Source organism: Vulpes vulpes, chromosome 16 (genome assembly GCF_048418805.1).
Source record: "Vulpes vulpes isolate BD-2025 chromosome 16, VulVul3, whole genome shotgun sequence".
NCBI lineage: Eukaryota > Metazoa > Chordata > Mammalia > Carnivora > Canidae > Vulpes > Vulpes vulpes.
In genome coordinates, this window is record NC_132795.1 from 53,040,253 (window position 1) to 53,097,166 (window position 56,914).

Consider the following 56,914-nt stretch of genomic DNA (forward strand, 5'->3'; position numbering starts at 1 on the left):
CCAGACGAGGTCCCTGGGGAGAGGCAGTGGCCTGGCCAGGGGATGGGGTGAGAAGTGTCAGATTTTGGACCTACTTTCAAGATGGTTCTGATAGGATTTGCTGTTGCAGGGGGTGTGGGGAAAATGTGTGGTGGGCAGAAAGGAGTCAAGGTTTGGGACCCAAGGGACAGGAAATGGAGCTGTCCCTGAGATGGGGAAGATGCAGGAGAGCGTGGTGAGAGGTCAGGCTGCCGGCTGGAGCCACGGAAGGGAGCATAGTTAGATACGTGCCTTCAGGCCACATCTGGGCGTCATTGGCAGACAGAGGTGTCCAAAGCTGCGGGTCCGGATGACAGCACTAAGGTAAAGAGTGGGGGAAGGAGCAGAAGACCAAGAGGTGCACACAGCCCATGGAAACTTCCAGAGGCTGGGGAGAGAAAGGGGTTGGTGTAGGAGGATGGGGGTGACCAAGGAGGAGAAGAAGTGGTCAGGTGTGTCTAGTAAGCCAAAAGAAGAAGGTGTTGCGGAGAACAGGGAGGGGGCAGCAGTGACAGGTACTGCTGGGGGGACCAGTGAGCGGAGGACCTAGTAACCTGGGCAAAGCTGGGAGCCAGACATGACAGATTCAGTGGGCTGGGACGGGGTGTGGGTTTAGGGACCAAGGATGAGAGAAGCCAGGAGGGACTACCCTTGGAGGACTTTTGCTATAAAGGCAGGGACAAAGGTGAGGCAGTAGGGAGGGGGAGCAAGTTACAGGATCTGAGTGGGGTTTTGGTTTTCTTGGTTTTAAGAGAGAAGTACCAGCGTGTGGGTTGATGAGGTTGTGCACTCAGGGCAGAGGACAGGGCTACTGGGTCAGCGTGGGCTTGAAGGTGGCAGCCTGTGGACCAGGGGTGGCGGTGTTGGGGTGGTGGGGGGAGGCCACGCAGAAGGGCCAGGTGGGGGGGGCTGTAGCTGGGTGGTGGGAGCCCATGGGAACTAACTCTCTTCTGATGCCTTCATTCAAAGGCACCTACTAGGTGCCAGAGGGTTCCAGGGCCGGGATGGAGAGCTTCTCTGTTCTCAAGGCGGCCTGGGCGGGGGTGCAAGCCGAGGGGGAGGATGAGCCCGGAGGAGCCAGGACAAGGCGGCAGGCGGCCAGGGCACTGGGAGGAGAGCGTGCAGGGCCAGGACCCGCAGCAGCAGGGACCCTGGGAAGTCGTGAAGGTTCAAGAAAATAAGTGAAATTCGGTAAATTTCACGAGACAGGCAGGCCGAGCATTTATTTATTTTTATTTTATTTATTCACTCATGATAGACCTAGAGAGAGAGGCAGAGGGAGAAGCAGGCTCCTTGCAGGGCGCCCGACGCGGACTCGATCCGGGGACCCCAGAGGCAGGCGCTAAACCACTGAGCCGCCCAGGGATCCCCCCAGGCCGAGCATTTAGCACCAGTCACAGCCGCGGCGGAGTGGGGAGCGCTTTCTGATGAATTCACTCTAGGCGGCGACCTTAGGCAGGGGCGGGGTCGAGACCCACGCTGCCCCTTCTCCCTTGCATGACCTTCCAGCGACTTTAACCATCCGAGCCTCAGTTTTCTCATCTGTAAGATGGGGAAATGGGCCGATCAGCTCCCACCGGCGGCGACGCGGGGCCCGGGGAGCGCTCCGCACCTGCGGGCCGCGGTCCAGCCCCGGCGGGGGCGCAGCGGGGACGCGCGGGCCGGGGCGCGGGGACCCGGGGGCGGCGGGCGGGGCGGCGCTGACCACGCCCGGGCCGGAGGGGCGGTGCTGCCGCCGCCGGACTCGGGGCACTGCCTCCCGCCGCCGCCGCCCGCCGGCCCCGGACCAGCTCGCCCGCCGCCGCGGAGCCGGAGGTACCGGGGAGCGCGCGCAGGGCGAGGCGGGCGGGGGCTCGGGGCGCCGCGGGGGCGCGGGGGCGCGGGGGCGCGCGGACCACCTGTTCCGGAGGGACCTCCGCGTGCGCACCGGCTGCTCCCCGGCCAGCTGCGCCCCGAAGTTGAGCGCGGCGGCGGCGGGACCGGGAGCCCCAGCCCGGCCTGGCCCGGGCCCCCGCCGGCGGAGGGGGCCGGGGGGGGGGCGGGAGGGCGGGAGGCGCGGGGCCGAGACACCCGCGCGGCGACCTGGGGCGCGGAGTCTCTCGAGAGGCCTCCCCGCCCCGCTGTGCTCGCCGCGGGCCGGAGGGGGTGCGGCTGGGAGGCGCGGGGAGCGGCCCGCGGAGGGGGCCTGCGGGGCGGGAGGCGGCGGCCGGGGCCGGGGCGGGGGCGGGGGCGATGCCCAGGCCGGGCCGGGCCCTGCAGGTGGAGGCAAGGGCCTGGGTCCGAGCGCCCCTTCTCAGCGGTCCCCAGCCGCCGACGGCCCGGCCCCCCGCGCCCCGCTCCCTCCCTGTCCTCCAGCCCGGACCCTGAGCGGGAGCTGGATGTGCCGGGAGAGGCTGCGGCCCGAGGTGGGCTCCGAGTCCACTGCCCTTCACTGCGGGGGGAGGGGCTTGCCTCGGTTTCCCCATCTGACGCCGTGGGATAGAAGTTCCCGTCTCCTGGGCAGGTCAGCTGAGCCTTTGGCTCTGGGAGGGGTAAGAGCCGTCTGCCTGCATCCCCCCTCCCCCAGGAGGACACCGGCTCTGTCTCCCCAGATGCTGAGTGATGGCCTGCTCCTCGCAGGCCCCTTGGGGGTCAAGCAGAAGCAGGGCGCGGGTTGGCCAGACTACTCGGTCCATACCTAGGTGTGCGCGAGTTCCCGCACAGAGGTCCCCCGGGGGACTCCCCCAGACTGGCCTGAATACAAAAGGAAAGAAAATGGGAGGCAAGATGGAATCCCCTGCTCATCCTCCTCCCAAACTTGCTCCTAGAGCCTTGGGCGCGTGTCCCTGCTTGTCTGCTAGGACAGCTCAATAGTAGAGGACAAACTGCAAAATAGAAATTCTTAAAAATGTGTCCTTTCCTTATACCGATGGAAGCTTAGGTGAAAGGTCCGACGTGGGACCAGGCTGTGTAAGAGGAGGTGGCTGCCAGGGACATTCGCGACAGGACTGGAAGGAGGGGCAGATGAGAAAGGGAAGCTTGAAATGTGGAAACAGCTCTTTTGTCCCCCCTCCTCCCTCCCCACCAGCTGCTGCCCCTCCTAGTTCTCCCTGCGGGCAGGTGGGGTGTAGGGCCCGCCAGCAACCTCTTCACCCAAACTCAGCACCCGCTGTGCTCTCTGGAATGCACTTCCTCCCCTACCGGTACCTCCTAGGTGAGCTCACGACTCCTGCTAAATGCCCTGTATTTTCATTGTTCCACTTCTCTCCGGATTGGAAACTTCTGGAGGAAAGGCACCTTACCTGAAACCCAGTGCCGAGCCCAGCACGTGGTCGATGCTCCCTAATGTTGCTGGAATTATTTAACTGTAGGAAGTGGGGGGCATGGGGGGATGACTCCGTATTTGCATCCACTTGGAAAATCCTATTGTTAAAATCCGCCATGTTTGCCAGATTTTTCTAAAAACACTTTAACACATTTGAATGTGTCCTGTCTATGTATGTTTTTCAAATTCCTCGCCTCTCTCACGCGTTTTCTATATTTCTCAATGTGTACGTGTGTTACATCGTGTTAGTTAATGGACACATTTGAAATTTAGGCTCTTTGGGATAAGGTTATGTTGAACTTTTGCACATATACATTGTGTACGTTGCTGGATTTTCCCTGGAAAGAGTGTCACCTGGTAGTCACTGCCCGTGACCCTCTGGAAGGGCTGTCCCTAGAGCCAGCTGGCTCTCCAGAGGGCCTGTACCATTCATATTTTGACACTGTGAGTGTGCATTTCTTGTTATTTCCTAGAAATGTAATTACTGAGTCAGAGTGTGAGCATCTAGGATGTTTGTGTGGTGTGCCCCCCCCCCATTTTATTGAGCTGTTATTGAGCGCAGCATTGCGTGTGTCAATTAAAGGTATACGGTGTGATTTGATATATAAGCATCTCGCAAAAGACCACAACCTGTGTGTTTCTGATTCATTTGTCTGAGCTCATCAGCAAGGTATTTGTCCCCTGTCTGGTCTCTTGGTGGCAAAGACCTCCCCTCCCCCGGATTATCATGTGGGCTTTATTTTTGCTGCTGCTGGCGTGTGTTTTTGAGGAGCACATTTTTAATTTTTATTTTACTTTAGCTATGTGCCGGTGCTTTTAGATAAAGGAGACTCAGCTGCATTTATGAGCCGACGGGAAGGAGCCAGAAGACAGAGTGGCTGAGTCCCAGAGGAGAGGCGGGTCCCTAGAGTGAGGTCCCAGGGGACACAGGAGGTGGGGGGGTCCAGCTCTGGCGAGGGAACTTCTGTTCTGAGCTGGTGAGGACAGGAGGCAGAAGGGAAGGGCAGGGCCAACACATTATGAAACTGGCTTTGAACTCCATGTAGAGGGAGGTGGAAAAGCTCAATGGAGAGAGAAGGGTCGGTCCTGAGGCCACTGGCTCCCAGTGCTGTTTGCTGGCCTCATCCCCTGGAGTCCTCCCTGCTTCCCTGGGAGGTAGCAGGTGTTGTCATCCCCCAGTGACAGGCTCCCAAGGGAGGGAAAGTGCCTTGTCCGGGTTCAGTCAGCTGGTGAGTGGCAGGGATGTGCTCAGAGTAGGCTCTCCTGGCATTAAGTGCCTGCCCTCGAGAACCGCCCTCCTCTTGGTGCCTCCACCCCTAGTAGATGTCAGGAAGCTGCACCCTTGAGTCTCTGAGTGAGCGTCCCTTCCTCCTGTCTGTCTCTGTCTGTTTTCCCTCTGGACAGACCCCAGTGGATCCAGGAGCTTCCAGTGGAAGCTGCATTGGCCACGGAACTAGAAGAGCCCCCTTCCCTTCTGGTTGGTGCCTGCACACTCTGCCCGGGGCACACACCCTGGCCCAGTGGGGACACTGCCCATTCTGGAAGTCACCCCTGTGCAAAGTCTGATTTGGCAAACGGGGAACTAGGTGAACAGGTACATGAGACTGAAGCAGGGGGAGTGGTCTTCACATTCCCTCAACAGACTTGATTTGAAAGAGCGGAATCCCTGGTCTCAGATGTAGACACAGAGTCCAGAAAGATCCCTGTCCCCCAAACTCTATGATCTTCATTTGCACCTACCCACTGAGTCTCAGAGGCAACCTCCTGAGTTGGGGGGGGGGGGGCTTCCATGGATTGAGCCCTTACTAGGTGCCAGACACTTCGTTATTTAACCCCCTTGCCAGCCTGTGCTGTTCTTCCCATTTCACAGACGAGGACACTGAGGCTCGTAGTTAAGCGCCTTTTCTTTACGGCGGTGAATTTGAGCCTCCAGCGCCAGAGCAATCCCTGGTGAACTTGGCTGTTTGGCTGGGCCACAGGCAGACTCCTTCCACCTGGCAAGGAGCCTTTGAATCCCAGCTGTGCCTTGGTTCCCTCCACTCTTACGCTGTAGTTGATAACTAGAGCACCTGCCTTGCAGAGCTCTGCGGGGATTAACTGAGTTACTCCAGGAAAACCACTTTGACCACTGGCTCTGCACAGTAAGCCATCAAGGAAATGTGTACTATTGTTATTACGAACCATGTAGCTCCACGCCTGACGGGAGCCTTCCATAAATTAGTAGAGGCTATGGGAAGGTGGGCGAGCCCTAGCACTGGGAAGAATGTGGACTTTTAATTTTTTTTAAGATTATTAATTTATTCATTAGAGAGAAAGCACGAGAGAGCATGCACATGAGTGGGGGAGGAGCAGAGGGAGGGAGAGCAAGATGCAGGCTCCCCACTGAGCAGGGAACCCAATAGGGGGGCTGGATCCCAGGACCCTGAGATCATGACCTGAGCCACCCAAGGTGCCCCGAGAACATGGGCTTTTAAAAACCTTTTTGAAAGGGATCCCTGGGTGGCGCAGCGGTTTGGCGCCTGCCTTTGGCCCAGGGCGCGATCCTGGAGACCCGGGATCGAATCCCACATCGGGCTCCCGGTGCATGGAGCCTGCTTCTCCCTCTGCCTGTGTCTCTGCCTCTCTCTCTCTCTCTGTGTGTGTGTGTGACTATCATAAAAAAAAAAAAAACAAAAACAAAAAAACCCTTTCTGAAAAAGAAAAAACAAATAAATAAATAAATAAAAACCTTTCTGGAGACAAGTTAGTGATCAGTATCTACGACTTTAAATTACGTTTCCTTTGACCCAAGAGGCTCATTTCTAGGAACCAGTCCTACAGAAGTAATTAAGGATGTGCTCAGAGACGCGAGTGCTAAGCTATTCACCATGGTGTTGTCTATAAAAGCAGAAAGATGGAAACCGCATTTCTAGCAGGTAGGACAGGAACTAGGCAACGTGAAGGAAGGACCTGCCATGTGACATACACATGCAGAGAGGATGGAAACTTAGGGTATCGAGCCCTATTTATGGACGCGGTGTGAGGGCATGCTATAGCCTGCGAGCAGCTTTACTTCAGTACAGCTTACACCGTGTCGGTGTAAGCTTTACTTCGGTACAGTTACACGCATACAGTTGGGTGAATTGTAGTTAACATGCACGGTTGTGCAACTATCTCATTTTAAAATATAGGGCCCAGCATGTTTCTTTTCTTTTCTTTGTTTTTTGTTTTTTAGATTTTATTTATTAATGAGAGACACACAGAGAGAGGCAGAGACATAGACAGAGGGAGGAGCAGGCTCCATGCAGGGAGCCTGATGCGGGACTCGATCCCAGGACCCTGGGATCACGCCCTGGGCCGAAGGCAGGCGCTCAACCCCTGAGCCCCCCAGGCGTCCCTCCAGCATATTTCTAAGTGAAAAATAAAACAAGGTGCAGAACAGTACATGTAATAAGATCTCCTTCTGTGTGCACGTGGCTCTGTGTAAATACTGCTTGTGTCGGCGACAGCCCCGTGGGACAGGTCCTCTGCCACCTGGACACATCAGGAAGGGACCAAGCAAAATACACTAGAATGCTGACGTGGGCACCATGTCACATGCTTTTGCCTTGGGTCTTTGGTGACTCCACTTCGTCTTCTGAGAGAAGAAGGCAGGTGTCACTGCAGGGTGGCAACTGGACACACACACACAACCCCTCTGTTGTGGGAATACAGAGATGACATGCACAGGTGTGAAGACATAGCTATAATCACCTGTCACCCGCGCAGCCAGCAGTGACATTTTGGCGGACTCGTAGCAAATGGCAGCTCTTCTTACCTATTGTGGTTAGGAGGCTGCCGGGCGGGGGTGGGGGGAGGAGGGTCAGCTTGGGAAGTGGGAAGCACCTACCCTGGAAACTTGGAATGCCCAGAGCCTGGTGGGTTTGAGCCATGGAGTTGGTTTTCTTTCTTCATTTCTTTCTTTCTTTTTTTCGTTTATTTATTCATGAAAGACAGAGAGAGAGGCAGAGGCACAGGTAGAGGGAGAAGCAGGCTCCCTGCGGGGAGCCTGATGTGGGACTCGATCCCAGGACCCCGGGATCACACCCTGAGCCGAAGGCAGATGCTCAACCACTGAGCCCCCCAGGTGCCCAGAGTTGGTTTTCCTTTCAAGTTCTGACCGTCATCGTCAGGGACATCTGGAGTGTCCGGATGGTTTTGCTTGACGCCTCATTTGTCACACATGTATGGTGCTGTCCCTAAGTTACTGTCATTTACAGCCTCAGGATCGTGGGCAGCATGTGGCTCAGTGTCCACTCTTTGCTCCCAGGATCCTCCACGACCAAATTCAGCCTGTCCATTCCCAGCAGGACCCACGTTGGGCCCTGAGGGTCTGCCCATAGTCAAGGCTGTGAACGAGGCCCAGGGTTTGGGGTGAGTGCTGCTCACGTCCCCACTCATTTAGAAGGTAGCCACGAGTGCTAGCATGTGCAGTGTGGGGGGGGGGGGGGGGCGGGGCAGCCCCCAGCCTACCGTGGGAGCTGAGCTGAAATCCAGGCAGCTTCCTGGAGGTGGCCTGCTGTGCTCACCTAGGTCAGGAGAGGCTCAAGGAGGAAGGACTGTGTGGGGACTCGGAGCAGACATATCTGGGTGCTGGTCCTGCCTCCCATACATACTAGCCCTGCGGGAGTGGAAGGTCACCTTTCTTCCCTGTACCTTCATTTTCTCACCTGCAAAATGGGGCCACAGGGGTAGCTGTGAAGATGTGATAAAGAGTGAACAATGCTTGGCAGGATGCCTGATGTGTGGTACATTCTTGGCAAAGGGCAGCTCTTCCCACATATTATGGTTAAGAGGTTGCTGGGCAGGGGAGGGCAGAGGGATGTTTTAGGGAAAGGAAAGAACATATTGCAGAAATCTGGAATTCCCAGAGCCCGGTGGCTTGAGTAATGTGGCCAAGGACAGCTTGGCTGGTCTGGAAGCTGTGGGCCTGGAGAGACGCAGGGGCTGCAGGGGCTGAGGCCTAGGAGGCGCAGAGCGTGGAGACCCGCTTGGGGCCGAGGCAGGAAGCTGGGAAGAGGCTGGGGCGGTGGGTCCCGAGGCAGAGGACACAGAGTCCCGAGCTGGGCTGTGGTCGTGGGGCTGATGTGGGAAGGAGAGATGTGTCAGAAAGAGATTCCAAGAAGGACTCTCCCCTGTTCCCCAGCCCTGCACCCCCCTCTCCTCTGGACCTTCCTGGGAGCCTCGTAACTGCTTTTTTGCTACCACACATCCCCCATGGTTTGGTCTCAGAAAGCAGCCAGATCCCAGGGCATCTGGGCGGCTCAGCGGTGGAGTGTCTGCCTTCGGCTCAGGGCTTGATCTCAGGGTCCTGGGATCGAGTCCCACATCGGGCTCCCTGCAGGGAGGGAGCCTGCTTCTCCCTCTGCCTGGTTCTCTGCCTCTCTCTCTGTGTCTCTCATGAACGAATGAAATCTTTGAAACCAAACCCCAAAAAAGGCAACCAGATCCTAAAGATTTCTTTAAGACATCAAGCACACTGTAGCCCTTTCCTCCTCAAAAGCTCCCAAAGGCAGCCCTCCCAATCAGAGAGACAAGTCCTTCCAGGCCCCCAAGGCCCCTATGACTGGGTCTCCTCATTATCTCTCTGACTTCCTCTCCTTTTACCTTTTTCCTCCCATTTGACTTAATCGGCTAGGCCATCAACACCTCAGGCACATGCACCCCAGGACCTTTGCCCTCACGGATTTCCTTCCCTGGACACACTTCCCCAGATAGCCCTAAGCCTGGTCCCCTCACTTCCTTCAGCTCTTGGCACAAATGTCAGCTTTCCAGAGAGGCCATCCCTTACCCGTCTGTGTGAAATAGCTCCCCCCACTCCCCCACCCCTGTCCTCCCAGCCCAGATTCCCTGCTGCATTTTTCAACATAGCACATGTTCTCCACCTGATGTATTTCTTTGCTTGTTAACTTTCTCCCACTGGCATTTCAGCTCTGTGAAGCCAAAAAACTATCTGGTTTGTTCACTGCTTATCTGTATTTCCAGACCTTGGGGTGGGGCGCGGCCCATTATAGGTGTCTGAGCATTTGTCGAATGAAGAATCAGGGTAGGACTGTGTGAGGCCAAGGGCTTGATGGGTTTCTTTCGAAGAAGGCTTCTGTATCAGGTTGAGCAGAAACTCTCTTATCTGGGAACTGTCATCCTTCTGGCCTTCTTATCTGCCTTTGCTCTTGGCCTGGCACCAGGGGGCAAGTGGCCCTGAAATACCCCGTCTCGAGAGGTCAGTGAGGGCCACCTCTGATTGAACCAATAGAACTGGTGCCAGAGAAACCAGATTTGGAAGGTCTTTCTAGAAGGGTCCTGAGAGATTGCTTTTCCAAGGTCTTTATTTTACAGACGAAGAAATTGAGGCTCAGAACTGACGAGAGAGGTCATACTCCAGGGTCACAGAGCGAGAGTATAGGGGATAGGAACCAGGTCCCTTGCTCAGGCAGTCCAAGTTAGCAAAGACCCTTAATAAGAATACCCAGTTAAAAAAAAAAAAATACCCTGTGTATGGGGCTCCTGGTGGCTCAGGGTGTGATCCCGGGGTCCTGAGATCGAGTCCGTCATCAGCCTCCCTGCAGAGAGCCTACTTCTCCCTCTGCCTGTGTCTCTGCCTCTCTCATGAATAAATAAAATCCTTAAAAAAAAAAAATTACCCAGTATGGTCAGTGCTGTGTGTGCATATTGTACGGGGCAGGTTGGCTCCCTCTTTGGCTGCTGATTGTTTTTAATTTTCAATACAGTAAAAAGAAAAAAAAAGGAAACAATGAAGCAACAGGGCAACTTTCTTCCAAATAGAGTGAACTCAGGACTCTTAATTCAGGCTGGAAGTTATAAATGCCTTTTCCAAGGGCACTTCATTTGCCAGGCGTGATTTTATCTGATGAAGAGTTTGCCCTGCTATTCGTGCCTCTGTGATCCCTGGGCCTAGCAAATGCCCCACACGGAAAGCTCGTCCATCCCCAGCCACCCGGCTCTGCAGAGGTCCTGGTGAGTGTCTGTAAGCACGTGCCAAGACAGCAAATGTAGAGGAGCCCACATTCATGGTCGCTTATGCTGACTGACCATGAGCATGAAGCGTAAAGCTCGGGGGAGATGACTTCACTCTGCTCCTGAGAGGCCAACCCCAGGCAGCCTGATTGTCATTCCAGCCTCCAGCACAGAGCTAGGGTGACCCTGGCAGGGAGGGATGACCTCAGGGAAAGAGGAGAGGTCTGCGACTTGGGGGCAGATACACCCGGGTGTAGATCCTGTCTCCCACTCTTACTAGCCTTGCACCTTTGGGAAGGTCACCTTTCTGTCCTCTCTTGGGACGTAAAGACTCAAGTATTTTATTTTATTTTTTTTTAAGATTTTATTTATTTATTCATGAGAGACACACAGAGAGAGGCAGAGACACAGGTAGAGGAAGAAGCGGGCTCCATGCAGGGAGCCCAATGCGGGACTGGATCCCAGGACCCCAGGATCGTGAACTGAGTCAAAGGCAGACGCTCAACCGCTGAGCCCCCCATACTCGGGTATTTTAATATGAAAAGTCAAAGGTATGTGACCTCATTTTGTACCCTCCGATGGTGATGCAGGACACATCAATAACACTTTCTAGCAGCTGTGATCTGCGTCCACACATGGTTTACAGTTTGCAATGGCATTCACTTGGCTTAGTCACCACATCTGATCCTGGCTTTGTGGGCAGTTTAGGGATCATTTACTCATTTCATTCAGAACATATATATTGGGCCCCTGGTATGTGCTGGGGCCTGGGCTGGCCTGTGAGGGACGCAAGTAAAAAAGTAAAAAGCAGCCTTGAGTCCTGCCCTCTGGGAGCCCATGTTGTTTACATGGGATCAGGGCCTTTGTGGATTTAATCAGTCCCTTCAAAAAAGACCTTGGATTGTTCTCAGTTGTTTGCAATTGGAAACAAACCTGTGACCTGTACAAATGGCACTTATCTGCAGATAAATTCCCAGAGCGGCATTACATGGTGAACGGGTAAGCGTTTGTGTAATTTTGATAGATGTTGTTCCCCTGGCCGCCGCCCCTGGAGCGGTACCCTTTGGCATGCCTACCAGCCGCGTGCGAGTGCTCGTTTCTTCACAGCCTTGCCAGAAGCATGTGTTGTCGAAGTTCTGGGTTTTTGCCAATCTGACAGGTGAGAGATGCTATCAGAGTGTTTTGATTTGCATTTCTCTCACAAAAAGATGCTCACTCTTGCCTACATATTAAGGGTCCTGTTTTGCATGCGTACTTCTGGGTTTTTGCCAATCTGACAGGTGAGGGATGCTATCAGAGTGTTTTGATTTGCATTTCTCTCACAAAAAGATCCTCACTCTTGCCTACATATTAAGGGTCCTGTTTTGCATGCGTACAACTGGCTTCGGCCCCCTTTCTTTTGTGCTGTTTGTTGTTTTCTCCTTGATTTCTGAGAAGAGGTTCGGAAAATTGGACCTTTGGGGTCTGAGGGGCACAAACCTTATCCCAAGTTGTCACTTCTTTTTTGACTTTCCTGATGGTATTTTTGAGGGAGGACCTGGAGCAGCTGACTTTTTCAAGGAATCAAGTTTATTCATCTTTTCTTTTTATGGCTTCTGGATAGATTTTGTTCGTAATTAAGAGAACTTTCCCAACTCTGAGGTTACAAAGGAATTTGCCCATGTTTTGTTCTAAATGTTTATGGGATTTATTATTTTACATTTGGAGTTTATCCTGGGGCATGTTCTGAGATGTGAACCCAGCTTCTACCCCAGTTGTCCAGCACCTTAGAGGACCCATTGTACTTTACTCACTGGAGATGCCGCCTTTATTGGATATGCAAACACTTTATGATGCTGCCATAGCTTTTGTTTCATTGTCCCATTTGTTCAGATGCTAAGGCTGGATTGTTTTTGTTTTCTGGTTTCTGTGTTTTTTAAAGGCTGCATTGTTTTCATTATTGAAACTTCATATTATGTTTTAACATCTAAAGAACATCCAGTCGAGGGCACTTGGGTGGCTCAGTGGTTGAGCATCTGCCTTTGGCTCAGGTTCTGATCCTGGGGTCCTGGGATTGAGCACCCCTGCATCGGGCTCCCCACAGGGAGCCTGCTTCTCCCTCTCCTGTGTCTCTGCCTCTCTCTGTGTGTCTCTCATGAATAAATAAATAAAATCTTAAAAAAAAAAAAAACCTTCAGTCCTTCCTCATTTTTCTCCTCCTTGTCAGAGTTTTCCTATAGGTCTTTGCTTGTTTATATTGGCATATGAACTTCAGAATCAATTTGTCAAATCCCAGAATCACATATGTATTTTTGCTTTTGTTTCCTTTGCTTGAGGAGATGTATCTAGAAGTATGTTTCTACAGCTGAGGCCAAAGAACTTACTGCCTGTACTCTCTTTGAAGAGTTTTATGGCTTCATGTTTCACAACTAGGTCTTTTAATCCATCCTAAGTTTATGTTTGTGTGTGATGTAAGAAAGTGGTCTGGTTTCATTCTTTTGCAGGTAGCTGTCCACTTTTCCCAGCACCATTTACTGAAGAGACCATCTTTTTTCCCATTGCATTATTTGCCTCCTTTGTCAAAGATTAATTGACCTTATAAGCATAGGTTTATTTCTGGACTCTCTGTTTTGTTCCACTGATTTATGTATCTGCTTTTGTGCCAGTTCCATACTGTTTTGACCACTACAGCTTTGTAGTATTTCTTGAAATCTGGTATTGTGATACCACCAGCTTTGTTCTTCTTTCTCAAGATTGCTTTGGCTCTTCAGGGTCTTTTCTGGTTCCTTACAAATTTTAGTGGTATTTGCTCTAGCTCTGTGAAAAATGAGATTGGTGTTTTGCTAAGGATTGCATTAAGTCTGTAAATTGCTTTGGGTAGCATGGACATTTTAACAATATTGGTTCTTCCAGTCCATGAGCATGGAATGCTTTTCCATTTGTTTGTGTCATCTTTAATTTTTTTTATCAATATTTCATAGTTTTCAGAATACCAGTCTTTCACCTCTGTTGGTTAATTTTACTCCTACGTATTTATTTCTTTTGGTACAATTGTAAATGGGATTGTTTTCTTAATTTCTCTTTCTGCTGCTTCATTATTAGTGTTCAGAAATGCCATAGATTTCTGTATATTAATTTCTTTATATCCTGTGACTTTACTGAATTCATTTATGGTTTTTTGGTGGAATCTTTAGGGTTTTCTATATTTAGTATCATGTCATCTACAAATACAGTTTTGCTTCTTCCTTACCAATTTGGTTGCCTTTTAAGTCTTTTTCTTGTCTGATTGCTGTGGCTAGGACTTCTAGTACTATGTTGAATGAAAGTGGTGAGAGAGGACATCTTGTTCCTGATCCTAGAAGACAAGCTGTCAGTTCTTCCCCATTGAGTATGATGTCAGTTGTGCATTTTTCATAATGGACTTTATTATGTTGAGGTATGTTTCCTCTAAACCTACTTTGTTGGGAGTTTTTGTCATGAATGGATGTTGTAGGGGTAGGTACCTGAGTGGCTCAGTGGCTGAGTGTCTGCCTCGGCTCATCCCGCGGTGCCGGGATGGAGTCCCACATCCAGCTCCCTGCATGGACCCTGCTTCTCCCTCTGCATCTGTCTCTGCCTCTCTCTCTCTCTGTGTCTCTCATGAATAAATAAATAATTTTTTTAAAAAAATGAATGGATGTTGTACTTTGTCAAATGCCTTTTCAGCATCTATTGAGATGATCATATGATTTTTATCATTTCTCTGGTTAATATGATTTTTTTTTTATTAAAAGATTTTATTTATTCATCATAGACATAGAGAGAGAGAGAGAGGCAGAGACACAGGCAGAGGGAGAAGCAGGCTCCATGCCGGGAGCCCGATGTGGAACTCGATCCCAGCGCTCCAGGATCAGGCCCTGGACCAGAGGCAGGCGCTAAACCGCTGAGCCACCCTGGGATCCCAATATGATGTATTGTATTGATTGATTTGTGAATATTGAAACACCTTTGCATCCTGGGAATAAATCCCACTTGATTATGCTAAATTATCCCCACCCCCCACAATGAGTTTTTAAAATATATTGTTGGATTTGTTTTGCTAATATTTTAACTGGGAATTATTGCATCTATATTCGTCAGAAATATTGGCCTGTAGTTCTCTTTTTTTTGTGTGGTGTCTTTAGCTGGTTTTGATATCAGGGTATCAAATTCAGTCTATGGCCTCATAGACTGAATTTGGACGCTTTCCTTCTTCTATTTCTTGGAATAGTTTAAGAATTGGTATTAACCCTTCTTCTTTAAATATTTGGTAGAATTTGCCTATGGAGCTATCCCATCCTGGACTTGTTTTTTTGGAGGTGGAAGGCGGTGGTTGATAACTGATTCAATCTCATTACTGGTAATCAGTCTTTTCAAATTTTCTATTTCTTCCTAATTCAGTATTGGAAGGTTTTATGTTGCTAGGAATTTGTCCATTTCTTCTAGGTTGTCCAGTTTGTTGGCATGTAATTTTCCATAGTATTCTCACATAATCCTTTGTATTTCCAGGGCGTTGATCATTATATCTCCTCCTTCATTTCTAATTTTTTTTTTTTGAGTCCTCTCTCTTTTTTTTTTAATGAATCTAGCTAAAGGTTTTTCAATTTTGCTTTCAATCTTTATGAATGCTTCATCAAGTCTTGAAAAGAAAGTCTAGAGATAGGATAGAGTTTGATATTGAACCTTATTCATTATTCTGAGTTCTTATTTATATTTGATCTACTTACTTCTTGGCCTAGAGAAGGGAATTAAAATCTCTTACTAGTGCATTTCAGTCTATTTTATCCTAGTATTCTGTAATTTCTAATTCCTGAAAATTGCTGCAGTGTTATTTGGTGCATTGTGAATTATACCCTTTAGCATTATAAATGGCCCTTCTTTGGCTCGTTTAGTGATGGTTGGCTTGAATTCTCAGTCTACTATTAAGATTATGGCCCTAGCTTTGTTTTTGTTTGTATTTGTCTTTATACCTTTGTTCTTTCATTTACTTTTAGCCATTCTAAATCACCTTGATGTATATCTCTATCTCTCAAATACAAGATAGAGTTGAGTTTTGCTTGGGATCTAAATAAAAAATCTTTTCCTTTGTAAAGATAAGTGAGTGAAGCCTATTTATATACATTGATATCACAGATGTCTTTGGTTTTTGTCATAGTGTGCGTATGTACGTATATACGTCTTTGCACATGTGGAAAGGCTGTATTCTTTGTTCTTCCACTGTGTTTGAAGAAGACAAAAGAAAGCCCCTAGGATATCTTGGGAAAGTTGTATTTTTGTTCTAGTGGCTACATTTATATCTACACCTTTATATAATACTCTTCGTTTATTCTTTCTTTAGATAATATTGTTTCTCTTCCATGAACAATAAACTTAACTTGTTTCCTCTTTTTTGTTTGGCTTTTTCTTGGAGGTGCCCCATTTCAGCTGATACTGTACTGAGTGATTAGGCCTATCTTCTTTCTTTTTTTTTTTTTTTTTCCTATCTTCTTTCCATTCTAATGCTTCCAGCAGCTCTTGGTCAGGTGGTACTTATGACAGTTGTCACTAACTAGTTAGGCAATGACATGAAAACCTACAGAAGAGGTATCAGCAGCTTGGGAGAAAATTCTGGAGACCACAGTGAAGCACTTTTAAGAAATGCTGCATGGTGCACACATGATGGTATAGGAGGTGTTACTGTGTGGGTAAACACAGGCATCAGTTTCACCAACTTGAAGGCATTCAGGAGAATACAGTTTTATCTGTATTGAGGTTTTGGGAGCACCTTCCTCAAGTTATTTCACTTACTTTCCCTCTTATGTGTGTACAGGCATGAGAGGTGATTTTATTTATTTTATTTTTTATTTCCGTTCTATTTTTAAAGTAATCTCTACCCCCAACATGGGGCCCAAACTCACAACCTCGAGATTGAAAGTCACATGCTCTTCCAACTTAGCCAGCCAGGTATCCCTTGGATAGGTGATTTTAAAATCTGACTAAACCAATTTTTTAAGATAAAAATTACTCATGATAAGAAAGCCAAGTGACACTGTTTAATTGGCAGCATTTTGTGTTTTTAGTGGGCATAAAAGGACGCATCTTATTAGATCCAATAAAACAGGCAGTGTTATCCTTCTTACTGCCGCCTTTGTATTTGAAATATGCTTTTAAATTTTGATTTTTTTTTTTTTTTTTTTTTTTTTTTTTTAGCTCTTACCACCTGCAGTTAAAGATGAGGTAAGCACGGAGCTCATTCCACTGTCGATCTCCTTTCCCCCTTGCCTACCAAGCTTGGAGTAGTTGTATTATCCCTGTGTTGTCAGGCTAGATAACATTTTCATTCCATCTCTCATCTTTATTCCTACCCTCTCGTGGGGGGAGAGAGGGTTCTGCAGTTAACCCTCTTCCGTCCTCTTATTGCAGTTCTTTCAAGCACCACTTGGTTAGCTGAAGTCTATTCCTTGGCTTTCCTCCGAGGAGCAATCTTGCCTAAGTCCTTATACTTCAAAACTATTGGCCTGTCATCTTTAGATTTTAAGAACAGCATGGCTCTTTATTAATCTTTGGGTTAGAATTTCTTCCCCTGATTGTCCTTTAGGTGTTCCACTATATTCTGTCTTTAAATGCTGCTGTTGCAGGGACAGAGCAGGGGACGCCTGGGTAGCTCAGTCGGTGAAGCGTGTGCATTGGGCTCAGGTCATGATCCTGAGGTCCTGGGATGGAGCCCCTGCATCGGGCTCCCTGCTTAGTGGGGAGTCTGCTTCTCCCTCTTGCTCTCCCTCTGTGCTCTCCCCTAATCTCTCTTTCTCTCAAATAAATAAATAAATCTTTTAAAAAAATAAATACATAAATGCTGCTGCAGAGAAATCTGATGCCAGCCTGATTCTCTGTCCTTTGTAGATGGCTTGATCTTTGTGTGTTGCTACCCCAAGATGTATCTTTGTACCTTTAAAGTCCAGTGATTTTACTGTTATATGTTTTGGGATTTACCATTCTGGGTCACTGTTTGCTGGTCTATGGTGTGCCGCTTCCAATTCATGAAATCAGGTCTTCAGGAAGGTTTTCCTGAATTACAATTGCAAGTATTTATTCTATTCATTCAGTTTCTTCTGGAGGAGCCTGGTTGTACATGTGTTGGATCTCCTCTTGTTTCTTCAGTTCTTTGATCACTTTATTTCTGTACAGATTTTGTTGACGTTTTCTCATTTTAATGTTCGTATCTCTTACTGTACTTTGTCTGAAGTCTGTTCTCCTGTGTTTCTTGCCATTTGGACTTCTTTCTGAAATATCCTTGTCATTTCCTCCTAATTCTTCCCTGAAGTCTGTCAGTTCTCACATTGCCGATTGCCCTCATGTCTTGCTGTCACTTTGACCATTTCTCCTCTAGCTCTTGGATTTCTGTTTTTGCTCTGCCTTCATAGCCAGAATTAACTTTTTAAAGTTGTCTTTTTTTTTAATTCATGCTGTAATTTTGTATTAGAATTTTTATTTGTTTTGTGGGAATATTTTTATAGTAAATATCCTTTATACATAAGAGAACATTAGTATTCCTTTCCCTTTTCATTCTTGGAGCATCTCTGTATGGACACTGTGTTTATTCCTTTAACCATTTTCTTTTTAAATATCCAAATTGGTTGAATTTTCCTGGATCAGCATTTAATAGCAGGTTTTGGTGGAAATTGGGAGAGAAGCCAGGCTAGTTCTCTAAGTTTCTGTTTCTATGGAAATGGACTATTCCTTTAAAATGTGATGCTTCTCGGGGCGCCTGGATGGCACAGTTGGTTATGTGTCTGACTCTTGCTTTCCGCTCAAGTCATAATCTCTGGGTCCTGAGATCGAGCCCTGTGTTGGGCTCTGCACTTAGCCTGGAGTCCGCTTGAAGGGGTACCTGCCTCCAACCTTGAACTCTCCTGGTTCATTCAAGCTACAGCTTTGCTCTTCTGACTTACTTATCTTCCTTTTAGAAGTGGTGATTTCTGCAATCTTCCACTTCTGGGCCCTCTGCACCCCGTTGGAATTTATGGGTTTTTCATGCCCCTAGTTTCCCTAACGCTATAGCTCATGGTCTATTTTCTCTTTTCCCTATTGCTCTGTATGACATCAACAGAAAAGGAAAGATTCAGAACCAAGAATCTGCCCTATTCTTATTGGAAAAAGAGATCTTGGGCAGCCCTGGTGGCACAGCGGTTTAGCGCTGCCTGCAGCCCAGGGTGTGATCCTGGAGACCCTGGATCGAGTCCCACGTCAGGCTCTCTGTATGATGCCTGCTTCTCCCTCTGCCTCCCTGTGTCTCTGCCTCTCTCTTTCTCTCTCTCCCTGAATAAATAAATAAAATCTTTAAAAAAAAAAAAAAAGAGATCTCTACCTCCCTCATTTCGTTGGTAATGTCTCCCAAAGAGCAAGCCACTGCCTACTTGGTTTCTGGCTTTAGAACATCTTCTAGGCTTTGAAGGAGAAACATTTTATAACCTCTGCTCTGAAAACAGCCATTTTTATAAGGATCACCTTCTAAAACTATAACTCCTAATTCTTGAGTATAAAGATATATTTATGCCCTGAAAGATGAGAGGAGGGTGCAGGGACAGGACAGCGGGCCCTTCAAGCAGAGTATTCAAGCTCTAGGTGTTGATTCTTTCTACCCAGGAGGGTCTGAGTTCCTTGTCCTGTCCTATCTCCAGAAGCATCCCTGCTTTCAATTTGGTAGACTCTTCCCTCATCTCTCCCCACCCTGCCCCCATGTGAGTGTGTGTGTGTGTGTGTGTGTGTGTGTGTGTGTGTTGGTTGACATGACTAAGAAGTCCAAGATGTACCAGCTTCAGACATAGCAGAATCCAGATGTAAAGATGATGTCATCACACATCCCTCCCTCTCCATCTCTTGGCTCTGCTTGCCTCTGGGCCAGCTTCATTTTCAGGCAGGCTCTCCCTTCCTAGCTCCTGGCTCAATCTTAGATGACTCCATTGGAAAACACATGATTCTGCTTGGCCTGGATTGGGTTATGTGCCCTCCCTGAGCTACTCATTGTGGCCAGGAGAATGTGACACAGTCATTAGGCAGAACCGAATGGTGTGCCCACCCCAAGATCTAGAGAGTGGGGTCTGTGGGGGCAGAGGTGGTTCCCCATAGGAAATCAGGGTACCATTAACAGAAGAAAGGGAAATAAGTGCCAGGCAGGCAAAACCAGCAGACAGCTACCCCATCTCCACTGGGAATCCCCACTGCAAGTGACATCTAACCCTTTTCTCTTGCCATATAGAGAGGCCCACCTAGGCACATTCTCCATGGAGCGGCCGTTTCAGTGATGTCACAGGCAGTGTGTGATCTGAGGGTGGCTCTGAGACTCCAGGACAAAGGGACATGGAAAGGGGGTGTTTTGGGATAAATAGTGACCTCAGAGAAGATATGTCATGTCCTACCCCCTGCAGCATGAGAATGTGATCTCTTTTAGAAAAAGAGTCTTTGCAGGTGTTACTAAGTTAAGGATCTTGAGATGAGGAAATGATCCTGGATTAGCCAGGTGGGCTATTGTCTGATGACAAGTGTCCTTACAAGAGACAGAGGAGAAGAACACACATAGGAGGAGGCCATGTGAAGACAGAGGCAGAGACTGGAGGAAGCGGCCACAAGCCCAGGAATGCCTGGAGCCACCAGAAATGGGAAGGAGCAAGGAACGATTCTCCCCTAGAGCTCAAGTCAGGGAGTACAGTCCTGCTGACACCTTGATTTTATTTATTTATTTATTTATTTTTTTTGTGGACACCTTGATTTTAGACTTCTACTCCAGAGCTATGAGAAAATAGATACCTGTTTGAAGCTTCAAAGTTGTGATCCTTGGGTCTTTGATATGAGACTTCTGCTGGGCTGTCCGCCTCTTGAAGCATCTCAAGGAAGACCTGGGAGTGGGGCACCCCTTGCAGAGGGGCATGAAGGGCTCCCTGAGGGTGACAGGTCTACCCTCCACTGCTGTGTGACCCTGACCAAATCCCTTTCCCTCTCTGGGCCTGTGTGTCCCCCTTGGGATATCACAATCTCCAAGGGTCCAGCCCTGGGACTCTAGGTACCAGTCAGCACCCACCCTGGCAGCAAGTGGTTGAGTGTAGACTGTGTCTGACAATCACTGTGACTCAGCTCTGTTTGGGTCATGGTCAACCAGCACTGGGGTTGAGCTGGGCTGGACAGGGGAGCCAAGAGAAGGTCAGAGGTGGAGTGCCCCTACTGTGGGCCACGAAGGAGCCATTTCTAGGCATTTGGACCTAGATGCCCATGCTCCCGACACAGAAAGCTGGTGCCCAGGGCCAAGCCAGCAGCAAGTGGTCAGGCCCTTGGCCCTTTGACCCACCAGCTCTGCGCTTCTCACCTTCACTTCCCGCCTGAGATGGATCACGCAGCAGAGGGTGCTCCTGATGATGGGGGGCCACAGAAGAGCTCAGAGCAGGGAAGTGACCACAGCTAACAAGCTAACTGGAAATATCTCCGTGAGGCAGGGCTTGAAGTGGTAGGCAGGGAGGCAGGAGGAGGAGGCGGCAATGTTCCAGGCTCTGTTGACAAGGGCCAGGACTCAGGCTGTAGCTGCAAGGCCCATCCCGGGGGGCCAGGAGCATACTTTGGACCTGAGGTCACACGGATGTTGGACTGTGGCCAGCTTGGCGCCATGCACAGTTTCTATTCCTGGGTCCTGGGCTTCGGTACCAAATACGGCACTGCTTGGGCCTGGCACTCTCCACCAGGGCAGATGCGGGATGAGTGGCACGTCCTGCCTCCCCAGCAGACCCAGACCCCACCCCACCCCACGGGAGAGCCAGATCACCCCCACACTTCAGGGCCCATGAGCGGCCAGCCCCTCGTTCTAACCAGCTCTCTGTCCACTCTTCAGCGTGGTTCACATTGGGTTAAAAATACTCAGGACCAAAATAGCCTCTCCTTGCAGGGGAAAACCAGGGCAGGGCAACACAAGGCTCTTGATGTCTGTTGGCTCTGCTACCCATGACCCACCGGGGGGATACCAGGCAGCTCACCTGACTTCCGACCCTGCTTCCTCACCTCCCTGCTCATGGCTCCTTTGGTCACTCACTGATTTGCCAACTCATTGACTCACTCATTAATTTGCTCATTCATTAGTTCACTCACTGATCATTCATCGATTCGCCCAATTGTTGGTTTGCTCCTTTGTTGACTCACTTGCTCCTTCACCTACCCACCCACATGCTGAGCTGCTCACTCACTCCATATTTACTGACTACATAGCAAGCGCCATCTATTCTAGATGCTGAGCAAAATGCAAAAAATACCTGTCCTCGGGGGTGGGGGGAGCGGTGATGTTCCAAATAAATAACCCACACAAATGAGTACAAGATGTCCAGGGTGCTAGATTAAGTACCAGGGTCAGAAAACCCCATAGGAGGCAATGAAGTTGGAACTCTAGGGACTAGGGAGGCCCCACAGGAAGATGGTTTTTTGAGTGAGGATGAGAGGGAGGTGAGGGAAGGAGCCAGGTGAACAGCTGTGGGAAGAGCGTTCCAAGCAGAGGGAACAGCACATGCAGAGGCCCTGAGATGGCAATGGGGGTGGGTGGGTTGGTGGGGGGTTGAGAGAGAAAGAACAGGCCAGGTGTGGCTGGGGTGTAGTAGATGAGGGGAGAAGTGGGGTGTGATGCCATGGGTGGGGGGACATGCAGGACCTGGTGGGCCTGGGCTTCCCACATCACCAAGGGGCTGCACAGACGAATGACATGGCCTGGCTTGTGTCTTGAACTGTCCCTCTGGCCACTGGGGGACTGAGTCAGTGAGTGAGGCGACCAGTGACAGGGCCGGTCAGTCTGTGTGCGCCTCCTATGTGCCAGGCACGGAGTTGGGGGCTCTGACGGGGCGGGGGGAGGTACGCAGGACCCCGTGGTGCTTACAGAGGCCCCTCTGGCTCGGGCCTTTCCGTCAGCGTCACCTCTCCAGGAAGCCCCTTCCCCTGGCTCTGCCAGATGCTTCACTCCATTGCAGCTGTCACTAGTGTTGCTCCTGTTTCCAGATGGCCTCCCCATGCCCGGAGAGCTCCTCCAGGCCGGAGCTGCACCTAGCTCTTCCTCTCTCTCTAGCACATTCCCTGCGTGCCCCAGAGGGCCGACGAGTCGATGAGCAAATGACCCCATGTGGCTGGGGATGTGGCCTCCGTGAGCCCGCCGCCCGCCCCACTCTGTGTCTCGCCGTCTTTTGCAGATGGATCTGCGGGCGTGGAGAGTTTGTGGAAGGGCCGTGTTCCTGTTGGCAGAGAAGGTTGGCTGCTGAGCCAGGGCGTGTCTCCCGGAGGGCGCCAGGCCGCCTGGATCCCCATCTCGTCGCCATGGGCCGCCCAGGCTGGTCAGTCACCAGCCCGTGACGTCATCGTGGTCCCCAGCCCCCCAGCAGGAGGGCAGGCCAGTTGCTCAAGTCCCAGCCTCCTGGCACCGCTCTCAGGCTGTGAGATCCGTCTGTCCTGGGGAGGGATTGACTCCGGCTCCCATTAGACCCTGGGCTGTGCCCAGTCCCTCCACCCCTCTGGGCCCACATGTCCTGGCCTCTAAGGTGGAAATGATACAACCACCCCTGGGTACGGAGAGCCAGAGGAAGTGTTCATGGGGCCCCAATAATTTATTTTTTTTTTTTTAAGATTTATTTATTTATTTAGTCATGAGAGACACACACACACACACAGAGAGGCAGAGACACAGGCAGAGGGAGAACTAGGCTCCATGCAGGGAGCCCGATGTGGGACTCGATCCCGGGACTCCAGGATCAGGCCCTGGGCCAAGGCAGGCGCTAAACCGCTGAGCCACCCAGGAATCCCTGGCCCCAAGAATTTAGAAGGCACTGAATAAACGCTGGCCAGGATTCTGTGAAGAGTGAGAACGGTCCAGGGGAACATGCACCAAGTCTCCAAAGCTCCGGGCACGTTCCCACATCCCCTGCACTACTTCTCTCCCAGGCAGGATGGTGCAGGGTTGAGACAGTAGACTCTGGAGCCCGGTGGCCTGGCTTCAAGCCCCTGCCCTGCCACTTGCCCGCCACCGGACTGTGTATGAGTTACCAGACTTCTCGGTGCCTTGTGGTCATCCCCTGTAAGATGGGGGCAGTGATTGCCACTGTAAGGGTGGCTGTAAGGGTCAACAAGCTAAATGTGCGTGTAACATCCCGAGCAGGTCACTTGGCACATGTGTGGTGATGGTCAGCCCGTTACGGGGTTCTAGTGTTCCTCCTTGCAGGCGGGAAGTCTGAGCAGAGTGAATCACCCCAGGACCTAGCTGGTTCAGGCAGCTTTGAGGTCCCGCGCCTTGCACGTGCTCCCATAGCCCTACCCTCGGGGACAGGACCCAAGCCTGTTTTGTTTCCCCAGCCACCTGCAGGGCCTCCAGGATGTTCCTGGCTGCCTGCCAGGTGGACATCACCAGGAGAGGGTGAGGGTCGAAGGGCAATAGTCCGAGGTGAGATTACAGGCTGCAGCACCATCTTCCTGGCCCTGTCCCCCCAGACCTGTATCTGTGAGAAGCATGGCCCAGGGCAGGGGCTGGGGAGGCCAGGTGCCCAGGAGACCCCACTGCGTCTGAGACAGAGGCTTTAGGACCCAGCATGCGTCCCCGTGTGCCTGTAGCCCACCCGTTGTGCAAGCTTGCATGCCAGCCCTTAGCACGCTAGTGTCCAGGCCTGCCCAAGCTCCAGGCTTTTCTGCTGAAAGTCCCCAAGGCTACTTGGCAGTGTGCCCTCTTGGCCTGGTTTGTGGGACTGAATGGGGCCGAGGGGTACATGTGCGAGGCCTCGAATCAGGGGCTGCCAGCAGCCCAAGGGGGCCAGGCCTCTCCAGACAAGGACCCGGCCTGGGTCCATGATGGCCATGTCGTAGGTAGCACTGGCTCAGGTCTCGGGAAGCTCACAGGTGTGTCACAGAGTGAAAGGGACTCTGCCCAGACCTCAGCCCATGGCCTGCCGCTCCCGTCTTACAGGTGAGGAAGGCGATGGGACTCAGAGCCAGCAGGCCCGTGGGCTGTGGAAGCCAGCTTCGGCTGCGGCTGGTGTTGGTGGGGAGCGCTCTTGGGGCTCGGGATGCCGGCAGTCTGCCCGCATGTCATGCTCGTCTCTTACAGACCAGCCGGTTCCTGCTGCAGGCTCCTGGTGTCATCTGGGGAGAACATGTCCAGGCCCCCCGAGTGCCTGCTGCGGCTGCTCCGGGGCGCCCCAAGACAGCGGGTCTGCACCCTGTTTATCATCAGCTTCAAGTTCACGTTTTTCGTCTCCATCATGATCTACTGGCACATTGTGGGAGAGCCGGGGGGCCAAAGAGAATTCCCGAACTTGCCTGCCGACGTCCCCTGCCCCCGACTGGTGCCCCCCACGCAGCTCTCCAGCGCCCTGCCTCCGGGCAACATCTTCTTCCTGGAGACGTCAGACCGGACCAACCCCAACTTCCTATTCATGTGCTCGGTGGAGTCGGCCGCCAGGGCCCACCCCGAGTCCCGGGTAGTGGTCCTGATGAAGGGGCTGCCCGGTGGGAATGCGTCGCTGCCCCGGCACCTGGGCCTGTCGCTCCTGGGCTGCTTCCCCAACGTGCACATGCTCCCGCTGGACCTGGAGGAGCTGTTCCGGGACACGCCCCTGGCGGCCTGGTACGCGGCCCGGCAGCGCCGGTGGGAGCCCTACCTGCTGCCCGTGCTCTCCGACGCCTGCAGGATCGCGCTCATGTGGAAGTTCGGCGGCATCTACCTGGACACGGACTTCATCGTCCTCAAGAACCTGCACAACCTCACCAACACGCTGGGCGCCCAGTCCCGCTACGTCCTCAACGGTGCCTTCCTGGCCTTCGAGCGCCACCACGAGTTCATGGCTCTGTGCATGCGTGACTTCGTGGCCCACTACAACGGCTGGATCTGGGGCCACCAGGGCCCGCAGCTGCTCACACGGGTCTTCAAGAAGTGGTGCTCCATCCGCAGCCTGGACGAGAGCCACGCCTGCCGCGGCGTCACCACCCTGCCCTGCGAGGCCTTCTATCCCATCCCCTGGCAGGACTGGAGGAAGTACTTCCAGGACATCAGCCCCGAGGAGCTGCACCGGCTGCTCAATGCCACCTACGCCGTCCACGTGTGGAACAAGAAGAGCCAGGGCACGCGCCTGGAGGCCACGTCCCGGGCGCTGCTGGCGCAGCTCCATGCCCGCTACTGCCCCACAACACATGAGGCAATGAAGATGTACTTGTGAGGGGACTACCCCAACCCACCCCGGGCGTCCTGTCCCGACAATGGAGGAGGGTTCCCGAGGGGGAGGCCTCAGTCGCTGCAGCCTGGGATGTAGGGCAGGCTCCGGGAAGGGTGGGCAGCCATTGGTCAAAGAGGTGCATTCGTTTGGGGGGACATGCTGCAGGCCCCTGGATCTGCTCCTTTCCAGGTGAGGCTGGTGAGATACCTCCAGGCCAGCGTGCTTTCTCAGGGTGCAGGCAACAGCTGGTGGGAGAAGGGCCCCAGCCAGAATCAGCTGCATGAGCCGAGTGAGCATCTGGGTCTTCTGGACAGCACAGCAGAGCCGGGAGCATCGAAGCCTCTTCCATGGCATTGCCGGGCAGCCAGGCTGGTGGGGGCTGAGGTGCCCACAAAGAAAGCATGGATGGAAAAGCCCAAGGAAAGGGTATAGGAAGGAGAGGAGGGTGCCTGACGAGAGGGAGGAGGCAGCCTGGGAGAGCAGGGGTGCAAATCCAGCCTCTGGAGCCCAGGTCGGGGAGGGGTGCTTTGCTCTTTTCTGTGTTTGGTTTCTTTTTCACAGGTGCCGAGGCCAGCAGAGCTGGCCTGGGAAGCCCAGCGGGGAAAGCCTGGCTGCTCACCCCATCCTTCTTGCCAGAGATGTTGCAAGGGTGGCGTGCTAGCTGGCCACTCCAGGGCATGGGGGTGTGGAGTTCTTTTGGCTCAGGAAAAGCATTTTAAGAAAACCACCCCCCACCCTGCCCATGATAAACATAGGATAATAAGTGTAATAAAAGTGATTCCCTGACACTGAGTGCTTGGTGGTTGATAAAACAAATCCACTCCCACAGCCCACATTAGCCCCGTTCTGCAGATGGGGAGGCAGCTGGGGCTGGAAGTAGTGGTGACAAGCTTGAGGTCCCTCAGCCCTGCCCAGAAAGCAGAGTCCAGGGAGCTGCGGGGTGGGCGTGGGGTCGGGGTGCTGAACGAGACACCCCAAGAGCCTATTACCAGAGTAGAGGCATGCTGCCACCAGGCCTAGACGGGGAGGTGTGAGGGCCTGTGGGTCCCTCCTGCCTCACCTTGGGAGCCTGGCCAGGATCCTGGGAGAGACCAGAGGTGCCCTGCTGGCAGCCCCAGGGCTGGGCCAGAGGTAAATGCTCTCTGCCAGGTGAGCCCCAGCTGGGGAAGCCCCCCTCTGAGAGTTGGGCATCCTGGCCCCAGGCTGGAGAAACACTCCCCTGTGGGACCAGTGGTGCTGCCAGGAACTCTGGGCTTGGCAGGTTGCTCTTCAGCAGCCAAGAGGGAGGTGTTTAGAGCCTTCTGGATTCTACCGGCAGACCATCTTGGGCAACCTAGTAGGAAGTGAGCTCCCTGGCTCTAGGGGTATTCAAGAACAGGTGATATTTTGATGACAACAGTGGATTATAGGTCAGTTATTTCTCTAACCACAACATCATTTACCTATCTTTAACATTTTTTTTAGAATGAGCAGGTTTTACCTTAATATAAATAATCTATATAACTGTACTTAAGTAAGACAGATGCCCTCTTGGGCTCGAGTATTGTGTAATCAGTCACTTGGCTGTCCTGTGTGAGTCCCTACGAGGTACCAGCGTGCAGAGACAGAGCAGACAGTGTCACTCGCTCACCCCCAGCGCCCTACGGTTCCCTGTTGCCTGCCCAACAAAGCCTAACTCAGGCTGCATGGCCCTGCCTCCCTCTCCAGCCTTGCACATTCCCCTCCACTCACACTAAACTGCATATTCACTTTTTCTTTCTTTTTTTTTCTCCCCCAGAGAGAGCAAATGCATGTGAGCCAAGGAGACAGGCAGGGGGAGGGAGAGGGAGAGAGTCTTAAGCAGGCTCCACGCCCAATGCACAGCTGGATGCGGGGCTTGACCTCATGACCCTGAGTTCATGATCTGAACTGAAATCAAGCCTGGATGCTTAACCAACTGAGCCACCCAGGCGCCCCTAAACTGCATCTTCTTGACTCCCCTCCCTCCCTGAATGCCACATGTTGATACTCTGTGCCTAGGCTCTGCCCGCAGTGCCCTTCCCAACTATCTTCACCAACACACTCCTCCTGTTCCTTCCCACAAGGCTGATGTCTCCTCCAGGAAGCCTTCTCTGGCTGCCTTTCCTCCAGCCGCACAGCTCCCAAGCATCCCCTTCACTGTTGGGGTCTTGGCCTTTTCCCCCAAAGATCTTGAAGGGCAGAGCCATGTCAAAGCTGTCTCAGGGCTATTCCTGGGTTTGGTCTGAAGCCTGCAGCGGGAGCCATCCATGTAACTTTGTTGGGGCCTCAAGGAGCCCCCAGCAGTCCATGCACAGCTGAGGGACCAGCTCTGGATCCCCTGTCCCCAGGGAGCATCAGCAAGATCACTGGGCCCTTGACCACCCTTGACACCTTTTAACCCAGGGAGCCGGGCCAGGCCGAAGTGGCTGAAGCCAGTTCTGTGGGAGTACAGCTTGGCCAAAGATTACAGACCTTCTCAGAGGACCCCATTCTGGAAATGGGGCCCAGGAGGGAGGCTTGGCCCCACCCAGACTCTCGTCACATCATGGCAGGCAGGGCCAGGAATGGGAGGACTCTCAGATGTTCCTGGCATCATTTCTCTGAGGACGTGGGCAGAGGGGGCACAGAGGTGATTTTTCCTCTCCCACGTTCCACAAAGGAACTTCCATCCATCAACAGGACGGTTGGGGGACTGTACCTCACTGAGCCGCCCCACGCCCAACCTCTTAATGCAGCAGATAGAAACCAGTCAGGATCCAGCTGGCCAGAAATAACAGCAGCGTCCTGGGGAAAAGAGGCCGAGGGGATGGGTGTGGGCAGAGGCAGAGGGAAGGGAGAAAGGCTGATTCATCTCCCGGCCGCGAGGCCACGAAGTACCACCCTCACCACCCAGCCCCGCAGACCCCAGCCTCTGCCCACCCTGCTGGTGTGTTCTTGGCCCTCTTATGAGCTGGGAGGAATATCCTAAAGCCCAGGGCAGAGCAGGGGAGCGCGAGGATGCCCCTTCCCTGCCTCCTGGCTCCTGTGCCCTGGCCAGGGCTATGCCTTGTTGCTGCCTCTTTTGCAGAAATGGATGGTGCCAACCTCCTAGCATGGTTGTGGCGATTGAATGGGCCAGTAGGGCACCTGGCACGGAGTACACTCTATATAACACACCCTGAATGCTATGTGGGGAAACTGAGGCTTAGCCAGTAGGCCGCAGTACTGAGATTTGAACCAAGCCCTGGGTGGTCCTGAGGCCTGAGCTCCAGGCAGGAAGGAGGCGGGTTCCTGGAGCTGGAGAGGGCTCTTCCTTTTTCCTAAGAGGGCTTTTTCCAACCTCTCTGTGCAACATCCACAGACCAGAGCACCCGCCCCCCTGACACACACTCTCTCTCTCTCTCTCTCTCTCTCTCTCTCTCTGCCTCTACCGATTCCCAGGAGACCCTGTGCTTCGTGCTGCTCTATCCCAAGCTCGCAGTTGCCTGATGCTCTGGCAGCCTCGGGCTGCCCCCCTTCCTAGCAAGAGCCAGAACATTTGCTGGGCAACTGAGTTCTCTAGTTCTCGGAAAAGAGAAAGGAGGGGCGGGCTCCCATGGAAGCCTGCCCTGGGGACAGTAATCAGATCCTAGGAACCCTGCGGTTTGTTTCTGGCGGGTGTGTTTGCAGATGTTTTTGTCTGGGAGTTGGGGAAGAAGATGAGGACCCTGTCCCTTCACTGGGGGTCAGCAAAGGGCCCAGCAGGGCTGGAGGCAGGTGGGTTGTCAATAATTGAAAGAACCTTCCCAGCTGACCAAGCACAGGCACTAGTTCGTGGGGAATAATTCCCCCTGCCTCTGTATCTGTATTCAGCTTCTTGTTTAAATATTAAATTGGAATGTCCTCCATCTGAGTGCCTAGCAGAGACCAAGGATGAGTAAGAAGTGTGTTCCTGGAAGTCTGGCTTCATGGTTCACTTGTTCCTGAATCTCTGCTGGTCCTAACCTGGGCCAGCCCAGTGCAAGGCATGCTGGGATGTCTGCCCGTGAGGTCCGGCCTTGAGATGGGACACAGCTTTCGGGGACCTGACAACCTGCTGTGCACTCAGGGGTGATCCGGGCTATGGGGGAGGGAGCACCCGCTTTCTTGGGCAAGGGGCCACAGCAGGATGGAGCCAAGGTGGTGGGTGAGACTGAGCTGTGGGGGGAGGCCCCCGAACAGGAAGACCGTGATCCACCACCGACGCAGATCAGAACCCAGCCCCAAACCCCACCTAGTTCCAAGGAGAAAAGCAAGGTCAGAGAGGAGGAGGCCCCTGGCTTTTAGAAACAACGCAGGGTGGTTGAAACCATGAGGGCATTTATCATCCCACATGATGTATTGGTCAAAGTACACAGGAAGCTGCTCTAATGAAAAGACTCCAAAATAGAGTTGGGTGAAGAAGGCAAAAGATTGTTCCTGTCTTTCATCACAGCCCCCGGGTGAGCACTCCGAGGCCCATGGGGCAGTTGTGCCATCCCCAAGATGGGGCATCTCTGAAAGGCTCCAGCTACTGGCATTTTCTGGCTACTGGGAAAGGGAGGCAGTTCCCAGGGCAACCCTCTTTAATCCAGAAGTCACTCCTCTTCACGTCCCATTGGCCTGGACTCAATCACTCAGCCATGCCCAGCTGCCCTGGGTGGTCTGAAGCTCTAGAAACAAACAGCCCACTCAAACTCAGCATGTCCCATTCCCAAACAGATGGCAGGAAAAATGGACACAAGAGGACAGTTAGCAGCGTCTGTCTCACATAACCAGGAGTCTGGTAGATAGGGTGCCTCTAGGGTTGCTTCATTCAGGAACTCATCAACGTCTTCGAGGATCTTGTGAGTTGACTTTTGGTCTCAGGCCTGTCCCCTCATGGCTTCAAGATCGCTGCCACTGCTCCAAGCATCATACCCTCATGCACTAATGTGAAAAGGCAGAAAAGAGAATGTTCCTCCCTTGTGTGTCTGGAAACTTTCTCAGAAGCGCCCTTCTCCAGCTGACTTCCCCTAACTCTCATTGGTCAGACAAGCAGCGGATGCCCATTCCTACCCCAATGACCAGTGAAGGGAGTAGAATGACCAGGACTGGCTTAGCCCAATTGAGATTTACCCCCAGGGCCTTGAAAGGGCACCCCACTTCCTTTCCAGCACAAGAGCCCCTGGGGGCTGAGCAAAATTGGGGTTCCCTTTGCAAAAAGAGAAGGGTAGGTATGGGTGTGGGTAAGGAGCCTCCATGGGATCTGGCACTTTCTGCCCACCTGCTCTGCCCCAGACCCAGTAGTAGATGCTTTCGTGCACATAATTTCACTCACCTCACCCCTGTGAGGAGGACATTGAGACTCAGAGTTCAGGGCACTTGCCTAAGGCCACACAGTCAATACGAGGCAGAGCTATTCCAGCAACCGCGAGAGGATGAGCAGACAAGATGCTCAGATGAGACGTGAATGTGTCCGACTCTAGAGCCAGGCCCTTCCCACCACAGGACATCCCAGCAGAAGTCTGGTGTCAGGGCCTTCTCCGTTCTAGGACCGGCAAAATGAGATCTTAGGAAATATTTGGTGGCCTGTAAATTGTGGAGTATTTTTGCAGAAACATGGGTTTTATTCTGCATTGTAACTGAATGCACATTTTACAGTACCCTAGGGCTCTTCACAAAATCTTTTTTTTTGTATCTGTCTTATTAGATGCGGCGCACAGTTTTGCTCCTTGGGCCTCTCACTCATTCCATGACTGGTTGGCGTTGAGATTCATTAGTCATGAATGAAATTAATTTGTTAGGGTCCGTTTTCATTGTAAATAAGGACAACAAAGTAAAAGTGGCTTAAGGTAGAAGTCACTTTTTCGTTTGCAAAGCAGCGCCCCAGTGTCCATGAGCCAGATTCCCGTTGGCTTGAGGTTCCACCTCCCTCAGCACACGGCTTCCCCCCTACAGTCCAAGATGCCTGCTTAAGCGCCAGCATCACATACGCATTCCAGCCAGAAGGAATAACGAAGGACACTCTGCTTGTTGGAGGGAGTCCCCCCAAGCAGCATGTGGTATTTACACCTCATAGCTTTTGCAAGAACGTAGTCATAGGACAACTTAGCTGCAAAGGAGGACTTGCCCTGTGATGCCATCCCTTTATAGCCTCGACATCCATGGGGCCTTGCAGGGTTGTCCCGAGTTGGGGCAAGGGGCCAGGTCTATATGGCCCATGCTGATCAGTCATTGGATGCAGGTTGGCCTCAGAAGACATGACTTTAGGCAAGCTAGCTTTTTTAGCCCAAAAAAGGCCAAGGACTGAGGACCATGTTCCAGCCACTCTCCTAGCAGCTGGGAAATAAGTTCTTCATTACAGGAGGGAAACCTGGACAGCTCATCACAGCATCCACCCAATACCGTAAGATTCCACTTACGTGATGCTCAAAGGCAGGCAAAATAATCCATGGTGTTAGAGTCAAGATCGTGGCAGCCCTTGGAGGGGGCTTCGGGCTCGGGTTACCGTTTCTTCATGTGGGGCTGGCTACAGAGACTGTCACTTTGTGTGCTTCCCTGAAGTAGCAAGACAGAAGCTGTGACGGCGGGAGGAGAGGCTTGCAGAGGCTGTCATGCCACAGGGCAGGGCGACATGAGGAGCTGGGGTCCAGCCTGGCTGTGGGCCCAGTAATGGGAAGATGAGCTGACAAGAAGCTCGGGTGAGACTTGAATGTGAGGGGCCCCTGGAGATGGGCCTCCCTGGTCCACGACCCCCCAGACTCAGCTGACACAAAGTCATGGTCAGTGATGACTTAGAAAGGAAGAGCTGGCCCCAGGCTGGCCCGCTGCCAGGTAAGGAGCCTGGAGGCCAAAGACCCATTTTAGGGGGATGCCCACCCCTAGAGAGTGGGTCCTGGAGAAGCAGCTGGAGGAGAGGGCGATAGGAGCAGAAGCCAGCAGTGACAGAGAGGTGAGCCCAGGGTGGGGAAGGGGGCGGCTTCTGGAGCTCACAGAGGCCCCTGGTGCTAACAGCTGGGGCCCTCTGAGCCCCCGCGCCAGCCGGGCCAGCCATTCTGCCTTCAGGCACAGGCTCCGAGCAGGCCACACCTGCCCATTAATGAAGAGGTTGGCAGCAATCAGGGAGGCCTTGCAGGGATCCCTGGCGGAGGAGGCACTGGCCATGCTGCTGGAGACTTGGCCGGGTCTCCACCTGCCCAGCCCATGCTCTGAGAGCAGAGGACGGGCGGGGGGCCAAGGCGTCTGGGCCAGATGCCGCCCGGGCTACATGGAAAGGAGGACAGAGCTGGGCCGAGGGGCAGCAGTGGGACAGGCCTCCAGACCAGCCAGGAGGCGAAGGGCCAGGCTGGGCTCTGAGATTTGGGGACTTTGCAATATTCACCCCAAATATTACCTCAGGAAGTCCAAAGAGTTGGTTGGGGGTGTGCAAATCATACTTGATGGAGACCCCTTGGAAGGCTGCCTTGCACGGCAGTGGAAAGAATTGTGTTCCTGAGCCACAGACCTCCTGTGAGACTTGAGAAAGTCACATCCTCTTCGAGCCTCAGTTTCTTCATCTGCAAAGTGGGGACAGGGAGCCAAGGAGCTTTTAAGCAGGCGACTGGCTCTAACGTCTCTAAACAGGGACACCTGGGTGGCTCAGCGATTGAGCGTCTGCCTTTGGCTCAGGGTGTGTTCCCGGGGTCCTGGGATAAAGTCCTGCATCAGGCTCCCCACAGGGAGCCTGCCTTTCCCTCTGCCTGTGTCTCTGCCTCTCTCTCTGTGTCTCTCATGAACAAAAAAATAAAATCTTTAAAAAATTTTTTTTTAAATCTTCAAACAAATGAGAAATTTCAAGAGGCCTCAGGAGTTAGAGCTGGGATGTGGCCACAGGCCCTTTGTGATGCCCCGATGGGACAGGGGGCTCTGACCCAGCTGCCTGGGGTGGCGGGTAGGGTATGCCTGTATCAGTGCCTGGGAGGACATTTCTGGATATAGCCTGCAGAGCCATTCTGGAGCATCCATGCCAGGAGACCACACACCTCAAAGCCTAGAGGCAGTGAAGGGCTGAGAGATGTCCCCAGATGGCAGGCACAGTCCAGGGGAAAGTGTGTGCTCTATGCCACCTCACCCAACCCAAGGTGACTGTCATCTTGCCAAAGAGGAGGCGGGTGCTAGAGAGGGCTAGTGTGTTCCCAGTCACACTGGGACTGGCGTCTGCCTCTCCAAACAGCTCAGTCTTGAGTACAGAAACACCCCCACCTCTGCTGAGGCATCTGGATCCCATAAGCTTGCCGTGGGCTGGCTTGAGCAGAAGAGCCTCGACGGCCCCCAGGGTACCCCGGCTGGGCTGATGCAATTGCCATCCATGTCCCTACTCCCACGGCAGTTCCCAGGGCTGGAGAGCCCCTGAGTCTCCCATGGCTGGGCAGGGAGGAGGCGGGGAGCATGAAAGGCATTTCTCCAAAGAAGATACACACATGGCCAGGAAGCCCATGCAAGGATGCTCAACACCATTAATCATTAAGGAAAGGTGAAAGCCATAATAAGGTACCACTCCACACCCACCAGGATGGCTGTCATCAAAAAGACAGACAATGACATATGTCAGTAAAGGGGTCAGAAACTGCAAACCTTGGATGCCTGGGTGGCTCAGTCGGTTAGGCGTCTGTGGCTCAGGTCGTGATCCTGGGGTCCTGGGATCGAGTTCCGGATCGGGCTCCTTGCAGGGAATCTGCTTCTCCCTCTGCCTATGTCTCTGCCTCTTTCTCTGTGTCTCTCATGAATAAATAAATAAAATCTTAAAAAAAAAAAAGAAAAGCTGTAAACCTCATACATTGCTGGGGGAATATAAAATGGTGCAGCCCCTTCGGAAAACAGTGTGAAAGGTCCTCTAAAAGTTAAACATAGAGTTGCCACCTGGCCCAGAAATTCCCTCTGAGGTGTGTACCCAAGAGAATTAAAAACCTATATCCACACAAAAACGTGTACGTGAACGTTCATAGCAGGTCTATTCATAACAGACAAAAGGTGGGAATGACCCAAAGGTCCATTAACTCATGGCTGGGTATATCCATACAACGGCATATTTTCCCAGAATGAAGCATAGGCTCGTGTTACAACATGGTCGAGCCTTTTTTTTTTTTAAGATTTATTTATTTATTTATTTATTTATGATAGACATAGAGAGAGAGAGAGAGAGAGAGGCAGAGACATAGGCGGAGGGAGAAGCAGGCTCCATGCTGGGAGCCCAACATGGGACTCGATCCCGGGACTCCAGGATTGCACCCTGGGCCAAAGGCAGACACCAAACCGCTGAGCCACCCAGGGATGCCCATGGTCGAGCCTTTAAAGTAAACTCACGAAAAAATAAATAAATAAATAATAAAAAAATAAAAAATAAACTCATGGAAAGAAACCAGACACATATTGCATGATTCCATTGATATGAAATCTCCAGAATAGCCAAACCCGTGGAAATGGGAAATAGATGAGTGGTTGCCAGGGGCTGGGGGGCAGAGGGACTGGGGGGTGGGTGACTGCTAATAGGTGGGGTTTCTTTTTGGAAAGATGAAAATGTTCTAAACTGGTTTCTGATTGCACACCTCTGTGAATATATTAAGACAAAGCCAGGATGCCTGGGTGGCTCAGGGGTTGAGCATCTGCCTTCAGCTCAGGTGGTGATCCCCAGGGTCCTAGGATCAAGTCCCACATTGGGGTCCCCGCAGGAAGCCTGCTTCTCTCTCTGCCTGTGTCTCTGCCTCTCTCTCTGTGCCTCTCGTGAATAAATAAATAAAAATCTTTTTTAAAAGTAAATAAATAATTTAAAAAATAAAACAAAGCCACTAGGTGAACGTTACGGTATCTCAATCATGTTGTTTTGTAAAATATATAATATGTACTTGGGGGGGGTCAGAAGATAAGGAGCCCCACTCCGCAGTCAGTGCTTCCAAGTCAGTGGAAACACTGGGATAGGAAACAAAACGTCCATGAGCCATCATTTGGTGTGGCCGTGATTCCTGATCATGATTATGGCACAAGTCGGTCTGTGATTCACCGCCTATGTGCTAGATGGGGGAGACAAGATCCCCATCTTGCAGGTCTTGCCTCCCACCTGCAGACAGAACTTGGGGCCCTGCATTCTTCTGCTGGACCAGCTATTGGGGGGGTGGGCAGGGCATCTCAGAGGCAGCAGCTTAATGAAGGTGCACCCCACCCTTGGAGGGTCCCCTCTAGTGGTGGAGGAAGTCCCCACAGCCATGCTCTCCTGGGCAATGCAGCAGGCAGATTTGACTCCAGCTTGGTCTAAAGGCCCAACCGAGGTGGGACCCCCCTACCTCCAAGCTAAGAGACTTCAAAAGGTGGGATCCCCCTCCAAGCTAAGAGACTCCAGAAGAGGTCATTGCCTTCTGTTGCCTGGAGGAAACAGCAGGAACTGATGAGTGATGAACTTGTTGCCCCAACATCAAGCAATGAGATAGTATTCGAAATAAAATAAAAATGATGGGCAGCCTGGGGTGGCTCAGCAGTTTAAGCGCCTGCCTTCGGCCCAGGGTGTGATCCTGGGGTCCCGGGATTGAGTCCTGCATTGAGCTCCCGGCATGGAGCCTGCTTCTTCCTCCTCCTGTATCTCTGCTTCTCTCTCTCTCTCTCTCTATGTCTATCATAAATAAATAAATAAACAAATCTTAAAAAAAAAAAAATAGGCCCCATGCCCGGCATGGAACCAACACGAGGCCTGAACTCAAGCCCCCAAGATCGAGACCAGAGCTGAGATCAAGGTTTCAGACACTCAACTGACTGAGCCGCCTATGCGCCCCTGAAGAAAGGACTGTATTGACCCCCACTTTGCAAGATCTCGAAGCATCTTCTAAGTCAAGATGAGCCATTTGTGGTCAATGTGATTTTGATGTTGGCCGTTAGCCAATTTCTACTTCTGTGTTTGGCCAGCCTGACTCCTGACTCCTCTGGCAAGACATGCCAGGCACAGCCCCTTGGACAGGAACGCGCCATCTGAGAGAGGCCCCGGGCATAGGGCTGTGCCCCTGGAACCAGCTACCTGGCTCTCGGCCCTCAGGCCACTGTCCTCACAGATGCCGCTCTGTCACCCTCTCCTCCATCTGTGGTTCTGACTGAGCCTCGCCATGGCCGGGGCTCCAGGCCCTGTCCCTGGCAACCTCTCCTCCCTCTCAGTTCTGTTTTGGTCTCCCCCGACTTCTGAGCCTCCCCATCCTGTTCCCCATCCCAGGGAAGTCCCCACATGCCCAGAGAGGCCAAATCAACTGAATATTTCTTCACCAGGAAACTCCACATCTAGCCATGATGGGGAAACAAAGCTTTTTCTTTAAATTTTTATCAGAATAAAAGGAAAACACACACAGCATTTCACAAAATGATTCCCAGACGTTGCAAAATGATCATAAACTGTCCCAACTTTCCAAAGAGACTGAAAGGAAAATTCATCTTAAACAGCTTCTTACTTTCCATTGGGCTTTTTTTTTTTTTTTAAAGATTTTATTTATTTATTCATGAGAGACAGAGAGAGAGAGGCAGAGACACAGGCAGAGGGAGAGGCAGGCTCCTCGCAGGGAGCCTGACGCAGGACTCAACCCCAGGACCCCAGGATCACGACCTGAGCCAAAGGCAGATGTCCAGGCGCCCCTCCACTGGGCTTTAAAGGTAGTCCAACCCTGCATTCAAATTGCACAAGGCCAAAGGTGGAGGGAAAATAGTTCACATGATGAAAAGGAGGAAAAGGTTAACATCCAGTCCAGAGCCTAGGAACTACTCGAAATCCTCATCCCATCACAAAGCCACAGGATTTCAGGACCCCAAGGGGCCAGAGAGCTGCAGGCCCTACTGCTACATCTCGAGACACATACTTACCTTTCTGTTTGAAGACAGCCTGCAAGTTATGATACAATTCCAGAGGCAGAAACAAAAACACCGAAATGAACAATGGCTTAAAGAAGGTAGAATTTTATTTCTCTCACAGGTAAGAAGCCAAAGGTGGGCAGTCAAGGCTCAAGGATTTAGCTGATCCTCAAAGTCACCCAAACACCCAGGCTCCTGCTACCCTGCTCTGTCCCTGTCCCTCCACACTCAGCTTTCATCTCATGGTCCAAAGCAACTACTCCAACTCCCGCCATTGCACCCATGCTCAGCCCACAGTCTCAACTTCCCATCACATCTGCTCTCATCCCACTGGCTAGACCTTACTCCCCTTACTTGCAAGGGGAGCTGGGAAAAGCAGTTGTTAGATGGGGTGCCAGGTGCCCAACCAAAAAATCTATTGCTATATAAGACAGAAAACCAGTTATTTGGGAGAAACTGGTCATTTCTGCCACAGTGGGTACCCATGGGAAAATACAGACCATTCTATGGGAAAATTTTCCAGAATGTACCATACTAAAGCATGAAGAATGTCAAAATTGGTTTTATTTGGAACTTGCTAGCATCTTGGGCATAGTTCCACTTTATTGTTAATGCCAAAACCGTGTCCCAAGATAAAAATATAGTGTTTTTTGGATGGGCTCTGGAGCTTGACTCTGATTTGACTGCTCAGGTGTGACGCTGGGCCCTCTTCCTATAAGCTGTCTAGATTTGGGCAAGTTATTTACTTGCTAGGGACTCTGTTTCCTCATCTGTAAAATGGGATAACAATAGTTCCTGCTTCATAGGTCTGTGGTGACATTGCGCATGGGGACGTCTGGAACAGGACTGGGCACATAGGAAAAGCTTGAATTTCATTGGAATTTCAAGGAATTTCATTGTCACTTGCCCCTTCAGCCATCAAACCCACCACAGAGTCTCACTGCCCTCCTATGTAAAAGCAGGGGTGTGGTAGCTGGTCTCCAAAGATGGCTCTGAAGAGTCTCTCCCCTCTCAGGGCACACATGCCACTTGTCCTATCAAGGTCCTATCTAACTCCTTGAGTCTGGGCTGGGCCTGGCTCGCTGGCAGGAGTAAGGGTGTGCGGCTCTGGGCCTGGCCCTGAGGAGAACAGGCAGCTTCCGCATCCTCCCTCGCGGAGCCCAGATGCCATGCCGCCACCCTGTGAGGAAGCCCAGGCAGCTGCAGGGACAGGCCCACATGCGGTAGGCGTTGGAGGGAACCACCAGGGAAGTGGATTGTCCAGGCGGTCGGCTCTCCCAGTTGATGCCAAGGGGAGCTGAGACGTGATCCTGCTGACCCCACAACATCGCAAGCTATTTGTGAGCAAATAGATGATCTTTGCTCCAACCATCTACTAAATTTGAGGATGGTTTGTCATGCACCAGTGAATGACCAGAGGGCCATCTGATGTGCAGAAGTAGGATGCTGTTGACACAAACATCTTAAACGTGAGGCATTGGTCTGCAGAGCAGACGGTAGGAAGGGCCGGGAGGACACGGTTTGTCAAACCTGGAAGAACACGGAGAAGGCTGATGACAATAGGACCCCGGTCTGTAACCCGAGTTAGCTAACAGCAGACACTGGTTTTCACGTTCTCCTGGGCGTCTCGTTGGTGAGGCAGGGGGGATTCTGGGAATGGCTGGAAACATGACACCCAACACCAGATACATGAGATGGACGGTGGCATATGAGTCATCACGGGCCATGCAGGGCCACTCGGGGACGGCGTGAACAACCAGGGGCGGCGCGAGGCAGGCTTCGTAGTATCTAGAGGGCAGGGTGCCCCTGCTTCCCTGGGAGGATGTGATGGGCTTGTCTGGGTAACTCGACAGCTGCCAGAGAACCAAAATCCACCCCAGCCAGGAATAAGTGGGAATTCGTACCGGGTCCATGCGTGATAAGGAGGATTGTTTAGCTGGGGGCCTTATCCATCCGCAGGGGCGGGGTTGGGAGGTGGGGTTAGGGCACTTGCCATTCAGCCATTTGAGGATCTTCTTTTTCTTTCTTTCTTTTAGTTAGTTAGTTAGTTAGTTAGTTAGTTAGTTAGTTAGTTAGTTTATTTGAGAGAGAGAGCATGAGCAGAGGGAGAGGCAGGGGGAGAGAGAGAAGCAGACTCCCCTCCGAGCAGGAGCTCAACCCCAGGACCCTGGGATCATGACCTGAGCTGAAGGCAGCCGCTTAACCAACTGAGCCACCCAGGCACCCCTAAGGATCTTCTGATTTCACCTGAAGTTAACTGGGGACACGACATTGGCTTTACCGTTAGTCTTCATGCCACAATACTTAGCCCAACTGTTACCTGTGCTGACGTAGAATATAGAAAAGGTGTGTAAGGAATGTGCAGATCTGGTGAAAGGGCTGTCTGAGCAGAATGTTGAAAATGCCAGCTGTCCTCTTGCAGCTGCCTGTCATAAAATACAAGAGGATTGAGCAGTTCAGAAAGCAACTGTTCAGGTTTTGAGCAGAATTAAGAGGAAATAGACCAGAGCCAGGACTTGTTAGTTTCAAACATGTAAACTATAATGTGGTTTCATTTTTTTTAACCATGGGGTTGGTTTCTTTTGTAATAAAAGTAATCTCTTTTCTGTGTTAAAAAAAAAAAAACCACAAAAACAAAAACCTTAGCTGTCTGTGTGCCCAGGGCAGAGCTTGGCACGGTGCTTATCTGCATGAATCTTTTTTTTTAAGATTTATTTATTTATGAGACAGAGAGAGAGAGAGGCAGAGACACAGGAGGAGGGAGAAGCAGGCTCCATGCCGGGAGCCCAACATAGGACTCGATCCCGGGACTCCAGGGCCAAAGGCAGGCGCTAAACCGCTGAGCCACCCAGGGATCCCCTGCATGAATCTTTGAACAAATGTGGTGTGGGACCTCTGTCCTGCTAGCATCCTGTGTCAGATTTGACAAGTTCTTTACCTGCAAACAATCTGTTTCCACGAAAAGCCTAATTAAGCAGAGTAAGTGACCCCAGTGACAAGCAGGCCAGGTCCGCAGGAAGCTGAGATGACAGGAAGCTACCAAGAAGATATTTCCCAGGCAAAGCTGATTTTTTTTTTCCTGGTCCTGCCTCAATAGCCAAAGCATGGTTCCCCTGAGAAAATGGTCTGGGTCATGGTTCCTGTTCACTTTGCAGGATTTCTCACCTAATTTTCTTGTTTAAGTCACAGAACCACCTTGCTAAGTTGTAAGAAAGACTCTCATTTTAGAGATGAGACTACTGAGGCCTCAGAGAGGTGGTCACACAGTCAAGATTTGAACTCCTATCTCTCTGAGGATAGAACTCATGCTCCTTCAGCCACACCAAGGAGTCCTGAGCTTTCTTCCAAAGATCCCACCCTGTGACCACCCAAGGGACCCATAAGATCCCAGATCTCAGATGGGGATGAAAATACGTGGCAAATCCCATCCTTTGCTTGTTACACTGCAAAAACCCACAATGCTCATCTGTGTCAATAAGCAGGCTGGGGTGTGGACCCCAGACCCGAGTCTGACTTAAGTGAGCCAGAACAGCTGGGCCAGACCCCTCTCTCCAAAGGGCACTTTTGCAGTGTCATTCACTCAACCACTATATATGGTGGGCTACCGTACAACAAGCAGCCCCTGATGCGGTGGATTGTGTCTAGAGAGATGCCTGCCCGGCCAGACTGCCCAGTTTGGATCCCACTCAGCTGCGTGATGCTGGGGAAGCGAGTCAGTGGCCTGTCTTTTCATCTGTGGAATGGTCGTAATACAGTCGTCTACCTCCCGGACTGGTCGAGAGGCATGGATGTGTAAGGGTGTGTGCATAGTGCCACATATAGCATAAGGCAAGTACCCTCCTTGCCTTATTATTTGACGGATGGATGGATGGATTTAATTGCAAACCCTTGAGGCAGACAGGAAAGGCCATAATTAGTTCCATTTTATAGATGAGAACATTGAAGCTCCGAGGCACTAAAAAGCTTGCCAGACACAGAATGGGTATAATTATTCTCGTTTTATAGACTAGGAAACAGGCTCAGGGAGCTAAGTCATGGGCTCAAGGTCAAAGTCAGTGTCAAAGCCAGGCCCAGGCAGGCCCAGACCCCTCTGGTCCAGGCCTCGCCTCTGCCCTGGGTAACGTTCCCTTCTTTGGAATTCTGCAGGATTTCCAAGCGGGTCCAGGTGGCCCGCATCACCACTGCCCAGGAGGATAGGCCACCTGGAGCTGCTTGCTCCAGCTGCATCTGCTCTGCTCAGGCCCAGCAGGAAGTGCCCTGGGAAAGGTTGGCTCAGGCACTCCCCACCCCCCTCTCCCTCCGCTCAGCACCTGTGCCCCACCGGATGGAAGGAGATGGGGCGTGCCCTGGAGGAAGCACAGTCTGTTTTGGAAGAAGGTAAGTGGAAAGGGGAGAAAGTTCCAGAGTGTGAAATTTGGAGGAGTTCACTGGCACCTCTGGGAGGTTTGGGGGGAGACAGCTATTACAAAGCCACTAGTGTTTATTAAGCACCTTCTTTGTGTCCGGCTCCGTCCTGAGCACTGACCCCCAGGACCTCCTTGAACCCATCAGGTGGGGACGCCTCGGGGATGGGACCTGCGCCCCTACCCGCGGATGCCTGCCGGCCTCGGTTCCTGCGCTTCATCCCACCCAGGCCTGGAGGCCTCGGGGCGCTGGAGAACTAGGGAGCAGGGCTAGAAGTGCGGGGTGCGGCGGGGTGTAAGCCCGAGGAGGGATGGCCCGGGAAGGAGCTGGGCCGGACGGAGGGGAATTTCACCGGGAGCGCTGGCTGCCGCGTGCTGCCGCCCGGAGGCTGCGCGGGGGACAAGGCGGCCCGAGGCTCCAGAGGGCGCCCCGCAGCCTCCCGGGGTGGGGGTGGGGGTGGGGGGGTCTGAGGGCGCCGGCTGGGCGCGGGGCTCTGCGCAGGGCCGCCCGCCCGCTCTCCCACCTCCGGCTCTGTCGGAGCCGCGCCCTCGCGGCGGAACACTCTGCACCCACCGAACCCCTGCTCGTCCTCCCAGGCCTCCCCGCGCAGCCCCCCCCGCGCCCCCGGGCCGTCCACCCCTGCCCGGGCAGAGCGCAGCTCCGCCCTCCGGCTTCCCCCGCGCCCTCGGGGCCGCGGCCTCTCCTCTCCGCCCCGGGGTCTGTAGAGGGAGCCGACGCCGAAGGACCGGGGACGTCTCCGGAGCGGCGGACACCCGCACACGCACCCAGCGGAGATGCACTCGCAGATACACACATGCAGACACCGCGGCCCCCCAGGGTTGTTACTTGGATGAACGGGACCGCAGGCCGGCACGCGGCGCAGGAGCCTGGCCCTGGCCCTGGCCCGGGGCGCCCCCTGGTGGCCGGGGAGTGCCCGCAGGTGCGTACCGCGGCTCTGCGCGCCCCCACAGCTGACCTCAGGCGGGGCGGCCTCCCCAGACCTCCAGGCCGGGTGTCCCTGGCCCTGCTCCGCCGCCCCCCCCCCCAGCTTCCTCGCGGCCTGGGAGGACCGGTGGGGAGTCTGTGAAGAGCACGCGCCTCCCCCAGGACCATCCGGGGGCGAAGGCAGGGAGCGGTCCCGGGAGCCCACGTCCTCTGGCAGATCCGAACCCACCCCGGGGCAAGCGGACCTTTCCTTCTCGGATCACCGCCCCCACGCCAGAGAGGCCGCGCACACCGTGGACACACACGCACGTGCCGAGGGCACACACTCAGCCCACCGCACACCTGCAGACACGCCACTCACATGTGTGCACAACACGCACACTCCCCTACGCGGGCGTTGTGCGCACACGCAGACACTGTCTGTGTGGTTCACCCTTTGCTCACTCCACCCGGTTCAGGACCAGGTTTGCCGGTGCCGGTCCCCATCATCCAAGACTGGGGGCCATGGACCCTCAGGCCTTTCCTCCCAAATCCCACTTGCTGCTCAGGTCAGCTGCAGGGCAGGGGTCTATTCCCCTGCTTCCCAGAATCCCAAGGTGATCCCCACCTTCTGAGCCAGGCCCCTCCCTGGCCAAGCCCTGGGGTAGCAAAGGTGGGATAAGCCAGCACCGCTGTAAGGGGAGGGTTGATAAAGGGCTGGTGTGACCTCTCCAGAACCCAGTATGAGTGGCTGTGATGGTGGACTTTTAGGTCCAATGACAGGCTGGGGGTGATTCTCGGCAGGCTCTCCCAACCCCACTTCCTGAGTAATTCAATTCTCCCTTCCTCATTTGAAATGCCACCTTTGGGCAGCCCAGGTGGCTCAGCGGTTTAGCTCTGCCTTCAGCCCAGGGCATGATCCTGGAGACCCGGGATTGAGTCCCACGTCAGGCTCCCTGCATGGAGTCTGCTTCTCCCTCTGACTGTCTCTCTCTATATATCTCTAATAAATAAATTAAATCTTAGAAAAGAAAAGAAAAGAAATGCCATCTTTGTCGCGGACTCTCAAATGCTCCACTGGTGTCTGTTCTGCATTGGACAGAACCAGTTTTCCCCATATAGGGACAGTAAGAGAACTTTTTGTGGGGTTGGAAGCCTCTGTCCTTCCCTGGCTCCCCTTTTGTTTCCCTGCAAAGGGGAAACTTGCTACCAACTTCGTGTACTCTCCTGGTTCTGAGGCTGGCCTGAGAATTAGCTGACATGAGACAGGTTAACAGGAGAGAAGCATATAGATTTATGGCATATTTCTATGTGTACATAGGAATCTTTAGAAGAAAAATGAAAATCCAAAAAACCCATTGGGCCCCAAAGCCTATATACCTTTTTTGCATAAAGAATGAGGTACCTTGTAGGGATGTGTCAAGACAAAGGGGCATGGCTGGGGCACAGAGTTCATGGAACCGTGACTAGGGAGTATTTGGGAAACTCTTGGAAGAGATGGGTTGTTTTAGCAGATTTGTTTGTACACATCTGATTTGGCATCAACCCGGTCTCTGGTGACAAGAAAGGTACAGAGGGCGTCTTTCTCTTAGGAAATATTAGGGCATCGCTTCTCGGCCTTTTGGCAAAGATCAAGTGTAGGGAATGTTATGGCCAGCTTGTAGGCAGAAAGGGAGAAGGCAGAGAGCCCTTGCTGCAACCTCTGCTTCTCAAGTGCCTTCAGCTCAAAATAACCAATATGCCAAAGCGGAATATCTTGGGGTAACGTGTTCTGAACCCTCCTCACCTGGAAGGTATTTTCCCCAACACTTAGATCTCTGGCTCCAGAGAAGAAGAGAGGCCCAGGTGATTGGTGAGTTAGGATGAGAAACTGGACACACCACCAGTACCCACCCCTCTGCACCCACCCCCCATCCCCAGAGAGCTCCTCCCACTGCTATATGGGGGAATCCATGGCTTTTCCAGCTGCTTGTGCTGGGGAAAAGTCTGTCCCTCTCTGTGTTCGTTTTCCTTTTCTTCTTCTTTCTTAGTTAATAGACTGTATATTTTTGGAGCAGATTTACAAAAAATTCAGTAGATAGTAGAATTCCCCATATACCCCCCTTCCTTGCCCATTGCTCCTCTATTTTTTTCGTTGCTCCCCTATTATTAACATTTTACATTGGGGTGATACATTTGTTATAATGGATGAACCAATATTGACCCATACACGGTTATTAACTAAAGGCCATAATCGGGGCACTTGGGTGGCTCAGTCGGTGAAGCATCTACCTTCTACTCAGGTCACCATCCCAGGGCCCTGGGATCCAGCTCCGCATGGGGTTCCTTGCTCAGTGAGGAGTCTGCCTCTCCCTCTCCCTCTGAACCTCCCCTGCCTGTGCTCCCTCTCTCTTTGTCAAATAAGTAAATAAAATTTTTTTAAATAAATAAAGTCCACAATTTACATTAGGGTCCACAGTCTATGGTGCACAGTTCTGTGGGTTTGGATAAATGCATAATGTCCTGTATCCGCCATTACAGTGTCATACAGGACACTGTCCTAAAAACCCACCCTACTCCACATGTTCATCCTCCTTCCCACTCCCCCAGATTCCAGGCAACCACTGAGCTCTGCGTTGTCTCTATAGTGTTGCTTTTGCCAGAATGTCCTGTAGTTGGAATCATACATCTGTAGCCTTTTCAGACCGGCCTCTTTGACTCAGCAATATGCATTCAGAGTTAGTCCATGCCTTTTCATGAGTTAATAGTTACATTTTTTTTAGCACTGAATAATATTCCATTGTATGGATATGCATTGCATTATCTATTTGTCCACTGAAGGACATCTTCGGTGCTTTCCATTTGGGGCAATTATGAATAAATCTGCTACAAACATTAACATGCAGGTTTTTGTGTGGACAATAAGTTTTCAGATCAGATGCGTGAATACCAAGGAGTGTGATTGCTGGATCATATGATAAGATTATATTTCACTTTGTGAGAAACTGCCAACCTGTCTCCCAAAGCGGCTGTACTGTTGTGTTTCCACCAGCAATGAGAGTTCCTATTGTTGCACGTGCTTGCCAACATTTGGGCTTCCTTATTTTCATTTTTTTAAATTTTGGGCTGTTTTGATTTTAATAGTCGTGTGTGGCATCTCACTGTTGTTTTAATTTGCAATTGACTAACACATATGATCTCGGTCATCTTTCCTGATGCTTATTTGCCAATCTGTGTATCCTTTTTGCTGAGGCTTCTGTTTAGATCTTTTGCCCATTTTTAAATTGGGTTATTGGGGTGCCTGGGTGGTTCAGCGGATGAGCGTCTGCCTTTGGTCCAGGGCGTGATCCCGGAGTCCCTGGATCGAGTCCCGCGTCGGGCTCCCTGCATGGAGTCTGCTTCTCCCTCTGCCTGTGTCTCTGCCTCTCTCTCTGTCCCTCATGAATAAATAAATAAAATATTTTTAAAAAATAAAAAAATAAATTGGGTTATTTATTTGTTTTCGTACTGTTTTTTTTTCTTACTGTTGAGTTATAGGAGTTCTTTGTGTATTTAGGATACAAGTTCTTTATTAGAAATACATTTTGCAACTATTTTCCCCCAGTCCTGACATATTTTCAATCTCTTGATAGAGTTCTTTTTTTTTTTTTAAGAGTTATTTATTTATTTATTTATTTATTTATTTATTTATTTATTTATTTATGATAGACAGAGAGAGAGAGAGGCAGAGACACAGGCAGAGGGAGAAGCAGGCTCCATGCCGAGAGCCCGACGTGGGACTCAATCCCGGGACTCCAGGATCGCACCCTGGGCCAAAGGCAGGCGCTAAACCGCTGAGCCACCCAGGGATCTCTCTTGATAGAGTTCTGCTTTAAGAAGCTTGTTGTTGGGGTACCTGGCTGGCTCACTTGGTGGAGCATGTGACTCTTGATCTCGGGGGTTGTGAATTCAAACCCCACATTGGGCATAGAGCTTGCTTTAAAAAAAAAAAAAAAGAACAAACTCATTGTTGCCACCACCTATGCCTCACTGTCTAATCTCCTAATCCAGCTTCTAGCAGTAAGAAGGATATGTCCCTGATGTCTCTGTTTTTCTCTCAGTGGGTTTGAATCTGGGTAGGGCAAAAAGGGTACATGTATTGAGCTCCTAAAACCCTAATACTTACTACCTCAAGTGTTAGAATGAAGATTAAATGGTTTAAGTATTTACAAAACCCTTGGAATAGAGCCTGGAACATATTAATTGCTCAATTAACTTAGATAATTATAATAACAAGCATTACATGTTTTAATAGCTAATGGAGTCAGTCCTTCCTCAATGCTTCCTTTCCAGAATTTTTCCTAGCTATTTTCACACGTTTACTCTTCTAGATGAATCATTTAATTAATTTTTAAAATATCCTGTTCAGATTTCATTAAATGCATAAGTAATTTAGAAAAAAAAACCAGACATTTTAATGATGTTAGGTTTTTCTCCAAGAATAAAGCTTGGACTCAGATCTTCCCTTTGTGCTCCTTTTCTTCAAGTAGAACTTATACAATCCTTACTAAATTTATTTCCTGGTATTTTACTGTTTTTTCTTAAATGCTATTAGGAATCAAGTCTTTTCTTCAGATACATATTCAAACCAGTTAGTATATATTTATGTCTATATATAGGCAATTGTTTTTTTTTTTTTTTTGAGATTTTATTTATTTACTCATGAGAGACACAGAGAGAGAGAGAGGCAGGGACACAGGCAGAGGGAGAAACAGGCTCCATGCAGGAAACCTGATGCAGGACTCGATTCCAGGTCTCCAGGATCACACCCTGGGCTGAAGGTGACGCTAAACCAGTGAGCCACCTGGGCTGCCCTGTTTTTTATTTTAATAGCCTTTATTTTTTGGAGCAGTTTTAGGTTCACAGCAAAATGAAGCAGAAGATAATAGAGATTTCCCACACATCCCCAGCCCCCACACATGTACAGATTCCCCATTATCAACGTTCCCCACCAAAATGGGACATTTGTTACAACTGATGAGCCTACACGGACACATCATTGTCACCCAGGGTCCATTAGGCTTCCCTCTTGTACATTCTGTGGATTTGGACAAATGCATAATGACGAGTATATCACCTAGACTAGTTGCACTTGGTTTTTAAACAGTAATTTTTTTTTCGATTGACACTTTTAGCTTTTCCAACAATCTAAAAACAGTGGAATTTGGCCTCTGCACTTCCAACAGTTACCCACTTATTTATGTGTCCTAATTGCATGGCTTAGTTCCCCCAGAGCAGCACTAAAGAGTGGTGACATGAAGTCCTTGCTTCGTTCCAGAAGTTAATGGGAATGCATCTCATGTTTCTATTCTAGAGAATAGAATGCTGGCTTTTGGTGTCATATATTTATACATATTTTATCACATGGAAGCATAAAATCTATTCCTATTTTAATAAAGTATTTTTCTAAAATTAGGAATGGATGTTGGATTTTATTAAATACCTCCTTAGCATCTATTGAGATACTTATTTGGTGTTTCTCCTACAGTCAATTCATTTGGTGAAAGATGGGATTCTCTACAATTCAGCAAACAAGGCTCAGAGAGGTCAAGTCACTGGCCTAGGGTCACACAAGGGGCAGGTGGCAGAGCTGGTGTCTCTTTCTCTGAGCCCATGCTCTTTATCCCTGCCTCCCAAGGCTGCCTGTTCTGAATGCTGGTGATCTCAAAGCTCCTGGGTCACCACCCTGCACCCCTGGTCCCCTGCCAGGCCTTACCCACTGTCCACATAGCCTCTGTGGCCCCCACACCCCAACTCTCCTGAAGGAGATGCAGGCCCAGGTCAACAGCCATCCACATCTCACCCATGAACACAGGTTCAACCCTCTGGAGACAGGCCTAGGCTGAGCAGGAGGTATGGAGAAGTCCCGGGTCACAGAAGGTAGAAGAAAGAGTTTTCCAACAGGCCTGAGAAAAGAGGAAGGAGCATGTGGCTGCCTCCGGGCAGAGGCATGGTTTCAGGGAGGTGGATTTAAAGCAGGCATACTGAGGGCAGGTTCGGCAGGTGTCTGGGCTCAGATGAAGGGTTCACCCTGGCCATCCCAGGACCCTGCCCCTTGCTTTGCTGTGTGACCTGGACAGGCAGGCCCGTGCCTGTGTGTGCTGACTGGGGCACAGAGCCCAGTGAGAAAGGCTCGCAGGGCTCTGGGCCTATGCACCAGGCAGGCAGCTGGCCCACTCTGCTGTCTTCTCTGGGTACCCCCTCCAGGTGGGGGCCTCTCTGGCCCCCAGCTGGAACAGCTGAGCCAGGAGATGTCTCAGAGCCCCAATGGGACCGGCATTTATCACTGAGACTCTGCCACAGGCCGCACATCTTGCCTGCATTCTCTCATTTAACTTTAACTTACTGTAATCAAATCCTCAGAGTCCTCCTACCTGGAAGTACACAGCGTCCTCTCGGTGTTGAATGCTTTACAGACCATTTTATAGATGAGGAGTTGAGGCTGAGGGAGGGACCAACAGCTTACCCAGGGTTGTTGGGGGGGGGGGGGGGCAGGGGGGCAGAGAGGTCAATCAGACTGCAACGTCAGCATTTCAGCTTCCTGCAGACTTTCTGAGGCCTGTGCGAGGTGACCCTGTCACTTGTTGGCCACGCCAGTGCAAACAAGTGGCGTGGGGGTTGAGGAGGGCCTCCTGGGACTGAGCCCCATTTTGCATATGACAAAACTGAGAATTCAGACCTCTGGGCCTGCCTGAGATCCCAGAGCAAGTGAGCAGCGGGAGCCAGATTCAAATGGGTTTGCTTGAGGTTGCTACTCCAAGTGGTGACTTGTCCCCTCCTGGGAAGGAAGGGCCACACCAGGTTCCTTTCTCCTGTGGTCTTCGGTGTCGACCACTCTCAAATTGTCCACCTGGGGGCGCTGGATAGCAAGGCTGGGGCCTGAGCTTGGCCGAGCTCTCCTCCCCATCTCCGAGGGCCCCACCATTCCCTCCCCCTGCCTGCTCACCTGCAGCTCCTTCTCACCCACCCAGCAGCCTGGACAAACCTGCAGGTGTCCTCTTTGGCTCACCGTCCCGTCCTGAGTGTGGGAGGCCAGACCTATGCTGCTCAAGATGGCACTTCCGGCCTCCATCAGGGCCTGGGCATCTGGTTCCCCTACCTTGCAGGCCTCTCACCTGGCCAGCTGGGCCCTTGGCCATGTCCCTGCACCTCTTCCATCTCCAGAAATCCTCCTTTTTCTTCTTCAACTTCGCTCTAAAGCCAGGGTTCAGGCAGGACGAGGTGGCTGTGAGCTCATGGGGGCCGCTCCAAGGCTCACAGGAGATGTTCGGCCTTCCCTTCTCCGTAGTGCTCCCCCATCTCCAAATCTATGACCACCTGTTTCTGAACCTGAGACGCCCAGACCTTCAGCTCCTCGAGAGCAGGCCCATGAAGACCTCCTCTGTACAGTGTGCTGAGTGCACAGATAGTACAAGGCCCCCTTGTGGGTAGGCGTGTGTGTCCAGACAGGACAGGGCCTCTGGGGGACAGGCCACCTGGAGATCTGTGGTTGGGTCCTCCGCTCCTGCCATTCCCAGGACTGGAAGTGGACTGTGGGACTTGGCTTTCTGCTAACCAGACTCCAAAAAGCGGACCAAGAACCCAGAGAAGCCAGGCCCTATTTCACACGGATGGTCACTTGTGTGGGTGGCCTGCCCAGGGTTGCCACTGAGGGGCGTGGGAGGCCTTCGGGCACAAGCCCAACACCATTCTGTGCGAGGCACTTCCGGGTTCACTGAGCAAGCTCTTTGCCACTCCCCTTGGTGTGCAGGCGTCCCACTGGGGCTGGGGTCATTTAGCACTATGTGGACATGGCATTAACTCATGTTAATTAGTTCTCGTCCATGGTGAGAAAGTTCCTGCCTTTTCAAGTCTCTTTCCAGCCTCCTAATTATGTGGAGAGAAAGCCTCGGTTCAGTGGATGGCCTTTATGGCTCTGGTGGGGCGCCCTTTTCATCAAGGAAAGAATAGCACCCACCCCACTCCACCCCTACTCGCCGCAGGGCTCTGGGCAACAGTATCCAGCTAGAATTTAATCACATTATTTCCATTGTGCTTATCTTTATGGTTATTTTCTATTTCTGGTAAGTGATACTTGCTCTCTACTTGGGATGACACAAGGGTTTTTTGTTTTTGTTTTTGTTTTTGTTTTTTTTCCCAAGGAAAACAGTGAATCAATTCAAGGACATCACAGAAGAAGTAAGACTCAGATGGAACAGACCTCTCAGAATGCCTTCTTTTTTTTAAGATTTTATTTTTATTTATTCATGAGAGAGAGGCAGAGAGACACAGGCAGAGGGAGAAGCAGGCTCCCTGCAGTGAGCTTGATGTGGGACTCGATCCCAGGACCCCGGGATCACGCCCTGAGCCAAAGGCAGACGCTCAACTGCTGAGCCACCCAGGTGCCAGGTCCATGTCCTTCTTAACACGACCCTGGGAGGTCCCCCCTCACAGAGGAGGGAGTCCAACCCACAGACGTGGTATGTGGCACGTCATCCTCTCCGCACTGCAAATGGGGAAACAGACTCCAGCTGAGTGATTCACCTAAGGTCACAGAGCCAGTGGGTGGGTGGAGGGTCTGGACCTTGAACCCAAGTCCATCTGACACTGGGACCTGTGTTTTTTCCTTTGCATAGCTTCCAGTATGATGAGAATCTGAATCCTCCTGAATCCTGAAGGCTGACTCCTTGGGAATCCACCCTCAGGATTCTCTCTCTCTCTCTCTCTCTCTCTCTCTCAATCATTTCTTGTTCCATGATGTTCCTTGTTGGTGCCATAGCGAGAAGCATGGAAAAAGGCCCACATTGCAAGTTCACAGCCAGCTCTGGGGTGACTCATGCCTTCCTGTGAGCCTCAGGGAACAGAGCTGTTAACCCTGCCCATATCCCACATAGGGCTGCTGTGTAGGTCCTGGGACCTCACTGTGCTTCCCTCCTCTCCTTCATATAGGGTCTCTGTGTCCTCATAATGTACCTGGAGCTCAGGATGCCGTCATGTAGTCAGCTCTGTGACCTCCACAATTAGGAGCATGGACAGACCATGGACGGTCAGTTACTGAGGCAGTTCGCTGAATTAGAGAGCCCTGAGCAGCAAGTGGCACCTGTGTGCCTTCAACAGTTTGCTTAGACATGTGTGAGGGGACATCCCCTCGGAATCTGTTGGTGAGGACCCAGACCCTTCTGAGCCTGGGGCTGCTGCTGGAGGTGGGATCGCGCTTCTCACATAACCCACTCCCATCAAGCAGCATCTGTGACTTACAGGCGTGGCCCCCAAAGTGGAGCGAGACCATGTGCACCCAGGGCCCTTCCAGATTTTGAGGACTTCCTCCCCGTATTGAGGAGCCAGCCCATTCACCTCGTTTGCAGAAACAGCTTAAGCAACTGGCTTCTATCACACTTTTCTGCCGGATTCGAGTTCATTCTCACAGAAACCACTATACTTTTTCTGTTTTGCCCTCAAGTTTCAACAGCTTACATAACAATTACACTAGGGGTTACAATCTCCAGGGTAAAACAGGCACAAACTGGTTTGAAGACAAACAATCTGTATCTCTCTCAGTCAAGTGGGGGTGACCTTGAGAGAGGCCAGATTGCCACTCCGGGCACCCTGTGGGCATGGAGAGATGGGGCACCAGTGAGGGGAGCAGACTCTACCTGTGTTTTTTGTCACCTGTAGGGACTCTGGAAACCTCTTCATAGCCAAACGGGGATGGCACCTGCCCTGCATCCCCCAGGCCTTGTACATAAACACGTGTCCCCAGTGGTCTCCACTCCTGGTGTCCAATAGTTGTGACAGCACACTCGCCGGTCCCCTCCCCTCCTCACACACCAGGACCCCTCCACCCACCCAGAGTGGTGGCCCTTTATCCTTTTGCCCCATTTTCATCCTGCACCTGGTCACTGAACATCTCTGGGGATTGATGGGGTACCTGCCCCATTATTGAGTTTCATGGAGCCCCATTCTTTTCTTTCTATCAAGGCTGGGACTTGGGTAAAGTAAGAGAGGGACACCCCTCAGGCCCCAAGTTGAAGGGGGGGCGCCCAGAAGCAGGAATCAAGACAAACAACCCAATTAATAGTGGGCATAGGGTCTGAAGAGACATTTCTTCGAAGAAGATATGCAAATGGTCAACAAGCCCATGAAAAGAGGCTCAACATCACTAATCATTAGGCAAAGGCAAATCAAAAGCACACTGAGATACCATCTCACAGCCACTAGATGGCTGCAACCAGAAAGACCAGCGATGACAAGTGCCACCAAGGATGTGGAGCAGTTGGAGCCCTCCAACATTGTCGGTCAGAATGGAAAATGAGGGGATTCCTGGGTGGCTCAGTGGATGAGCATCTGCCTTTAGCCCAGGGCGTGGTCTTGGAGTCCCAGGATCGAGTCCCACATCAGGCTCCCTGCATTGAGCCTGCTTCTCCCTCTGCCTCTCTCTCTCTCTCTCTCTCTCTCTCCCCCATGAATAAATAAAATCTCTTAAAATAAATAAATAAATAAATAAATAAATAAATAAATAAATAAATAAATAAATAAAAATTTAAAAAACCAGAATGGGAAATGGTGTAGCCACTTTGAAAAACAGTTTGGTGGTTCCTTAATAAGGTAAACACAGAATTACCCCAAGGTCCAGTAATTCCACTTATAGGTATATTCCCCGAGAGGAATGAGGACATATATCCACACAAAAATTTGCACACAGATGTGCATAGCAGCATTAAACATGATAGCCAACAAGGGCAGACAACCTAAACATCCATAAACAGATGAATGAATGAATAAAGCATACGTCCATACAATGAAATGTGTTTAGCCAGGCCAAACCTTGGTTTCTTTTTTTTTTTTTTTTTTTAGATTTTATTGATTTGAAAGAGAGAGAGAGGGAGGGAGAGACAGAGAGAACATGAGCAGGGGGGAGGGGCAGAGGGAGAGGGAGAAGCAGGCTCTCCGCTGAGCAGGGAGCCTGACATGGGGCTGGATCCCAGGACCCCAAGCAGACACTTCATGGACTGAGCCACCCAGGTGCTCCCAGACCTTGGTTTCTATGCCATTCTCTGGTAAAAAGGAATGGAAGCTCCTTGGAGAAATGGTTGATTCTGGGACTAAAACAGGATCTGTACAAGATGAGCCTGGATCACCTCGTAGTGCCAGGAACTACAGACACGCTTAAACATACACATGCTGTGTGCTGAAGGGGCACGGGCCAACAAAAATTACCAATGGCCAAAGCCGAAATGATCTGAGTGAAAGAAGGAAAAAAAGAAAAGAAAAGAAAAGAAAAAAGAAAAGAAAAGAAAAGAAAAGGAAAGAAAAGAAAAGAAAAGAAAAGAAAAGAAAAAAGAAAGAAAAGAAAAGAAAAGAAAGAAAAGAAAAGAAAGAAAAGAAAAAAAGAAAGAGAAAAGAAAAGAAAAGAAAAAAGAAAAGAAAGAAAAGAAAGGAAAAAATAAAAGAAAGAAAAGAAAAGAAAAGAAAAGACCCAAATATAGCCATGAGGGATGCCTGGGTGGCTCAGTGGTTGAGTGTCTGCCTTTGGCTCAGGTCGTGATCCCGGGGCCCTGGGTTCCCCGCGGGGAGCCTACTTCTCCCTCTGCCTGGGTTTCTGCCTCCCTCTCTGTCTACCTGAATAAATAAATAAAATCTTTTTTTTTTTTTTTATTTATGATAGTCACAGAGAGAGAGAGAGAGAGAGAGAGGCAGAGACACAGACGGAGGGAGAAGCAGGCTCCATGCACCGGGAGCCCGATGTGGGATTCGATCCCGGGTCTCCAGGATCGCGCCCCCGGCCAAAGGCAGGCGCTAAACCGCTGCGCCACCCAGGGATCCCTAAAATCTTTAAATATATATATATACATATATATAGCCATGAGTCCATATTGATAGAAATAGATGATTGACTAAATAAATAAACAAGGGAGAGGGGACAAATCTCCCAGGCAGGAGGATTCCAGATAACTTATGTAGATGCCCCAAGGAGGTGAGCAGAACTGCTCAAGTGAGGTGGTGAACAGAGGCTTCCTCCCAGAGTACAGATGATCTGACTGGATCTTTCCAAGAAGTCCATGAGGTGCACACCAGATTGTCTCCATTTTACAGATGAGGACACTGAGCCTCAGAGCGGCCAAGCTCCAGGTCACACGGCTAGTCAACAGGGAGCTTTTCAGCAGCACCTTGAGGGAGTCCTGGCCTGTTCCCCGCTGTGCACCCTTGTATCTCACAGGGGTGAGGGGTATACTTGGTGCTCAGTAAAATTGTCAGATGAGTGAAGGAGGGAGAGGACAGAAGCAGAGATGGAGAGATTGCATTAGTGACCAGGTGCTACCTGGAGCCACTGCTGTGGGGCTGTGTGACTCCGGGCAGCCCCTGGACCTCTCTGAGTCTGTCCCCATCAGTGAGATGGCGACAGGCTTTCCTGCCTCATCAGTTGATGTGAGGATAAAGTGAGGTCACTGGTGTGTACTGGATATGAACCTCATTTCATGCACACAGTTGGACAAGAAACTCTGACTTCTGTTTTCTCAAAGGCAGTTTCTGTGTCTAAGCCCTCATTCTGCCAGACGGGTAGGAAACAAGCTCAGCTCTGGAGTCTCAGGAGTTTCCGGGCCGGGCGTGGCAGGGGGTGGTATCAAGGGCAGGGGGCTGGCCCACTAGTTTTTGCTAGAATGCCTGTCTTCACAAAACAGCATAAGCTGGCTGAAACTCCTCGCTGCCTCCTCATCCCTATAGGGCCCATGCGCTTTTCTTTTTTTTTTTTTTCTAAAGACTTTATTTATTTATTCATGAAAGGCAGAGAGGCAGAGACACAGGCAGAGGGAGAAGCAGGCTCCATGCAGAAAGCCTGATGTGGGACTCGATCCTGGGACTCCAGGATCATGACCTGAGCCAAAGGCAGTCACTCAACTACTGAGCCATCCAGGGGTCCCCCTTTTTTTTTTCTAAAGATTTTATTTATTTATTCATGGAAGACACAGAGAGAGAGGCAGAGCACAGGCAGAGGGAGACCCATGGGCTTTTCTAGGGAGACTACCCAAGTCTGTTCTCTGGCATTGTGGCTGGACCACTAGGGAAGCAGATGCAGTTAGAAACATCTCATCCTGGGATCCCTGGGTGGCGCAGCGGTTTGGCGCCTGCCTTTGGCCCAGGGCGCGATCCTGGAGACCCGGGATCGAATCCCACGTCAGGCTCCTGGTGCATGGAGCCTGCTTCTCCCTCTGCCTATGTCTCCGCCTCTCTCTCTCTGTATGACTATCATAAATAAATAAAAATAAATAAATAAATAAAAACTGAGCAGAGGACACCAGCTCACACGTGCAACTTATCTGCTGGTTTATCTTATGGGCATGTGGTGGCAGGAAGGCTTGCAGCAACTACAATTCCCACCGCATCTCTTAAAAAAAAAAAAAAAAGAAACATCTCATCCTGTCATGCAAGAACCAAGCAAAGGTGGAAGTGGAAACTCAGCCTGACACCCAGTATGACCTCCCACCAAGCTCTGGATCCCAGCGTGGGGTAGAGTAGGGGCATCTCCCAGAGGGGGCACCTCTCTTTAACACACAAAGCATCCTATGGGCCAGCAGTCATGGGGGCTGGGAGCAGGTCTTCTCCACACCTCCCTTGGCCTCCTGCCACTTGCCCCAGTCCTGGGTCTACCTGGAAAAAGGTAAAATAAGGACTGGGAGCCTTATTTTTTTAAAAAATATTTATTTATTTATTCATTCATTCATGAGAGACACAGAGAGAGACCGAGACACAGGCAGAGGGAGAAGCAGGCTCCCTGCTGGAAGCCTGATGCAGGACTCGATCCCAGGACTCCGGGATCAGGAAGCCTGATGCAGGACTCTCCACCCCAGGACTCGGGGATCACGCCCTGAGCCCGCGCAGACGCTCAACCACCGAGGCACCCAGACGCCCCCGGACCGGGAGCCTTTATCCCCCTGCGCGTTCTCACGGAGCTCTGTCCATGCTGAGCTCCCTACTCCAGACAGGCTGCTGGCTTTCGGCCCCGCCCTTCCCCGGGACGGTGAGCACCGGGAAAAGGAAGGAGGAAGACACAGGGGAAACCAGAGAGAAAGCAGAGCCCAGATCAACGTCTCCGGTGCTATCTCCGCAAAGACAAAACGCCTGGCACCGGTGGCGCCCGGCTTCTTCCTCTGCATCAAAGCCCGCAGCCTTCCGAGGTTCCCAGAGCACCCTCCCATCCTCTCAGTGCCCGGGTCACACGGCCGGTCAGGCATGGGGGTCTGCCCGACGCCCGGACCAGCGGTGACCCCAGCGGGTGGCA

The 56,914-nt window shown here is 51.5% G+C and overlaps 2 protein-coding genes across 4 annotated transcripts; both read left to right on the top strand.

Moving 5' to 3' along the window:
• The first annotated feature begins 1,734 nt into the window (after window positions 1–1,734).
• Window positions 1,735–26,288, top strand: A4GALT (alpha 1,4-galactosyltransferase (P1PK blood group)). Of its 3 annotated transcripts, none has more exons than XM_072742867.1 (3): window positions 1,735–1,833; window positions 22,498–24,254; window positions 24,396–26,288. In XM_072742867.1, exons 2-3 carry the CDS (start codon window positions 24,058–24,060, stop codon window positions 25,501–25,503), a joined length of 1,305 nt encoding a protein of 434 aa, XP_072598968.1. In that variant the 5' UTR covers window positions 1,735–1,833; window positions 22,498–24,057; the 3' UTR covers window positions 25,504–26,288. The 3 variants fall into 3 exon arrangements, with proteins under 3 accessions (XP_072598968.1, XP_072598969.1, XP_072598970.1); XM_072742868.1 differs by having other exon boundaries at window positions 22,498–22,638; XM_072742869.1 differs by lacking the exon at window positions 22,498–24,254 and having other exon boundaries at window positions 1,750–1,833.
• A 6,041-nt stretch (window positions 26,289–32,329) lies between these two features.
• Window positions 32,330–43,659, top strand: LOC140595892 (uncharacterized). The gene is made up of 3 exons (XM_072741597.1): window positions 32,330–32,410; window positions 41,989–42,655; window positions 42,823–43,659. The coding sequence occupies exons 1-3, from the start codon at window positions 32,330–32,332 to the stop codon at window positions 43,272–43,274; spliced, it is 1,200 nt and encodes a 399-aa protein (XP_072597698.1). The 3' UTR covers window positions 43,275–43,659.
• Window positions 43,660–56,914: the final 13,255 nt, after the last annotated feature.

Excerpts from the sequence above, each read along its gene's own strand:
- A4GALT (XM_072742867.1), top strand. The coding sequence starts at position 24,058 with ATGTGCGAGGCCTCGAATCAGGGGCTGCCAGCAGCCCAAGGGGGCCAG. Across the intron at positions 24,255-24,395 it reads CTGCCGCTCCCGTCTTACAG|ACCAGCCGGTTCCTGCTGCA; the intron begins GTGAGGAAGGCG and ends CGTCTCTTACAG.
- LOC140595892 (XM_072741597.1), top strand. The coding sequence starts at position 32,330 with ATGCCCACCCCTAGAGAGTGGGTCCTGGAGAAGCAGCTGGAGGAGAGG. Across the intron at positions 32,411-41,988 it reads AAGCCAGCAGTGACAGAGAG|AAGTGCGGGGTGCGGCGGGG; the intron begins GTGAGCCCAGGG and ends GAGCAGGGCTAG. Across the intron at positions 42,656-42,822 it reads TGGCCGGGGAGTGCCCGCAG|GACCATCCGGGGGCGAAGGC; the intron begins GTGCGTACCGCG and ends CGCCTCCCCCAG.